Source organism: Procambarus clarkii, chromosome 35 (genome assembly GCF_040958095.1).
Source record: "Procambarus clarkii isolate CNS0578487 chromosome 35, FALCON_Pclarkii_2.0, whole genome shotgun sequence".
Lineage (NCBI taxonomy): Eukaryota > Metazoa > Arthropoda > Malacostraca > Decapoda > Cambaridae > Procambarus > Procambarus clarkii.
Window position 1 is genome coordinate 6,585,690 of NC_091184.1, and position 72,089 is coordinate 6,657,778.

Below are 72,089 nucleotides of genomic sequence, written 5' to 3' on the forward strand. Positions count from 1 at the left end.
CCATGCGGGGAGCCTTCTGACGGACCATTTGAAACTAATTTGAACGATGTAACGACATCACCTTAACATATTAGATATATATAGGGTAGACTCGGTGTCGCTGTCATTTTCCGCACGGGTAACCTGCTGTCTGAGAGAACTATGCGAGGGAGCCTTCTGACGGATATTGGCGTATTGGCATTATTTGTCTCGTTGCGGAAAACTTTGGTGGAAATCTCAATTCAAACATTATCTATATTATACACTATGTTTGCATCCCATCCTCAAAATAAAGAGCTTATCAATTCCATGTCGCAATATATATGTTCTTAACACAATTCACAATGGAGTATGCTTAGACTGAGCTTTCTGACGGACCATTTGAAACTAATTTGAACGATGTAACGACATCACCTTAACGTATTAGATATATATAGGGTAGATTCGGTGTAGCTGTCATTTTCCGAACGGGTAACCTGCTGTCTGAGAGAACCATGCGAGGGAGCCTTCTGACGGACCATTTGAAACTAATTTGAACGATGTAACGACATCACCTTAACGTATTAGATATATATAGGGTAGACTCGGTGTCGCTGTCATTTTCCGCACGGGTAATCTGCTGTTTTAGAGAACCATGCGAGGGAGCCTTCTGACGGACCATTTGAAACTAATTTGAACCATGTAACGACATCACCTTAACATATTAGATATATATAGGGTAGACTCGGTGTCGCTGTCATTTTCCGCACGGGTAATCTGCTGTCTGAGAAAATCATGCCAGGGAGCCTTCTGACGGATATTGGCGTATTGGCAACATTTGTCTCGTTGTGGGAAACTTTGGTCGGAATCTCAATTCAAACATTAACTATATAATACACTATGTTTGCATCCCATCCTGGCCGAACATTTGAAACTCAAATGAACGATGTAATGACATCACCTTAACGTATTCGATACATATAGGGTAGACTTGGTGTTTTTTGCATATTCCTCATGTGTAATCTGCTGTTTTAGAGAACCATGCGAAGGAGCCTACAGACGAGTATTGACGAATTGTCGACATAGTGTCTCGTTGCCAGAGAAAAGGAGCAAATGTTTCCCATTATTTTGTTTTTAGGCTCCAGTCTTTTCCCTCAATGCAAGGTGCTAGTTCTCGTTTCCGGTGCGGTCGCGATCATGTGCTCACCTCACTTAGATGTGCTTATTCTGGAGGAAATCGAGCCGAAAAATTTACCTTTCTCATGAAAATGAATGTAGTACATCACACTTTTTCGTTATATGTTCTGAGCAGGGTGCTTACTGGCCGAACATTTGAAACTCAAATGAACGATTTAATGACATGACCTTAACGTAATCGATACATATAGGGTAGACTTATATAGGTGTTTTTTGCACATTCCTCATGGGTAATCTGCTGTTTTAGAGAACCAAGCGAAGGAGCCTACAGACGAGTATTGACGAATTGTCGACATAGTGTCTCGTTGTTTCGAGAGAAAAGTAGCAAATGTTTCAATTTTCGTTTTTTGGCTCCAGTATTTTCCCTTAATGCAAGGTGTTTGTTCTCCGTTACGGTGCATTCGCGATCATGTGCTCATCTCACTTAGATGTGCATATTCTGGAGAAAATAGAGCCGAAAAATTTACCTTTCTGCAGAAATCTGGTGTGGTACATCAGACTTTTTCTTTATATGTTCAGAGCAGGGTGCTTATTGGGCGACCATTTGAAACTTATTTGAACGATGTAACGACATCACCTTAACGTATTAGATATATATAGGGTAGACTCGGTGTCGCTGTCATTTTCCGAACGGGTAACCTGCTGTCTGAGAGAACCATGCGGGGAGCCTTCTGACGGACCATTTGAAACTAATTTGAACGATGTAACGACATCACCTTAACATATTAGATATATATAGGGTAGACTCGGTGTCGCTGTCATTTTCCGCACGGGTAACCTGCTGTCTGAGAGAACTATGCGAGGGAGCCTTCTGACGGATATTGGCGTATTGGCATTATTTGTCTCGTTGCGGAAAACTTTGGTGGAAATCTCAATTCAAACATTATCTATATTATACACTATGTTTGCATCCCATCCTCAAAATAAAGAGCTTATCAATTCCATGTCGCAATATATATGTTCTTAACACAATTCACAATGGAGTATGCTTAGACTGAGCTTTCTGACGGACCATTTGAAACTAATTTGAACGATGTAACGACATCACCTTAACGTATTAGATATATATAGGGTAGATTCGGTGTAGCTGTCATTTTCCGAACGGGTAACCTGCTGTCTGAGAGAACCATGCGAGGGAGCCTTCTGACGGACCATTTGAAACTAATTTGAACGATGTAACGACATCACCTTAACGTATTAGATATATATAGGGTAGACTCGGTGTCGCTGTCATTTTCCGCACGGGTAATCTGCTGTTTTAGAGAACCATGCGAGGGAGCCTTCTGACGGACCATTTGAAACTAATTTGAACCATGTAACGACATCACCTTAACATATTAGATATATATAGGGTAGACTCGGTGTAGCTGTCATTTTCCGCACGGGTAACCTGCTGTCTGAGAGAACCATGCGAGGGAGCCTGCTGACGGACCATTTGAAACTAATTTGAACGATGTAACGACATCACCTTAACGTATTAGATATATATAGGGTAGACTCGGTGTCGCTGTCATTTTCCGCACGGGTAATCTGCTGTCTGAGAAAATCATGCCAGGGAGCCTTCTGACGGATATTGGCGTATTGGCAACATTTGTCTCGTTGTGGGAAACTTTGGTCGGAATCTCAATTCAAACATTAACTATATAATACACTATGTTTGCATCCCATCCTGGCCGAACATTTGAAACTCAAATGAACGATGTAATGACATCACCTTAACGTATTCGATACATATAGGGTAGACTTGGTGTTTTTTGCATATTCCTCATGTGTAATCTGCTGTTTTAGAGAACCATGCGAAGGAGCCTACAGACGAGTATTGACGAATTGTCGACATAGTGTCTCGTTGTTGCCAGAGAAAAGGAGCAAATGTTTCCCATTATTTTGTTTTTAGGCTCCAGTCTTTTCCCTCAATGCAAGGTGCTAGTTCTCGTTTCCGGTGCGGTCGCGATCATGTGCTCACCTCACTTAGATGTGCTTATTCTGGAGGAAATCGAGCCGAAAAATTTACCTTTCTCCTGAAATTGAATGTAGTACATCACACTTTTTCGTTATATGTTCTGAGCAGGGTGCTTACTGGCCGAACATTTGAAACTCAAATGAACGATTTAATGACATGACCTTAACGTAATCGATACATATAGGGTAGACTTATATAGGTGTTTTTTGCACATTCCTCATGGGTAATCTGCTGTTTTAGAGAACCATGCGAAGGAGCCTACAGACGAGTATTGACGAATTGTCGACATAGTGTCTCGTTGTTTCGAGAGAAAAGTAGCAAATGTTTCAATTTTCGTTTTTTGGCTCCAGTATTTTCCCTTAATGCAAGGTGTTTGTTCTCCGTTACGGTGCATTCGCGATCATGTGCTCATCTCACTTAGATGTGCATATTCTGGAGAAAATAGAGCCGAAAAATTTACCTTTCTGCAGAAATCGGGTGTGGTACATCAGACTTTTTCTTTATATGTTCAGAGCAGGGTGCTTATTGGGCGACCATTTGAAACTTATTTGAACGATGTAACGACATCACCTTAACGTATTAGATATATATAGGGTAGACTCGGTGTCGCTGTCATTTTCCGAACGGGTAACCTGCTGTCTGAGAGAACCATGCGGGGAGCCTTCTGACGGACCATTTGAAACTAATTTGAACGATGTAACGACATCACCTTAACATATTAGATATATATAGGGTAGACTCGGTGTCGCTGTCATTTTCCGCACGGGTAACCTGCTGTCTGAGAGAACTATGCGAGGGAGCCTTCTGACGGATATTGGCGTATTGGCATTATTTGTCTCGTTGCGGAAAACTTTGGTGGAAATCTCAATTCAAACATTATCTATATTATACACTATGTTTGCATCCCATCCTCAAAATAAAGAGCTTATCAATTCCATGTCGCAATATATATGTTCTTAACACAATTCACAATGGAGTATGCTTAGACTGAGCTTTCTGACGGACCATTTGAAACTAATTTGAACGATGTAACGACATCACCTTAACGTATTAGATATATATAGGGTAGACTCGGTGTCGCTGTCATTTTCCGCACGGGTAATCTGCTGTTTTAGAGAACCATGCGAGGGAGCCTTCTGACGGACCATTTGAAACTAATTTGAACCATGTAACGACATCACCTTAACATATTAGATATATATAGGGTAGACTCGGTGTAGCTGTCATTTTCCGCACGGGTAACCTGCTGTCTGAGAGAACCATGCGAGGGAGCCTTCTGACGGACCATTTGAAACTAATTTGAACGATGTAACGACATCACCTTAACGTATTAAATATATATAGGGTAGACTCGGTGTCGCTGTCATTTTCCGCACGGGTAACCTGCTGTCTGAGAGAACCATGCGAGGGAGCCTTCTGACGGATATTGGCGTATTGGCAACATTTGTCTCGTTGTGGGAAACTTTGGTCGGAATCTCAATTCAAACATTAACTATATAATACACTATGTTTGCATCCCATCCTGGCCGAACATTTGAAACTCAAATGAACGATGTAATGACATCACCTTAACGTATTCGATACATATAGGGTAGACTTGGTGTTTTTTGCATATTCCTCATGTGTAATCTGCTGTTTTAGAGAACCATGCGAAGGAGCCTACAGACGAGTATTGACGAATTGTCGACATAGTGTCTCGTTGTTGCCAGAGAAAAGGAGCAAATGTTTCCCATTATTTTGTTTTTAGGCTCCAGTCTTTTCCCTCAATGCAAGGTGCTAGTTCTCGTTTCCGGTGCGGTCGCGATCATGTGCTCACCTCACTTAGATGTGCTTATTCTGGAGGAAATCGAGCCGAAAAATTTACCTTTCTCCTGAAATTGAATGTAGTACATCACACTTTTTCGTTATATGTTCTGAGCAGGGTGCTTACTGGCCGAACATTTGAAACTCAAATGAACGATTTAATGACATGACCTTAACGTAATCGATACATATAGGGTAGACTTATATAGGTGTTTTTTGCACATTCCTCATGGGTAATCTGCTGTTTTAGAGAACCATGCGAAGGAGCCTACAGACGAGTATTGACGAATTGTCGACATAGTGTCTCGTTGTTTCGAGAGAAAAGTAGCAAATGTTTCAATTTTCGTTTTTTGGCTCCAGTATTTTCCCTTAATGCAAGGTGTTTGTTCTCCGTTACGGTGCATTCGCGATCATGTGCTCATCTCACTTAGATGTGCATATTCTGGAGAAAATAGAGCCGAAAAATTTACCTTTCTGCAGAAATCTGGTGTGGTACATCAGACTTTTTCTTTATATGTTCAGAGCAGGGTGCTTATTGGGCGACCATTTGAAACTTATTTGAACGATGTAACGACATCACCTTAACGTATTAGATATATATAGGGTAGACTCGGTGTCGCTGTCATTTTCCGAACGGGTAACCTGCTGTCTGAGAGAACCATGCGGGGAGCCTTCTGACGGACCATTTGAAACTAATTTGAACGATGTAACGACATCACCTTAACATATTAGATATATATAGGGTAGACTCGGTGTCGCTGTCATTTTCCGCACGGGTAACCTGCTGTCTGAGAGAACTATGCGAGGGAGCCTTCTGACGGATATTGGCGTATTGGCATTATTTGTCTCGTTGCGGAAAACTTTGGTGGAAATCTCAATTCAAACATTATCTATATTATACACTATGTTTGCATCCCATCCTCAAAATAAAGAGCTTATCAATTCCATGTCGCAATATATATGTTCTTAACACAATTCACAATGGAGTATGCTTAGACTGAGCTTTCTGACGGACCATTTGAAACTAATTTGAACGATGTAACGACATCACCTTAACGTATTAGATATATATAGGGTAGATTCGGTGTAGCTGTCATTTTCCGAACGGGTGCTGACGGACCATTTGAAACTAATTTGAACGATGTAACGACATCACCTTAACGTATTAGATATATATAGGGTAGACTCGGTGTCGCTGTCATTTTCCGCACGGGTAATCTGCTGTCTGAGAAAATCATGCCAGGGAGCCTTCTGACGGATATTGGCGTATTGGCAACATTTGTCTCGTTGTGGGAAACTTTGGTCGGAATCTCAATTCAAACATTAACTATATAATACACTATGTTTGCATCCCATCCTGGCCGAACATTTGAAACTCAAATGAACGATGTAATGACATCACCTTAACGTATTCGATACATATAGGGTAGACTTGGTGTTTTTTGCATATTCCTCATGTGTAATCTGCTGTTTTAGAGAACCATGTGAAGGAGCCAACAGACGAGTATTGACGAATTGTCGACATAGTGTCTCGTTGTTGCCAGAGAAAAGGAGCAAATGTTTCCCATTATTTTGTTTTTAGGCTCCAGTCTTTTCCCTCAATGCAAGGTGCTAGTTCTCGTTTCCGGTGCGGTCGCGATCATGTGCTCACCTCACTTAGATGTGCTTATTCTGGAGGAAATCGAGCCGAAAAATTTACCTTTCTCCTGAAATTGAATGTAGTACATCACACTTTTTCGTTATATGTTCTGAGCAGGGTGCTTACTGGCCGAACATTTGAAACTCAAATGAACGATTTAATGACATGACCTTAACGTAATCGATACATATAGGGTAGACTTATATAGGTGTTTTTTGCACATTCCTCATGGGTAATCTGCTGTTTTAGAGAACCATGCGAAGGAGCCTACAGACGAGTATTGACGAATTGTCGACATAGTGTCTCGTTGTTTCGAGAGAAAAGTAGCAAATGTTTCAATTTTCGTTTTTTGGCTCCAGTATTTTCCCTTAATGCAAGGTGTTTGTTCTCCGTTACGGTGCATTCGCGATCATGTGCTCATCTCACTTAGATGTGCATATTCTGGAGAAAATAGAGCCGAAAAATTTACCTTTCTGCAGAAATCGGGTGTGGTACATCAGACTTTTTCTTTATATGTTCAGAGCAGGGTGCTTATTGGGCGACCATTTGAAACTTATTTGAACGATGTAACGACATCACCTTAACGTATTAGATATATATAGGGTAGACTCGGTGTCGCTGTCATTTTCCGAACGGGTAACCTGCTGTCTGAGAGAACCATGCGGGGAGCCTTCTGACGGACCATTTGAAACTAATTTGAACGATGTAACGACATCACCTTAACATATTAGATATATATAGGGTAGACTCGGTGTCGCTGTCATTTTCCGCACGGGTAACCTGCTGTCTGAGAGAACTATGCGAGGGAGCCTTCTGACGGATATTGGCGTATTGGCATTATTTGTCTCGTTGCGGAAAACTTTGGTGGAAATCTCAATTCAAACATTATCTATATTATACACTATGTTTGCATCCCATCCTCAAAATAAAGAGCTTATCAATTCCATGTCGCAATATATATGTTCTTAACACAATTCACAATGGAGTATGCTTAGACTGAGCTTTCTGACGGACCATTTGAAACTAATTTGAACGATGTAACGACATCACCTTAACGTATTAGATATATATAGGGTAGATTCGGTGTAGCTGTCATTTTCCGAACGGGTAACCTGCTGTCTGAGAGAACCATGCGAGGGAGCCTTCTGACGGACCATTTGAAACTAATTTGAACGATGTAACGACATCACCTTAACGTATTAGATATATATAGGGTAGACTCGGTGTCGCTGTCATTTTCCGCACGGGTAATCTGCTGTTTTAGAGAACCATGCGAGGGAGCCTTCTGACGGACCATTTGAAACTAATTTGAACCATGTAACGACATCACCTTAACGTATTAAATATATATAGGGTAGACTCGGTGTCGCTGTCATTTTCCGCACGGGTAACCTGCTGTCTGAGAGAACCATGCGAGGGAGCCTGCTGACGGACCATTTGAAACTAATTTGAACGATGTAACGACATCACCTTAACGTATTAGATATATATAGGGTAGACTCGGTGTCGCTGTCATTTTCCGCACGGGTAATCTGCTGTCTGAGAAAATCATGCCAGGGAGCCTTCTGACGGACCATTTGAAACTAATTTGAACGATGTAACGACATCACCTTAACGTATTAGATATATATAGGGTAGACTCGGTGTCGCTGTCATTTTCCGCACGGGTAATCTGCTGTCTGAGAAAATCATGCCAGGGAGCCTTCTGACGGATATTGGCGTATTGGCAACATTTGTCTCGTTGTGGGAAACTTTGGTCGGAATCTCAATTCAAACATTAACTATATAATACACTATGTTTGCATCCCATCCTGGCCGAACATTTGAAACTCAAATGAACGATGTAATGACATCACCTTAACGTATTCGATACATATAGGGTAGACTTGGTGTTTTTTGCATATTCCTCATGTGTAATCTGCTGTTTTAGAGAACCATGCGAAGGAGCCTACAGACGAGTATTGACGAATTGTCGACATAGTGTCTCGTTGTTGCCAGAGAAAAGGAGCAAATGTTTCCCATTATTTTGTTTTTAGGCTCCAGTCTTTTCCCTCAATGCAAGGTGCTAGTTCTCGTTTCCGGTGCGGTCGCGATCATGTGCTCACCTCACTTAGATGTGCTTATTCTGGAGGAAATCGAGCCGAAAAATTTACCTTTCTCCTGAAATTGAATGTAGTACATCACACTTTTTCGTTATATGTTCTGAGCAGGGTGCTTACTGGCCGAACATTTGAAACTCAAATGAACGATTTAATGACATGACCTTAACGTAATCGATACATATAGGGTAGACTTATATAGGTGTTTTTTGCACATTCCTCATGGGTAATCTGCTGTTTTAGAGAACCATGCGAAGGAGCCTACAGACGAGTATTGACGAATTGTCGACATAGTGTCTCGTTGTTTCGAGAGAAAAGTAGCAAATGTTTCAATTTTCGTTTTTTGGCTCCAGTATTTTCCCTTAATGCAAGGTGTTTGTTCTCCGTTACGGTGCATTCGCGATCATGTGCTCATCTCACTTAGATGTGCATATTCTGGAGAAAATAGAGCCGAAAAATTTACCTTTCTGCAGAAATCTGGTGTGGTACATCAGACTTTTTCTTTATATGTTCAGAGCAGGGTGCTTATTGGGCGACCATTTGAAACTTATTTGAACGATGTAACGACATCACCTTAACGTATTAGATATATATAGGGTAGACTCGGTGTCGCTGTCATTTTCCGAACGGGTAACCTGCTGTCTGAGAGAACCATGCGGGGAGCCTTCTGACGGACCATTTGAAACTAATTTGAACGATGTAACGACATCACCTTAACATATTAGATATATATAGGGTAGACTCGGTGTCGCTGTCATTTTCCGCACGGGTAACCTGCTGTCTGAGAGAACTATGCGAGGGAGCCTTCTGACGGATATTGGCGTATTGGCATTATTTGTCTCGTTGCGGAAAACTTTGGTGGAAATCTCAATTCAAACATTATCTATATTATACACTATGTTTGCATCCCATCCTCAAAATAAAGAGCTTATCAATTCCATGTCGCAATATATATGTTCTTAACACAATTCACAATGGAGTATGCTTAGACTGAGCTTTCTGACGGACCATTTGAAACTAATTTGAACGATGTAACGACATCACCTTAACGTATTAGATATATATAGGGTAGATTCGGTGTAGCTGTCATTTTCCGAACGGGTAACCTGCTGTCTGAGAGAACCATGCGAGGGAGCCTTCTGACGGACCATTTGAAACTAATTTGAACGATGTAACGACATCACCTTAACGTATTAGATATATATAGGGTAGACTCGGTGTCGCTGTCATTTTCCGCACGGGTAATCTGCTGTTTTAGAGAACCATGCGAGGGAGCCTTCTGACGGACCATTTGAAACTAATTTGAACCATGTAACGACATCACCTTAACATATTAGATATATATAGGGTAGACTCGGTGTCGCTGTCATTTTCCGCACGGGTAATCTGCTGTCTGAGAAAATCATGCCAGGGAGCCTTCTGACGGATATTGGCGTATTGGCAACATTTGTCTCGTTGTGGGAAACTTTGGTCGGAATCTCAATTCAAACATTAACTATATAATACACTATGTTTGCATCCCATCCTGGCCGAACATTTGAAACTCAAATGAACGATGTAATGACATCACCTTAACGTATTCGATACATATAGGGTAGACTTGGTGTTTTTTGCATATTCCTCATGTGTAATCTGCTGTTTTAGAGAACCATGCGAAGGAGCCTACAGACGAGTATTGACGAATTGTCGACATAGTGTCTCGTTGCCAGAGAAAAGGAGCAAATGTTTCCCATTATTTTGTTTTTAGGCTCCAGTCTTTTCCCTCAATGCAAGGTGCTAGTTCTCGTTTCCGGTGCGGTCGCGATCATGTGCTCACCTCACTTAGATGTGCTTATTCTGGAGGAAATCGAGCCGAAAAATTTACCTTTCTCCTGAAATTGAATGTAGTACATCACACTTTTTCGTTATATGTTCTGAGCAGGGTGCTTACTGGCCGAACATTTGAAACTCAAATGAACGATTTAATGACATGACCTTAACGTAATCGATACATATAGGGTAGACTTATATAGGTGTTTTTTGCACATTCCTCATGGGTAATCTGCTGTTTTAGAGAACCAAGCGAAGGAGCCTACAGACGAGTATTGACGAATTGTCGACATAGTGTCTCGTTGTTTCGAGAGAAAAGTAGCAAATGTTTCAATTTTCGTTTTTTGGCTCCAGTATTTTCCCTTAATGCAAGGTGTTTGTTCTCCGTTACGGTGCATTCGCGATCATGTGCTCATCTCACTTAGATGTGCATATTCTGGAGAAAATAGAGCCGAAAAATTTACCTTTCTGCAGAAATCTGGTGTGGTACATCAGACTTTTTCTTTATATGTTCAGAGCAGGGTGCTTATTGGGCGACCATTTGAAACTTATTTGAACGATGTAACGACATCACCTTAACGTATTAGATATATATAGGGTAGACTCGGTGTCGCTGTCATTTTCCGAACGGGTAACCTGCTGTCTGAGAGAACCATGCGGGGAGCCTTCTGACGGACCATTTGAAACTAATTTGAACGATGTAACGACATCACCTTAACATATTAGATATATATAGGGTAGACTCGGTGTCGCTGTCATTTTCCGCACGGGTAACCTGCTGTCTGAGAGAACTATGCGAGGGAGCCTTCTGACGGATATTGGCGTATTGGCATTATTTGTCTCGTTGCGGAAAACTTTGGTGGAAATCTCAATTCAAACATTATCTATATTATACACTATGTTTGCATCCCATCCTCAAAATAAAGAGCTTATCAATTCCATGTCGCAATATATATGTTCTTAACACAATTCACAATGGAGTATGCTTAGACTGAGCTTTCTGACGGACCATTTGAAACTAATTTGAACGATGTAACGACATCACCTTAACGTATTAGATATATATAGGGTAGATTCGGTGTAGCTGTCATTTTCCGAACGGGTAACCTGCTGTCTGAGAGAACCATGCGAGGGAGCCTTCTGACGGACCATTTGAAACTAATTTGAACGATGTAACGACATCACCTTAACGTATTAGATATATATAGGGTAGACTCGGTGTCGCTGTCATTTTCCGCACGGGTAATCTGCTGTTTTAGAGAACCATGCGAGGGAGCCTTCTGACGGACCATTTGAAACTAATTTGAACCATGTAACGACATCACCTTAACATATTAGATATATATAGGGTAGACTCGGTGTAGCTGTCATTTTCCGCACGGGTAACCTGCTGTCTGAGAGAACCATGCGAGGGAGCCTGCTGACGGACCATTTGAAACTAATTTGAACGATGTAACGACATCACCTTAACGTATTAGATATATATAGGGTAGACTCGGTGTCGCTGTCATTTTCCGCACGGGTAATCTGCTGTCTGAGAAAATCATGCCAGGGAGCCTTCTGACGGATATTGGCGTATTGGCAACATTTGTCTCGTTGTGGGAAACTTTGGTCGGAATCTCAATTCAAACATTAACTATATAATACACTATGTTTGCATCCCATCCTGGCCGAACATTTGAAACTCAAATGAACGATGTAATGACATCACCTTAACGTATTCGATACATATAGGGTAGACTTGGTGTTTTTTGCATATTCCTCATGTGTAATCTGCTGTTTTAGAGAACCATGCGAAGGAGCCTACAGACGAGTATTGACGAATTGTCGACATAGTGTCTCGTTGTTGCCAGAGAAAAGGAGCAAATGTTTCCCATTATTTTGTTTTTAGGCTCCAGTCTTTTCCCTCAATGCAAGGTGCTAGTTCTCGTTTCCGGTGCGGTCGCGATCATGTGCTCACCTCACTTAGATGTGCTTATTCTGGAGGAAATCGAGCCGAAAAATTTACCTTTCTCCTGAAATTGAATGTAGTACATCACACTTTTTCGTTATATGTTCTGAGCAGGGTGCTTACTGGCCGAACATTTGAAACTCAAATGAACGATTTAATGACATGACCTTAACGTAATCGATACATATAGGGTAGACTTATATAGGTGTTTTTTGCACATTCCTCATGGGTAATCTGCTGTTTTAGAGAACCATGCGAAGGAGCCTACAGACGAGTATTGACGAATTGTCGACATAGTGTCTCGTTGTTTCGAGAGAAAAGTAGCAAATGTTTCAATTTTCGTTTTTTGGCTCCAGTATTTTCCCTTAATGCAAGGTGTTTGTTCTCCGTTACGGTGCATTCGCGATCATGTGCTCATCTCACTTAGATGTGCATATTCTGGAGAAAATAGAGCCGAAAAATTTACCTTTCTGCAGAAATCGGGTGTGGTACATCAGACTTTTTCTTTATATGTTCAGAGCAGGGTGCTTATTGGGCGACCATTTGAAACTTATTTGAACGATGTAACGACATCACCTTAACGTATTAGATATATATAGGGTAGACTCGGTGTCGCTGTCATTTTCCGAACGGGTAACCTGCTGTCTGAGAGAACCATGCGGGGAGCCTTCTGACGGACCATTTGAAACTAATTTGAACGATGTAACGACATCACCTTAACATATTAGATATATATAGGGTAGACTCGGTGTCGCTGTCATTTTCCGCACGGGTAACCTGCTGTCTGAGAGAACTATGCGAGGGAGCCTTCTGACGGATATTGGCGTATTGGCATTATTTGTCTCGTTGCGGAAAACTTTGGTGGAAATCTCAATTCAAACATTATCTATATTATACACTATGTTTGCATCCCATCCTCAAAATAAAGAGCTTATCAATTCCATGTCGCAATATATATGTTCTTAACACAATTCACAATGGAGTATGCTTAGACTGAGCTTTCTGACGGACCATTTGAAACTAATTTGAACGATGTAACGACATCACCTTAACGTATTAGATATATATAGAGTAGATTCGGTGTAGCTGTCATTTTCCGAACGGGTAACCTGCTGTCTGAGAGAACCATGCGAGGGAGCCTTCTGACGGACCATTTGAAACTAATTTGAACGATGTAACGACATCACCTTAACGTATTAGATATATATAGGGTAGACTCGGTGTCGCTGTCATTTTCCGCACGGGTAATCTGCTGTTTTAGAGAACCATGCGAGGGAGCCTTCTGACGGACCATTTGAAACTAATTTGAACCATGTAACGACATCACCTTAACATATTAGATATATATAGGGTAGACTCGGTGTAGCTGTCATTTTCCGCACGGGTAACCTGCTGTCTGAGAGAACCATGCGAGGGAGCCTTCTGACGGACCATTTGAAACTAATTTGAACGATGTAACGACATCACCTTAACGTATTAAATATATATAGGGTAGACTCGGTGTCGCTGTCATTTTCCGCACGGGTAACCTGCTGTCTGAGAGAACCATGCGAGGGAGCCTTCTGACGGATATTGGCGTATTGGCAACATTTGTCTCGTTGTGGGAAACTTTGGTCGGAATCTCAATTGAAACATTAACTATATAATACACTATGTTTGCATCCCATCCTGGCCGAACATTTGAAACTCAAATGAACGATGTAATGACATCACCTTAACGTATTCGATACATATAGGGTAGACTTGGTGTTTTTTGCATATTCCTCATGTGTAATCTGCTGTTTTAGAGAACCATGCGAAGGAGCCTACAGACGAGTATTGACGAATTGTCGACATAGTGTCTCGTTGTTGCCAGAGAAAAGGAGCAAATGTTTTCCATTATTTTGTTTTTAGGCTCCAGTCTTTTCCCTCAATGCAAGGTGCTAGTTCTCGTTTCCGGTGCGGTCGCGATCATGTGCTCACCTCACTTAGATGTGCTTATTCTGGAGGAAATCGAGCCGAAAAATTTACCTTTCTCCTGAAATTGAATGTAGTACATCACACTTTTTCGTTATATGTTCTGAGCAGGGTGCTTACTGGCCGAACATTTGAAACTCAAATGAACGATTTAATGACATGACCTTAACGTAATCGATACATATAGGGTAGACTTATATAGGTGTTTTTTGCACATTCCTCATGGGTAATCTGCTGTTTTAGAGAACCATGCGAAGGAGCCTACAGACGAGTATTGACGAATTGTCGACATAGTGTCTCGTTGTTTCGAGAGAAAAGTAGCAAACGTTTCAATTTTCGTTTTTTGGCTCCAGTATTTTCCCTTAATGCAAGGTGTTTGTTCTCCGTTACGGTGCATTCGCGATCATGTGCTCATCTCACTTAGATGTGCATATTCTGGAGAAAATAGAGCCGAAAAATTTACCTTTCTGCAGAAATCGGGTGTGGTACATCAGACTTTTTCTTTATATGTTCAGAGCAGGGTGCTTATTGGGCGACCATTTGAAACTTATTTGAACGATGTAACGACATCACCTTAACGTATTAGATATATATAGGGTAGACTCGGTGTAGCTGTCATTTTCCGAACGGGTAACCTGCTGTCTGAGAGAACCATGCGAGGGAGCCTTCTGACGGACCATTTGAAACTAATTTGAACGATGTAACGACATCACCTTAACGTATTAGATATATATAGGGTAGACTCGGTGTCGCTGTCATTTTCCGCACGGGTAACCTGCTGTCTGAGAGAACTATGCGAGGGAGCCTTCTGACGGATATTGGCGTATTGGCATTATTTGTCTCGTTGCGGAAAACTTTGGTGGGAATCTCAATTCAAACATTATCTATATTATACACTATGTTTGCATCCCATCCTCAAAATAAAGAGCTTATCAATTCCATGTCGCAATATATATGTTCTTAACACAATTCACAATGGAGTATGCTTAGACTGAGCTTTCTGACGGACCATTTGAAACTAATTTGAACGATGTAACGACATCACCTTAACGTATTAGATATATATAGGGTAGATTCGGTGTAGCTGTCATTTTCCGAACGGGTAACCTGCTGTCTGAGAGAACCATGCGAGGGAGCCTTCTGACGGACCATTTGAAACTAATTTGAACGATGTAACGACATCACCTTAACGTATTAGATATATATAGGGTAGACTCGGTGTCGCTGTCATTTTCCGCACGGGTAACCTGCTGTCTGAGAGAACCATGCGAGGGAGCCTTCTGACGGACCATTTGAAACTAATTTGAACCATGTAACGACATCACCTTAACATATTAGATATATATCTGACGGATATTGGCGTATTGGCATTATTTGTCTCGTTGCGGAAAACTTTGGTGGGAATCTCAATTCAAACATTATCTATATTATACACTATGTTTGCATCCCATCCTCAAAATAAAGAGCTTATCAATTCCATGTCGCAATATATATGTTCTTAACACAATTCACAATGGAGTATGCTTAGACTGAGCTTTCTGACGGACCATTTGAAACTAATTTGAACGATGTAACGACATCACCTTAACGTATTAGATATATATAGGGTAGACTCGGTGTAGCTGTCATTTTCCGAACGGGTAACCTGCTGTCTGAGAGAACCATGCGATCATGTAGTACATAGTGTCTCGTTGTTGCCAGAGAAAAGGAGCAAATGTTTCCCATTATTTTGTTTTTAGGCTCCAGTCTTTTCCCTCAATGCAAGGTGCTAGTTCTCGTTTCCGGTGCGGTCGCGATCATGTGCTCACCTCATTTAGATGTGCTTATTCTGGAGGAAATCGAGCCGAAAAATTTACCTTTCTCCTGAAATCGAATGTAGTACATCACACTTTTTCGTTATATGTTCTGAGCAGGGTGCTTACTGGCCGAACATTTGAAACTCAAATGAACGATTTAATGACATGACCTTAACGTAATCGATACATATAGGGTAGACTCATATAGGTGTTTTTTGCACATTCCTCATGGGTAATCTGCTGTTTTAGAGAACCATGCGAAGGAGCCTACAGACGAGTAATGACGAATTGTCGACATAGTGTCTCGTTGTTTCGAGAGAAAAATAGCAAATGTTTCAATTTTCGTTTTTTGGCTCCAGTATTTTCCCTTAATGCAAGGTGTTTGTTCTCCGTTACGGTGCATTCGCGATCATGTGCTCATCTCACTTAGATGTGCATATTCTGGAGAAAATAGAGCCGAAAAATTTACCTTTCTGCAGAAATCGGGTGTGGTACATCAGACTTTTTCTTTATATGTTCAGAGCAGGGTGCTTATTGGGCGACCATTTGAAACTTATTTGAACGATGTAACGACATCACCTTAACGTATTAGATATATATAGGGTAGACTCGGTGTCGCTGTCATTTTCCGAACGGGTAACCTGCTGTCTGAGAGAACCATGCGGGGAGCCTTCTGACGGACCATTTGAAACTAATTTGAACGATGTAACGACATCACCTTAACGTATTAGATATATATAGGGTAGACTCGGTGTCACTGTCATTTTCCGCACGGGTAACCTGCTGTCTGAGAGAACTATGCGAGGGAGCCTTCTGACGGATATTGGCGTATTGGCATTATTTGTCTCGTTGCGGAAAACTTTGGTGGGAATCTCAATTCAAACATTATCTATATTATACACTATGTTTGCATCCCATCCTCAAAATAAAGAGCTTATCAATTCCATGTCGCAATATATATGTTCTTAACACAATTCACAATGGAGTATGCTTAGACTGAGCTTTCTGACGGACCATTTGAAACTAATTTGAACGATGTAACGACATCACCTTAACGTATTAGATATATATAGGGTAGACTCGGTGTAGCTGTCATTTTCCGAACGGGTAACCTGCTGTCTGAGAGAACCATGCGAGGGAGCCTTCTGACGGACCATTTGAAACTAATTTGAACGATGTAACGACATCACCTTAACGTATTAGATATATAGGGTAGACTCGGTGTCGCTGTCATTTTCCGCACGGGTAATCTGCTGTTTTAGAGAACCATGCGAGGGAGCCTTCTGACGGACCATTTGAAACTAATTTGAACGATGTAACGACATCACCTTAACGTATTAGATATATATAGGGTAGACTCGGTGTCGCTGTCATTTTCCGCTCGGGTAACCTGCTGTCTGAGAGATCCATGCGAGGGAGCCTTCTGACGGACCATTTGAAACTAATTTGAACGATGTAACGACATCACCTTAACGTATTAAATATATATAGGGTAGACTCGGTGTCGCTGTCATTTTCCGCACGGGTAACCTGCTGTATGAGAGAACCATGCGAGGGAGCCTTCTGACGGACCATTTGAAACTAATTTGAACGATGTAACGACATCACCTTAACGTATTAGATATATATAGGGTAGACTCGGTGTCGCTGTCATTTTCCGCACGGGTAATCTGCTGTCTGAGAAAATCATGCGAGGGAGCCTTCTGACGGATATTGGCGTATTGGCAACATTTGTCTCGTTGTGGGAAACTTTGGTCGGAATCTCAATTCAAACATTAACTATATAATACACTATGTTTGCATCCCATCCTGGCCGAACATTTGAAACTCAAATGAACGATGTAATGACATCACCTTAACGTATTCGATACATATAGGGTAGACTTGGTGTTTTTTGCATATTCCTCATGTGTAATCTGCTGTTTTAGAGAACCATGCGAAGGAGCCTACAGACGAGTATTGACGAATTGTCGACATAGTGTCTCGTTGTTGCCAGAGAAAAGGAGCAAATGTTTCCCATTATTTTGTTTTTAGGCTCCAGTCTTTTCCCTCAATGCAAGGTGCTAGTTCTCGTTTCCGGTGCGGTCGCGATCATGTGCTCACCTCACTTAGATGTGCTTATTCTGGAGGAAATCGAGCCGAAAAATTTACCTTTCTCCTGAAATTGAATGTAGTACATCACACTTTTTCGTTATATGTTCTGAGCAGGGTGCTTACTGGCCGAACATTTGAAACTCAAATGAACGATTTAATGACATGACCTTAACGTAATCGATACATATAGGGTAGACTTATATAGGTGTTTTTTGCACATTCCTCATGGGTAATCTGCTGTTTTAGAGAACCATGCGAAGGAGCCTACAGACGAGTATTGACGAATTGTCGACATAGTGTCTCGTTGTTTCGAGAGAAAAGTAGCAAATGTTTCAATTTTCGTTTTTTGGCTCCAGTATTTTCCCTTAATGCAAGGTGTTTGTTCTCCGTTACGGTGCATTCGCGATCATGTGCTCATCTCACTTAGATGTGCATATTCTGGAGAAAATAGAGCCGAAAAATTTACCTTTCTGCAGAAATCGGGTGTGGTACATCAGACTTTTTCTTTATATGTTCAGAGCAGGGTGCTTATTGGGCGACCATTTGAAACTTATTTGAACGATGTAACGACATCACCTTAACGTATTAGATATATATAGGGTAGACTCGGTGTCGCTGTCATTTTCCGAACGGGTAACCTGCTGTCTGAGAGAACCATGCGGGGAGCCTTCTGACGGACCATTTGAAACTAATTTGAACGATGTAAGGACATCACCTTAACATATTAGATATATATAGGGTAGACTCGGTGTCGCTGTCATTTTCCGCACGGGTAACCTGCTGTCTGAGAGAACTATGCGAGGGAGCCTTCTGACGGATATTGGCGTATTGGCATTATTTGTCTCGTTGCGGAAAACTTTGGTGGAAATCTCAATTCAAACATTATCTATATTATACACTATGTTTGCATCCCATCCTCAAAATAAAGAGCTTATCAATTCCATGTCGCAATATATATGTTCTTAACACAATTCACAATGGAGTATGCTTAGACTGAGCTTTCTGACGGACCATTTGAAACTAATTTGAACGATGTAACGACATCACCTTAACGTATTAGATATATATAGGGTAGATTCGGTGTAGCTGTCATTTTCCGAACGGGTAACCTGCTGTCTGAGAGAACCATGCGAGGGAGCCTTCTGACGGACCATTTGAAACTAATTTGAACCATGTAACGACATCACCTTAACATATTAGATATATATAGGGTAGACTCGGTGTCGCTGTCATTTTCCGCACGGGTAACCTGCTGTCTGAGAGAACCATGCGAGGGAGCCTTCTGACGGACCATTTGAAACTAATTTGAACAATGTAACATCACCTTAACGTATTAGATATATATAGGGTAGACTCGGTGTAGCTGTCATTTTCCGAACGGGTAACCTGCTGTCTGAGAGAACCATGCGAGGGAGCCTTCTGACGGACCATTTGAAACTAATTTGAACGATGTAACGACATCACCTTAACGTATTAGATATATATAGGGTAGACTCGGTGTCGCTGTCATTTTCCGCACGGGTAACCTGCTGTCTGAGAGAACCATGCGAGGGAGCCTTCTGACGGATATTGGCGTATTGGCATTATTTGTCTCGTTGCGGAAAACTTTGGTGGGAATCTCAATTCAAACATTATCTATATTATACACTATGTTTGCATCCCATCCTCAAAATAAAGAGCTTATCAATTCCATGTCGCAATATATATGTTCTTAACACAATTCACAATGGAGTATGCTTAGACTGAGCTTTCTGACGGACTATTTGAAACTAATTTGAACGATGTAACGACATCACCTTAACGTATTAGATATATATAGGGTAGACTCGGTGTAGCTGTCATTTTCCGAACGGGTAACCTGCTGTCTGAGAGAACCATGCGAGGGAGCCTTCTGACGGACCATTTGAAACTAATTTGAACGATGTAACGACATCACCTTAACGTATTAGATATATAGGGTAGACTCGGTGTCGCTGTCATTTTCCGCACGGGTAATCTGCTGTTTTAGAGAACCATGCGAGGGAGCCTTCTGACGGACCATTTGAAACTAATTTGAACCATGTAACGACATCACCTTAACATATTAGATATATATAGGGTAGACTCGGTGTAGCTGTCATTTTCCGCACGGGTAACCTGCTGTCTGAGAGAACCATGCGAGGGAGCCTTCTGACGGACCATTTGAAACTAATTTGAACGATGTAACGACATCACCTTAACGTATTAAATATATATAGGGTAGACTCGGTGTCGCTGTCATTTTCCGCACGGGTAACCTGCTGTCTGAGAGAACCATGCGAGGGAGCCTGCTGACGGACCATTTGAAACTAATTTGAACGATGTAACGACATCACCTTAACGTATTAGATATATATAGGGTAGACTCGGTGTCGCTGTCATTTTCCGCACGGGTAATCTGCTGTCTGAGAAAATCATGCCAGGGAGCCTTCTGACGGATATTGGCGTATTGGCAACATTTGTCTCGTTGTGGGAAACTTTGGTCGGAATCTCAATTCAAACATTAACTATATAATACACTATGTTTGCATCCCATCCTGGCCGAACATTTGAAACTCAAATGAACGATGTAATGACATCACCTTAACGTATTCGATATATATAGGGTAGACTCGGTGTCGCTGTCATTTTCCGTACGGTAACCTGCGGTCTGAGAGAACCATGCGAGGGAGCCTTCTGACGGATATTGGCGTATTGGCAACATTTGTCTCGTTGTGGGAAACTTTGGTGGGAATCTCAATTCAAACATTAACTATATTATACACTATGTTTGCATCCCATCCTCAAAATAAAGAACTTATCAATTCCATGTGGCAATATAAATGTTCTGAACACAATTCACAATGGAGTATGCTTAGACTGAGCAAAAACTTCCCCAATGTTTAATGGAGTAAAATTTGTTGAATCATTAATGCCTCATTAAATCTTATGCAGCGCAAAGATTTAAAGACTTCAAATACAAAGTTCAAAATACACTGAATAAAACACCATGAAAAGTGGATGCATTGCAATCGGTGAGGTATGCACATGTAAGCTGCAAAGCTACAGTACTGTGCTTTGTTAAAAGAATTTTTTTAGGAGGGATATTTCTTCGCGGGCCCTAAGCCTCTGGTTGGCTTACTAAGTGTTCTTTATATGTTCAGAGCAGGGTGCTTATTGGGCGACCATTTGAAACTCATTTGAACGATGTAACGACATCACCTTAACGTATTAGATATATATAGGGTAGACTCGGTGTCGCTGTCATTTTCCGCACGGGTAATCTGCTGTTTTAGAGAACCATGCGAGGGAGCCTTCTGACGGACCATTTGAAACTAATTTGAACGATGTAACGACATCACCTTAACGTATTAGATATATATTGGGTAGACTCGGTGTCGCTGTCATTTTCCGCACGGGTAACCTGCTGTCCGAGAGAACCATGCGAGGGAGCCTTCTGACGGACCATTTGAAACTAATTTGAACGATGTAACGACATCACCTTAACGTATTAGATATATATTGGGTAGACTCGGTGTCGCTGTCATTTTCCGCACGGGTAATCTGCTGTCTGAGAAAATCATGCCAGGGAGCCTTCTGACGGATATTGGCGTATTGGCAACATTTGTCTCGTTGTGGGAAACTTTGGTGGGAATCTCAATTCAAACATTAACTATATAATACACTATGTTTGCATCCCATCCTGGCCGAACATTTGAAACTCAAGTGAACGATGTAATGACATCACTTTAACGTATTCGATACATATAGGGTAGACTTGGTGATTTTTGCATATTCCTCATGTGTAATCTGCTGTTTTAAAGAACCATGCGAAGGAGCCTACAGACGAGTATTGACGAATTGTCGACATAGTGTCTCGTTGTTTCGAGAGAAAAGTAGCAAATGTTTCAATTTTCGTTTTTTGGCTCCAGTATTTTCCCTTAATGCAAGGTGTTTGTTCTCCGTTACGGTGCATTCGCGATCATGTGCTCATGTCACTTAGATGTGCATATTCTGGAGAAAATCGAGCCGAAAAATTTACCTTTCTGCAGAAATCGGGTGTGGTACATCAGACTTTTTCTTTATATGTTCAGAGCAGGGTGCTTATTGGGCGACCATTTGAAACTAATTTGAACGATGTAACGACATCACCTTAACGTATTAGATATATAAAGGGTAGACTCGGTGTCGCTGTCATTTTTCGCACGGGTAACCTGCTGTCTGAGAGAACCATGCGAGGGAGCCATCTGACGGACCATTTGAAACTAATATGAACGATGTAACGACATCACCTTAACGTATTAGATATATAAAGGGTAGACTCGGTGTCGCTGTCATTTTCCGCACGGGTAACCTGCTGTCTGAGAGAACCATGCGAGGGAGCCTTCTGACGGACCATTTGAAACTAATTTGAACAATGTAACATCACCTTAACGTATTAGATATATATAGGGTAGACTCGGTGTAGCTGTCATTTTCCGGACGGGTAACCTGCTGTCTGAGAGAACCATGCGAGGGAGCCTTCTGACGGACCATTTGAAACTAATTTGAACGATGTAACGACATCACCTTAACGTATTAGATATATATAGGGTAGACTCGGTGTCGCTGTCATTTTCCGCACGGGTAACCTGCTGTCTGAGAGAACCATGCGAGGGAGCCTTCTGACGGATATTGGCGTATTGGCATTATTTGTCTCGTTGCGGAAAACTTTGGTGGGAATCTCAATTCAAACATTATCTATATTATACACTATGTTTGCATCCCATCCTCAAAATAAAGAGCTTATCAATTCCATGTCGCAATATATATGTTCTTAACACAATTCACAATGGAGTATGCTTAGACTGAGCTTTCTGACGGACTATTTGAAACTAATTTGAACGATGTAACGACATCACCTTAACGTATTAGATATATATAGGGTAGACTCGGTGTAGCTGTCATTTTCCGAACGGGTAACCTGCTGTCTGAGAGAACCATGCGAGGGAGCCTTCTGACGGACCATTTGAAACTAATTTGAACGATGTAACGACATCACCTTAACGTATTAGATATATAGGGTAGACTCGGTGTCGCTGTCATTTTCCGCACGGGTAATCTGCTGTTTTAGAGAACCATGCGAGGGAGCCTTCTGACGGACCATTTGAAACTAATTTGAACCATGTAACGACATCACCTTAACATATTAGATATATATAGGGTAGACTCGGTGTAGCTGTCATTTTCCGCACGGGTAACCTGCTGTCTGAGAGAACCATGCGAGGGAGCCTTCTGACGGACCATTTGAAACTAATTTGAACGATGTAACGACATCACCTTAACGTATTAAATATATATAGGGTAGACTCGGTGTCGCTGTCATTTTCCGCACGGGTAACCTGCTGTCTGAGAGAACCATGCGAGGGAGCCTGCTGACGGACCATTTGAAACTAATTTGAACGATGTAACGACATCACCTTAACGTATTAGATATATATAGGGTAGACTCGGTGTCGCTGTCATTTTCCGCACGGGTAATCTGCTGTCTGAGAAAATCATGCCAGGGAGCCTTCTGACGGATATTGGCGTATTGGCAACATTTGTCTCGTTGTGGGAAACTTTGGTCGGAATCTCAATTCAAACATTAACTATATAATACACTATGTTTGCATCCCATCCTGGCCGAACATTTGAAACTCAAATGAACGATGTAATGACATCACCTTAACGTATTCGATATATATAGGGTAGACTCGGTGTCGCTGTCATTTTCCGTACGGTAACCTGCGGTCTGAGAGAACCATGCGAGGGAGCCTTCTGACGGATATTGGCGTATTGGCAACATTTGTCTCGTTGTGGGAAACTTTGGTGGGAATCTCAATTCAAACATTAACTATATTATACACTATGTTTGCATCCCATCCTCAAAATAAAGAACTTATCAATTCCATGTGGCAATATAAATGTTCTGAACACAATTCACAATGGAGTATGCTTAGACTGAGCAAAAACTTCCCCAATGTTTAATGGAGTAAAATTTGTTGAATCATTAATGCCTCATTAAATCTTATGCAGCGCAAAGATTTAAAGACTTCAAATACAAAGTTCAAAATACACTGAATACAACACCATGAAAAGTGGATGCATTGCAATCGGTGAGGTATGCACATGTAAGCTGCAAAGCTACAGTACTGTGCTTTGTTAAAAGAATTTTTTTAGGAGGGATATTTCTTCGCGGGCCCTAAGCCTCTGGTTGGCTTACTAAGTGTTCTTTATATGTTCAGAGCAGGGTGCTTATTGGGCGACCATTTGAAACTCATTTGAACGATGTAACGACATCACCTTAACGTATTAGATATATATAGGGTAGACTCGGTGTCGCTGTCATTTTCCGCACGGGTAATCTGCTGTTTTAGAGAACCATGCGAGGGAGCCTTCTGACGGACCATTTGAAACTAATTTGAACGATGTAACGACATCACCTTAACGTATTAGATATATATTGGGTAGACTCGGTGTCGCTGTCATTTTCCGCACGGGTAACCTGCTGTCCGAGAGAACCATGCGAGGGAGCCTTCTGACGGACCATTTGAAACTAATTTGAACGATGTAACGACATCACCTTAACGTATTAGATATATATTGGGTAGACTCGGTGTCGCTGTCATTTTCCGCACGGGTAATCTGCTGTCAGAGAAAATCATGCCAGGGAGCCTTCTGACGGATATTGGCGTATTGGCAACATTTGTCTCGTTGTGGGAAACTTTGGTGGGAATCTCAATTCAAACATTAACTATATAATACACTATGTTTGCATCCCATCCTGGCCGAACATTTGAAACTCAAGTGAACGATGTAATGACATCACTTTAACGTATTCGATACATATAGGGTAGACTTGGTGATTTTTGCATATTCCTCATGTGTAATCTGCTGTTTTAAAGAACCATGCGAAGGAGCCTACAGACGAGTATTGACGAATTGTCGACATAGTGTCTCGTTGTTTCGAGAGAAAAGTAGCAAATGTTTCAATTTTCGTTTTTTGGCTCCAGTATTTTCCCTTAATGCAAGGTGTTTGTTCTCCGTTACGGTGCATTCGCGATCATGTGCTCATGTCACTTAGATGTGCATATTCTGGAGAAAATCGAGCCGAAAAATTTACCTTTCTGCAGAAATCGGGTGTGGTACATCAGACTTTTTCTTTATATGTTCAGAGCAGGGTGCTTATTGGGCGACCATTTGAAACTAATTTGAACGATGTAACGACATCACCTTAACGTATTAGATATATAAAGGGTAGACTCGGTGTCGCTGTCATTTTTCGCACGGGTAACCTGCTGTCTGAGAGAACCATGCGAGGGAGCCATCTGACGGACCATTTGAAACTAATATGAACGATGTAACGACATCACCTTAACGTATTAGATATATAAAGGGTAGACTCGGTGTCGCTGTCATTTTCCGCACGGGTAACCTGCTGTCTGAGAGAACCATGCGAGGGAGCCTTCTGACGGACCATTTGAAACTAATTTGAACAATGTAACATCACCTTAACGTATTAGATATATATAGGGTAGACTCGGTGTAGCTGTCATTTTCCGAACGGGTAACCTGCTGTCTGAGAGAACCATGCGAGGGAGCCTTCTGACGGACCATTTGAAACTAATTTGAACGATGTAACGACATCACCTTAACGTATTAGATATATATAGGGTAGACTCGGTGTCGCTGTCATTTTCCGCACGGGTAACCTGCTGTCTGAGAGAACCATGCGAGGGAGCCTTCTGACGGATATTGGCGTATTGGCATTATTTGTCTCGTTGCGGAAAACTTTGGTGGGAATCTCAATTCAAACAATATCTATATTATACACTATGTTTGCATCCCATCCTCAAAATAAAGAGCTTATCAATTCCATGTCGCAATATATATGTTCTTAACACAATTCACAATGGAGTATGCTTAGACTGAGCTTTCTGACGGACTATTTGAAACTAATTTGAACGATGTAACGACATCACCTTAACGTATTAGATATATATAGGGTAGACTCGGTGTAGCTGTCATTTTCCGAACGGGTAACCTGCTGTCTGAGAGAACCATGCGAGGGAGCCTTCTGACGGACCATTTGAAACTAATTTGAACGATGTAACGACATCACCTTAACGTATTAGATATATAGGGTAGACTCGGTGTCGCTGTCATTTTCCGCACGGGTAATCTGCTGTTTTAGAGAACCATGCGAGGGAGCCTTCTGACGGACCATTTGAAACTAATTTGAACCATGTAACGACATCACCTTAACATATTAGATATATATAGGGTAGACTCGGTGTAGCTGTCATTTTCCGCACGGGTAACCTGCTGTCTGAGAGAACCATGCGAGGGAGCCTTCTGACGGACCATTTGAAACTAATTTGAACGATGTAACGACATCACCTTAACGTATTAAATATATATAGGGTAGACTCGGTGTCGCTGTCATTTTCCGCACGGGTAACCTGCTGTCTGAGAGAACCATGCGAGGGAGCCTGCTGACGGACCATTTGAAACTAATTTGAACGATGTAACGACATCACCTTAACGTATTAGATATATATAGGGTAGACTCGGTGTCGCTGTCATTTTCCGCACGGGTAATCTGCTGTCTGAGAAAATCATGCCAGGGAGCCTTCTGACGGATATTGGCGTATTGGCAACATTTGTCTCGTTGTGGGAAACTTTGGTCGGAATCTCAATTCAAACATTAACTATATAATACACTATGTTTGCATCCCATCCTGGCCGAACATTTGAAACTCAAATGAACGATGTAATGACATCACCTTAACGTATTCGATATATATAGGGTAGACTCGGTGTCGCTGTCATTTTCCGTACGGTAACCTGCGGTCTGAGAGAACCATGCGAGGGAGCCTTCTGACGGATATTGGCGTATTGGCAACATTTGTCTCGTTGTGGGAAACTTTGGTGGGAATCTCAATTCAAACATTAACTATATTATACACTATGTTTGCATCCCATCCTCAAAATAAAGAACTTATCAATTCCATGTGGCAATATAAATGTTCTGAACACAATTCACAATGGAGTATGCTTAGACTGAGCAAAAACTTCCCCAATGTTTAATGGAGTAAAATTTGTTGAATCATTAATGCCTCATTAAATCTTATGCAGCGCAAAGATTTAAAGACTTCAAATACAAAGTTCAAAATACACTGAATACAACACCATGAAAAGTGGATGCATTGCAATCGGTGAGGTATGCACATGTAAGCTGCAAAGCTACAGTACTGTGCTTTGTTAAAAGAATTTTTTTAGGAGGGATATTTCTTCGCGGGCCCTAAGCCTCTGGTTGGCTTACTAAGTGTTCTTTATATGTTCAGAGCAGGGTGCTTATTGGGCGACCATTTGAAACTCATTTGAACGATGTAACGACATCACCTTAACGTATTAGATATATATAGGGTAGACTCGGTGTCGCTGTCATTTTCCGCACGGGTAACCTGCTGTCTGAGAGAACCATGCGAGGGAGCCTGCTGACGGACCATTTGAAACTAATTTGAACGATGTAACGACATCACCTTAACGTATTAGATATATATAGGGTAGACTCGGTGTCGCTGTCATTTTCCGCACGGGTAACCTGCTGTCTGAGAGAACCATGCGAGGGAGCCTTCTGACGGATATTGGCGTATTGGCATTATTTGTCTCGTTGCGGAAAACTTTGGTGGGAATCTCAATTCAAACAATATCTATATTATACACTATGTTTGCATCCCATCCTCAAAATAAAGAGCTTATCAATTCCATGTCGCAATATATATGTTCTTAACACAATTCACAATGGAGTATGCTTAGACTGAGCTTTCTGACGGACTATTTGAAACTAATTTGAACGATGTAACGACATCACCTTAACGTATTAGATATATATAGGGTAGACTCGGTGTAGCTGTCATTTTCCGAACGGGTAACCTGCTGTCTGAGAGAACCATGCGAGGGAGCCTTCTGACGGACCATTTGAAACTAATTTGAACGATGTAACGACATCACCTTAACGTATTAGATATATAGGGTAGACTCGGTGTCGCTGTCATTTTCCGCACGGGTAATCTGCTGTTTTAGAGAACCATGCGAGGGAGCCTTCTGACGGACCATTTGAAACTAATTTGAACCATGTAACGACATCACCTTAACATATTAGATATATATAGGGTAGACTCGGTGTAGCTGTCATTTTCCGCACGGGTAACCTGCTGTCTGAGAGAACCATGCGAGGGAGCCTTCTGACGGACCATTTGAAACTAATTTGAACGATGTAACGACATCACCTTAACGTATTAAATATATATAGGGTAGACTCGGTGTCGCTGTCATTTTCCGCACGGGTAACCTGCTGTCTGAGAGAACCATGCGAGGGAGCCTGCTGACGGACCATTTGAAACTAATTTGAACGATGTAACGACATCACCTTAACGTATTAGATATATATAGGGTAGACTCGGTGTCGCTGTCATTTTCCGCACGGGTAATCTGCTGTCTGAGAAAATCATGCCAGGGAGCCTTCTGACGGATATTGGCGTATTGGCAACATTTGTCTCGTTGTGGGAAACTTTGGTCGGAATCTCAATTCAAACATTAACTATATAATACACTATGTTTGCATCCCATCCTGGCCGAACATTTGAAACTCAAATGAACGATGTAATGACATCACCTTAACGTATTCGATATATATAGGGTAGACTCGGTGTCGCTGTCATTTTCCGTACGGTAACCTGCGGTCTGAGAGAACCATGCGAGGGAGCCTTCTGACGGATATTGGCGTATTGGCAACATTTGTCTCGTTGTGGGAAACTTTGGTGGGAATCTCAATTCAAACATTAACTATATTATACACTATGTTTGCATCCCATCCTCAAAATAAAGAACTTATCAATTCCATGTGGCAATATAAATGTTCTGAACACAATTCACAATGGAGTATGCTTAGACTGAGCAAAAACTTCCCCAATGTTTAATGGAGTAAAATTTGTTGAATCATTAATGCCTCATTAAATCTTATGCAGCGCAAAGATTTAAAGACTTCAAATACAAAGTTCAAAATACACTGAATACAACACCATGAAAAGTGGATGCATTGCAATCGGTGAGGTATGCACATGTAAGCTGCAAAGCTACAGTACTGTGCTTTGTTAAAAGAATTTTTTTAGGAGGGATATTTCTTCGCGGGCCCTCAGCCTCTGGTTGGCTTACTAAGTGTTCTTTATATGTTCAGAGCAGGGTGCTTATTGGGCGACCATTTGAAACTTATTTGAACGATGTAACGACATCACCTTAACGTATTAGATATATATAGGGTAGACTCGGTGTCGCTGTCATTTTCCGCACGGGTAATCTGCTGTTTTAGAGAACCATGCGAGGGAGCCTTCTGACGGACCATTTGAAACTAATTTGAACCATGTAACGACATCACCTTAACATATTAGATATATATAGGGTAGACTCGGTGTAGCTGTCATTTTCCGCACGGGTAACCTGCTGTCTGAGAGAACCATGCGAGGGAGCCTGCTGACGGACCATTTGAAACTAATTTGAACGATGTAACGACATCACCTTAACGTATTAGATATATATAGGGTAGACTCGGTGTCGCTGTCATTTTCCGCACGGGTAATCTGCTGTCTGAGAAAATCATGCCAGGGAGCCTTCTGACGGATATTGGCGTATTGGCAACATTTGTCTCGTTGTGGGAAACTTTGGTCGGAATCTCAATTCAAACATTAACTATATAATACACTATGTTTGCATCCCATCCTGGCCGAACATTTGAAACTCAAATGAACGATGTAATGACATCACCTTAACGTATTCGATACATATAGGGTAGACTTGGTGTTTTTTGCATATTCCTCATGTGTAATCTGCTGTTTTAGAGAACCATGCGAAGGAGCCTACAGACGAGTATTGACGAATTGTCGACATAGTGTCTCGTTGTTGCCAGAGAAAAGGAGCAAATGTTTCCCATTATTTTGTTTTTAGGCTCCAGTCTTTTCCCTCAATGCAAGGTGCTAGTTCTCGTTTCCGGTGCGGTCGCGATCATGTGCTCACCTCACTTAGATGTGCTTATTCTGGAGGAAATCGAGCCGAAAAATTTACCTTTCTCCTGAAATTGAATGTAGTACATCACACTTTTTCGTTATATGTTCTGAGCAGGGTGCTTACTGGCCGAACATTTGAAACTCAAATGAACGATTTAATGACATGACCTTAACGTAATCGATACATATAGGGTAGACTTATATAGGTGTTTTTTGCACATTCCTCATGGGTAATCTGCTGTTTTAGAGAACCATGCGAAGGAGCCTACAGACGAGTATTGACGAATTGTCGACATAGTGTCTCGTTGTTTCGAGAGAAAAGTAGCAAATGTTTCAATTTTCGTTTTTTGGCTCCAGTATTTTCCCTTAATGCAAGGTGTTTGTTCTCCGTTACGGTGCATTCGCGATCATGTGCTCATCTCACTTAGATGTGCATATTCTGGAGAAAATAGAGCCGAAAAATTTACCTTTCTGCAGAAATCGGGTGTGGTACATCAGACTTTTTCTTTATATGTTCAGAGCAGGGTGCTTATTGGGCGACCATTTGAAACTTATTTGAACGATGTAACGACATCACCTTAACGTATTAGATATATATAGGGTAGACTCGGTGTCGCTGTCATTTTCCGAACGGGTAACCTGCTGTCTGAGAGAACCATGCGGGGAGCCTTCTGACGGACCATTTGAAACTAATTTGAACGATGTAACGACATCACCTTAACATATTAGATATATATAGGGTAGACTCGGTGTCGCTGTCATTTTCCGCACGGGTAACCTGCTGTCTGAGAGAACTATGCGAGGGAGCCTTCTGACGGATATTGGCGTATTGGCATTATTTGTCTCGTTGCGGAAAACTTTGGTGGAAATCTCAATTCAAACATTATCTATATTATACACTATGTTTGCATCCCATCCTCAAAATAAAGAGCTTATCAATTCCATGTCGCAATATATATGTTCTTAACACAATTCACAATGGAGTATGCTTAGACTGAGCTTTCTGACGGACCATTTGAAACTAATTTGAACGATGTAACGACATCACCTTAACGTATTAGATATATATAGGGTAGATTCGGTGTAGCTGTCATTTTCCGAACGGGTAACCTGCTGTCTGAGAGAACCATGCGAGGGAGCCTTCTGACGGACCATTTGAAACTAATTTGAACGATGTAACGACATCACCTTAACGTATTAGATATATATAGGGTAGACTCGGTGTCGCTGTCATTTTCCGAACGGGTAACCTGCTGTCTGAGAGAACCATGCGGGGAGCCTTCTGACGGACCATTTGAAACTAATTTGAACGATGTAACGACATCACCTTAACATATTAGATATATATAGGGTAGACTCGGTGTCGCTGTCATTTTCCGCACGGGTAACCTGCTGTCTGAGAGAACTATGCGAGGGAGCCTTCTGACGGATATTGGCGTATTGGCATTATTTGTCTCGTTGCGGAAAACTTTGGTGGGAATCTCAATTCAAACATTATCTATATTATACACTATGTTTGCATCCCATCCTCAAAATAAAGAGCTTATCAATTCCATGTCGCAATATATATGTTCTTAACACAATTCACAATGGAGTATGCTTAGACTGAGCTTTCTGACGGACCATTTGAAACTAATTTGAACGATGTAACGACATCACCTTAACGTATTAGATATATATAGGGTAGATTCGGTGTAGCTGTCATTTTCCGAACGGGTAACCTGCTGTCTGAGAGAACCATGCGAGGGAGCCTTCTGACGGACCATTTGAAACTAATTTGAACGATGTAACGACATCACCTTAACGTATTAGATATATATAGGGTAGACTCGGTGTCGCTGTCATTTTCCGCACGGGTAACCTGCTGTCTGAGAGAACCATGCGAGGGAGCCTTCTGACGGACCATTTGAAACTAATTTGAACGATGTAACGACATCACCTTAACGTATTAGATATATATAGGGTAGACTCGGTGTCGCTGTCATTTTCCGCTCGGGTAACCTGCTGTCTGAGAGATCCATGCGAGGGAGCCTTCTGACGGACCATTTGAAACTAATTTGAACGATATAACGACATCACCTTAACGTATTAAATATATATAGGGTAGACTCGGTGTCGCTGTCATTTTCCGCACGGGTAACCTGCTGTATGAGAGAACCATGCGAGGGAGCCTTCTGACGGACCATTTGAAACTAATTTGAACGATGTAACGACATCACCTTAACGTATTAGATATATATAGGGTAGACTCGGTGTCGCTGTCATTTTCCGCACGGGTAATCTGCTGTCTGAGAAAATCATGCGAGGGAGCCTTCTGACGGATATTGGCGTATTGGCAACATTTGTCTCGTTGTGGGAAACTTTGGTCGGAATCTCAATTCAAACATTAACTATATAATACACTATGTTTGCATCCCATCCTGGCCGAACATTTGAAACTCAAATGAACGATGTAATGACATCACCTTAACGTATTCGATACATATAGGGTAGACTTGGTGTTTTTTGCATATTCCTCATGTGTAATCTGCTGTTTTAGAGAACCATGCGAAGGAGCCTACAGACGAGTATTGACGAATTGTCGACATAGTGTCTCGTTGTTGCCAGAGAAAAGGAGCAAATGTTTCCCATTATTTTGTTTTTAGGCTCCAGTCTTTTCCCTCAATGCAAGGTGCTAGTTCTCGTTTCCGGTGCGGTCGCGATCATGTGCTCACCTCACTTAGATGTGCTTATTCTGGAGGAAATCGAGCCGAAAAATTTACCTTTCTCCTGAAATTGAATGTAGTACATCACACTTTTTCGTTATATGTTCTGAGCAGGGTGCTTACTGGCCGAACATTTGAAACTCAAATGAACGATTTAATGACATGACCTTAACGTAATCGATACATATAGGGTAGACTTATATAGGTGTTTTTTGCACATTCCTCATGGGTAATCTGCTGTTTTAGAGAACCATGCGAAGGAGCCTACAGACGAGTATTGACGAATTGTCGACATAGTGTCTCGTTGTTTCGAGAGAAAAGTAGCAAATGTTTCAATTTTCGTTTTTTGGCTCTAGTATTTTCCCTTAATGCAAGGTGTTTGTTCTCCGTTACGGTGCATTCGCGATCATGTGCTCATCTCACTTAGATGTGCATATTCTGGAGAAAATAGAGCCGAAAAATTTACCTTTCTGCAGAAATCTGGTGTGGTACATCAGACTTTTTCTTTATATGTTCAGAGCAGGGTGCTTATTGGGCGACCATTTGAAACTTATTTGAACGATGTAACGACATCACCTTAACGTATTAGATATATATAGGGTAGACTCGGTGTCGCTGTCATTTTCCGAACGGGTAACCTGCTGTCTGAGAGAACCATGCGGGGAGCCTTCTGACGGACCATTTGAAACTAATTTGAACGATGTAACGACATCACCTTAACATATTAGATATATATAGGGTAGACTCGGTGTCGCTGTCATTTTCCGCACGGGTAACCTGCTGTCTGAGAGAACTATGCGAGGGAGCCTTCTGACGGATATTGGCGTATTGGCATTATTTGTCTCGTTGCGGAAAACTTTGGTGGAAATCTCAATTCAAACATTATCTATATTATACACTATGTTTGCATCCCATCCTCAAAATAAAGAGCTTATCAATTCCATGTCGCAATATATATGTTCTTAACACAATTCACAATGGAGTATGCTTAGACTGAGCTTTCTGACAGACCATTTGAAACTAATTTGAACGATGTAACGACATCACCTTAACGTATTAGATATATATAGGGTAGACTCGGTGTAGCTGTCATTTTCCGAACGGGTAACCTGCTGTCTGAGAGAACCATGCGAGGGAGCCTTCTGACGGACCATTTGAAACTAATTTGAACGATGTAACGACATCACCTTAACGTATTAGATATATAGGGTAGACTCGGTGTCGCTGTCATTTTCCGCACGGGTAATCTGCTGTTTTAGAGAACCATGCGAGGGAGCCTTCTGACGGACCATTTGAAACTAATTTGAACCATGTAACGACATCACCTTAACATATTAGATATATATAGGGTAGACTCGGTGTAGCTGTCATTTTCCGCACGGGTAACCTGCTGTCTGAGAGAACCATGCGAGGGAGCCTTCTGACGGACCATTTGAAACTAATTTGAACGATGTAACGACATCACCTTAACGTATTAAATATATATAGGGTAGACTCGGTGTCGCTGTCATTTTCCGCACGGGTAACCTGCTGTCTGAGAGAACCATGCGAGGGAGCCTGCTGACGGACCATTTGAAACTAATTTGAACGATGTAACGACATCACCTTAACGTATTAGATATATATAGGGTAGACTCGGTGTCGCTGTCATTTTCCGCACGGGTAATCTGCTGTCTGAGAAAATCATGCCAGGGAGCCTTCTGACGGATATTGGCGTATTGGCAACATTTGTCTCGTTGTGGGAAACTTTGGTCGGAATCTCAATTCAAACATTAACTATATAATACACTATGTTTGCATCCCATCCTGGCCGAACATTTGAAACTCAAATGAACGATGTAATGACATCACCTTAACGTATTCGATACATATAGGGTAGACTTGGTGTTTTTTGCATATTCCTCATGTGTAATCTGCTGTTTTAGAGAACCATGCGAAGGAGCCTACAGACGAGTATTGACGAATTGTCGACATAGTGTCTCGTTGTTGCCAGAGAAAAGGAGCAAATGTTTCCCATTATTTTGTTTTTAGGCTCCAGTCTTTTCCCTCAATGCAAGGTGCTAGTTCTCGTTTCCGGTGCGGTCGCGATCATGTGCTCACCTCACTTAGATGTGCTTATTCTGGAGGAAATCGAGCCGAAAAATTTACCTTTCTCCTGAAATTGAATGTAGTACATCACACTTTTTCGTTATATGTTCTGAGCAGGGTGCTTACTGGCCGAACATTTGAAACTCAAATGAACGATTTAATGACATGACCTTAACGTAATCGATACATATAGGGTAGACTTATATAGGTGTTTTTTGCACATTCCTCATGGGTAATCTGCTGTTTTAGAGAACCATGCGAAGGAGCCTACAGACGAGTATTGACGAATTGTCGACATAGTGTCTCGTTGTTTCGAGAGAAAAGTAGCAAATGTTTCAATTTTCGTTTTTTGGCTCCAGTATTTTCCCTTAATGCAAGGTGTTTGTTCTCCGTTACGGTGCATTCGCGATCATGTGCTCATCTCACTTAGATGTGCATATTCTGGAGAAAATAGAGCCGAAAAATTTACCTTTCTGCAGAAATCGGGTGTGGTACATCAGACTTTTTCTTTATATGTTCAGAGCAGGGTGCTTATTGGGCGACCATTTGAAACTTATTTGAACGATGTAACGACATCACCTTAACGTATTAGATATATATAGGGTAGACTCGGTGTCGCTGTCATTTTCCGAACGGGTAACCTGCTGTCTGAGAGAACCATGCGGGGAGCCTTCTGACGGACCATTTGAAACTAATTTGAACGATGTAAGGACATCACCTTAACATATTAGATATATATAGGGTAGACTCGGTGTCGCTGTCATTTTCCGCACGGGTAACCTGCTGTCTGAGAGAACTATGCGAGGGAGCCTTCTGACGGATATTGGCGTATTGGCATTATTTGTCTCGTTGCGGAAAACTTTGGTGGAAATCTCAATTCAAACATTATCTATATTATACACTATGTTTGCATCCCATCCTCAAAATAAAGAGCTTATCAATTCCATGTCGCAATATATATGTTCTTAACACAATTCACAATGGAGTATGCTTAGACTGAGCTTTCTGACGGACCATTTGAAACTAATTTGAACGATGTAACGACATCACCTTAACGTATTAGATATATATAGGGTAGATTCGGTGTAGCTGTCATTTTCCGAACGGGTAACCTGCTGTCTGAGAGAACCATGCGAGGGAGCCTTCTGACGGACCATTTGAAACTAATTTGAACCATGTAACGACATCACCTTAACATATTAGATATATATAGGGTAGACTCGGTGTAGCTGTCATTTTCCGCACGGGTAACCTGCTGTCTGAGAGAAACATGCGAGGGAGCCTTCTGACGGACCATTTGAAACTAATTTGAACGATGTAACGACATCACCTTAACGTATTAAATATATATAGGGTAGACTCGGTGTCGCTGTCATTTTCCGCACGGGTAACCTGCTGTCTGAGAGAACCATGCGAGGGAGCCTGCTGACGGACCATTTGAAACTAATTTGAACGATGTAACGACATCACCTTAACGTATTAGATATATATAGGGTAGACTCGGTGTCGCTGTCATTTTCCGCACGGGTAATCTGCTGTCTGAGAAAATCATGCCAGGGAGCCTTCTGACGGATATTGGCGTATTGGCAACATTTGTCTCGTTGTGGGAAACTTTGGTCGGAATCTCAATTCAAACATTAACTATATAATACACTATGTTTGCATCCCATCCTGGCCGAACATTTGAAACTCAAATGAACGATGTAATGACATCACCTTAACGTATTCGATACATATAGGGTAGACTTGGTGTTTTTTGCATATTCCTCATGTGTAATCTGCTGTTTTAGAGAACCATGCGAAGGAGCCTACAGACGAGTATTGACGAATTGTCGACATAGTGTCTCGTTGTTGCCAGAGAAAAGGAGCAAATGTTTCCCATTATTTTGTTTTTAGGCTCCAGTCTTTTCCCTCAATGCAAGGTGCTAGTTCTCGTTTCCGGTGCGGTCGCGATCATGTGCTCACCTCACTTAGATGTGCTTATTCTGGAGGAAATCGAGCCGAAAAATTTACCTTTCTCCTGAAATTGAATGTAGTACATCACACTTTTTCGTTATATGTTCTGAGCAGGGTGCTTACTGGCCGAACATTTGAAACTCAAATGAACGATTTAATGACATGACCTTAACGTAATCGATACATATAGGGTAGACTTATATAGGTGTTTTTTGCACATTCCTCATGGGTAATCTGCTGTTTTAGAGAACCATGCGAAGGAGCCTACAGACGAGTATTGACGAATTGTCGACATAGTGTCTCGTTGTTTCGAGAGAAAAGTAGCAAATGTTTCAATTTTCGTTTTTTGGCTCCAGTATTTTCCCTTAATGCAAGGTGTTTGTTCTCCGTTACGGTGCATTCGCGATCATGTGCTCATCTCACTTAGATGTGCATATTCTGGAGAAAATAGAGCCGAAAAATTTACCTTTCTGCAGAAATCGGGTGTGGTACATCAGACTTTTTCTTTATATGTTCAGAGCAGGGTGCTTATTGGGCGACCATTTGAAACTTATTTGAACGATGTAACGACATCACCTTAACGTATTAGATATATATAGGGTAGACTCGGTGTCGCTGTCATTTTCCGAACGGGTAACCTGCTGTCTGAGAGAACCATGCGGGGAGCCTTCTGACGGACCATTTGAAACTAATTTGAACGATGTAACGACATCACCTTAACATATTAGATATATATAGGGTAGACTCGGTGTCGCTGTCATTTTCCGCACGGGTAACCTGCTGTCTGAGAGAACTATGCGAGGGAGCCTTCTGACGGATATTGGCGTATTGGCATTATTTGTCTCGTTGCGGAAAACTTTGGTGGAAATCTCAATTCAAACATTATCTATATTATACACTATGTTTGCATCCCATCCTCAAAATAAAGAGCTTATCAATTCCATGTCGCAATATATATGTTCTTAACACAATTCACAATGGAGTATGCTTAGACTGAGCTTTCTGACGGACCATTTGAAACTAATTTGAACGATGTAACGACATCACCTTAACGTATTAGATATATATAGGGTAGATTCGGTGTAGCTGTCATTTTCCGAACGGGTAACCTGCTGTCTGAGAGAACCATGCGAGGGAGCCTTCTGACGGACCATTTGAAACTAATTTGAACGATGTAACGACATCACCTTAACATATTAGATATATATAGGGTAGACTCGGTGTCGCTGTCATTTTCCGCACGGGTAACCTGCTGTCTGAGAGAACTATGCGAGGGAGCCTTCTGACGGATATTGGCGTATTGGCATTATTTGTCTCGTTGCGGAAAACTTTGGTGGAAATCTCAATTCAAACATTATCTATATTATACACTATGTTTGCATCCCATCCTCAAAATAAAGAGCTTATCAATTCCATGTCGCAATATATATGTTCTTAACACAATTCACAATGGAGTATGCTTAGACTGAGCTTTCTGACGGACCATTTGAAACTAATTTGAACGATGTAACGACATCACCTTAACGTATTAGATATATATAGGGTAGATTCGGTGTAGCTGTCATTTTCCGAACGGGTAACCTGCTGTCTGAGAGAACCATGCGAGGGAGCCTTCTGACGGACCATTTGAAACTAATTTGAACGATGTAACGACATCACCTTAACGTATTAAATATATATAGGGTAGACTCGGTGTCGCTGTCATTTTCCGCACGGGTAACCTGCTGTCTGAGAGAACCATGCGAGGGAGCCTGCTGACGGACCATTTGAAACTAATTTGAACGATGTAACGACATCACCTTAACGTATTAGATATATATAGGGTAGACTCGGTGTCGCTGTCATTTTCCGCACGGGTAATCTGCTGTCTGAGAAAATCATGCCAGGGAGCCTTCTGACGGATATTGGCGTATTGGCAACATTTGTCTCGTTGTGGGAAACTTTGGTCGGAATCTCAATTCAAACATTAACTATATAATACACTATGTTTGCATCCCATCCTGGCCGAACATTTGAAACTCAAATGAACGATGTAATGACATCACCTTAACGTATTCGATACATATAGGGTAGACTTGGTGTTTTTTGCATATTCCTCATGTGTAATCTGCTGTTTTAGAGAACCATGTGAAGGAGCCAACAGACGAGTATTGACGAATTGTCGACATAGTGTCTCGTTGTTGCCAGAGAAAAGGAGCAAATGTTTCCCATTATTTTGTTTTTAGGCTCCAGTCTTTTCCCTCAATGCAAGGTGCTAGTTCTCGTTTCCGGTGCGGTCGCGATCATGTGCTCACCTCACTTAGATGTGCTTATTCTGGAGGAAATCGAGCCGAAAAATTTACCTTTCTCCTGAAATTGAATGTAGTACATCACACTTTTTCGTTATATGTTCTGAGCAGGGTGCTTACTGGCCGAACATTTGAAACTCAAATGAACGATTTAATGACATGACCTTAACGTAATCGATACATATAGGGTAGACTTATATAGGTGTTTTTTGCACATTCCTCATGGGTAATCTGCTGTTTTAGAGAACCATGCGAAGGAGCCTACAGACGAGTATTGACGAATTGTCGACATAGTGTCTCGTTGTTTCGAGAGAAAAGTAGCAAATGTTTCAATTTTCGTTTTTTGGCTCCAGTATTTTCCCTTAATGCAAGGTGTTTGTTCTCCGTTACGGTGCATTCGCGATCATGTGCTCATCTCACTTAGATGTGCATATTCTGGAGAAAATAGAGCCGAAAAATTTACCTTTCTGCAGAAATCGGGTGTGGTACATCAGACTTTTTCTTTATATGTTCAGAGCAGGGTGCTTATTGGGCGACCATTTGAAACTTATTTGAACGATGTAACGACATCACCTTAACGTATTAGATATATATAGGGTAGACTCGGTGTCGCTGTCATTTTCCGAACGGGTAACCTGCTGTCTGAGAGAACCATGCGGGGAGCCTTCTGACGGACCATTTGAAACTAATTTGAACGATGTAACGACATCACCTTAACATATTAGATATATATAGGGTAGACTCGGTGTCGCTGTCATTTTCCGCACGGGTAACCTGCTGTCTGAGAGAACTATGCGAGGGAGCCTTCTGACGGATATTGGCGTATTGGCATTATTTGTCTCGTTGCGGAAAACTTTGGTGGAAATCTCAATTCAAACATTATCTATATTATACACTATGTTTGCATCCCATCCTCAAAATAAAGAGCTTATCAATTCCATGTCGCAATATATATGTTCTTAACACAATTCACAATGGAGTATGCTTAGACTGAGCTTTCTGACGGACCATTTGAAACTAATTTGAACGATGTAACGACATCACCTTAACGTATTAGATATATATAGGGTAGATTCGGTGTAGCTGTCATTTTCCGAACGGGTAACCTGCTGTCTGAGAGAACCATGCGAGGGAGCCTTCTGACGGACCATTTGAAACTAATTTGAACGATGTAACGACATCACCTTAACGTATTAGATATATATAGGGTAGACTCGGTGTCGCTGTCATTTTCCGCACGGGTAATCTGCTGTTTTAGAGAACCATGCGAGGGAGCCTTCTGACGGACCATTTGAAACTAATTTGAACCATGTAACGACATCACCTTAACGTATTAAATATATATAGGGTAGACTCGGTGTCGCTGTCATTTTCCGCACGGGTAACCTGCTGTCTGAGAGAACCATGCGAGGGAGCCTGCTGACGGACCATTTGAAACTAATTTGAACGATGTAACGACATCACCTTAACGTATTAGATATATATAGGGTAGACTCGGTGTCGCTGTCATTTTCCGCACGGGTAATCTGCTGTCTGAGAAAATCATGCCAGGGAGCCTTCTGACGGATATTGGCGTATTGGCAACATTTGTCTCGTTGTGGGAAACTTTGGTCGGAATCTCAATTCAAACATTAACTATATAATACACTATGTTTGCATCCCATCCTGGCCGAACATTTGAAACTCAAATGAACGATGTAATGACATCACCTTAACGTATTCGATACATATAGGGTAGACTTGGTGTTTTTTGCATATTCCTTATGTGTAATCTGCTGTTTTAGAGAACCATGTGAAGGAGCCAACAGACGAGTATTGACGAATTGTCGACATAGTGTCTCGTTGTTGCCAGAGAAAAGGAGCAAATGTTTCCCATTATTTTGTTTTTAGGCTCCAGTCTTTTCCCTCAATGCAAGGTGCTAGTTCTCGTTTCCGGTGCGGTCGCGATCATGTGCTCACCTCACTTAGATGTGCTTATTCTGGAGGAAATCGAGCCGAAAAATTTACCTTTCTCCTGAAATTGAATGTAGTACATCACACTTTTTCGTTATATGTTCTGAGCAGGGTGCTTACTGGCCGAACATTTGAAACTCAAATGAACGATTTAATGACATGACCTTAACGTAATCGATACATATAGGGTAGACTTATATAGGTGTTTTTTGCACATTCCTCATGGGTAATCTGCTGTTTTAGAGAACCATGCGAAGGAGCCTACAGACGAGTATTGACGAATTGTCGACATAGTGTCTCGTTGTTTCGAGAGAAAAGTAGCAAATGTTTCAATTTTCGTTTTTTGGCTCCAGTATTTTCCCTTAATGCAAGGTGTTTGTTCTCCGTTACGGTGCATTCGCGATCATGTGCTCATCTCACTTAGATGTGCATATTCTGGAGAAAATAGAGCCGAAAAATTTACCTTTCTGCAGAAATCGGGTGTGGTACATCAGACTTTTTCTTTATATGTTCAGAGCAGGGTGCTTATTGGGCGACCATTTGAAACTTATTTGAACGATGTAACGACATCACCTTAACGTATTAGATATATATAGGGTAGACTCGGTGTCGCTGTCATTTTCCGAACGGGTAACCTGCTGTCTGAGAGAACCATGCGGGGAGCCTTCTGACGGACCATTTGAAACTAATTTGAACGATGTAACGACATCACCTTAACATATTAGATATATATAGGGTAGACTCGGTGTCGCTGTCATTTTCCGCACGGGTAACCTGCTGTCTGAGAGAACTATGCGAGGGAGCCTTCTGACGGATATTGGCGTATTGGCATTATTTGTCTCGTTGCGGAAAACTTTGGTGGAAATCTCAATTCAAACATTATCTATATTATACACTATGTTTGCATCCCATCCTCAAAATAAAGAGCTTATCAATTCCATGTCGCAATATATATGTTCTTAACACAATTCACAATGGAGTATGCTTAGACTGAGCTTTCTGACGGACCATTTGAAACTAATTTGAACGATGTAACGACATCACCTTAACGTATTAGATATATATAGGGTAGATTCGGTGTAGCTGTCATTTTCCGAACGGGTAACCTGCTGTCTGAGAGAACCATGCGAGGGAGCCTTCTGACGGACCATTTGAAACTAATTTGAACGATGTAACGACATCACCTTAACGTATTAGATATATATAGGGTAGACTCGGTGTCGCTGTCATTTTCCGCACGGGTAATCTGCTGTTTTAGAGAACCATGCGAGGGAGCCTTCTGACGGACCATTTGAAACTAATTTGAACCATGTAACGACATCACCTTAACGTATTAAATATATATAGGGTAGACTCGGTGTCGCTGTCATTTTCCGCACGGGTAACCTGCTGTCTGAGAGAACCATGCGAGGGAGCCTGCTGACGGACCATTTGAAACTAATTTGAACGATGTAACGACATCACCTTAACGTATTAGATATATATAGGGTAGACTCGGTGTCGCTGTCATTTTCCGCACGGGTAATCTGCTGTCTGAGAAAATCATGCCAGGGAGCCTTCTGACGGACCATTTGAAACTAATTTGAACGATGTAACGACATCACCTTAACGTATTAGATATATATAGGGTAGACTCGGTGTCGCTGTCATTTTCCGCACGGGTAATCTGCTGTCTGAGAAAATCATGCCAGGGAGCCTTCTGACGGATATTGGCGTATTGGCAACATTTGTCTCGTTGTGGGAAACTTTGGTCGGAATCTCAATTCAAACATTAACTATATAATACACTATGTTTGCATCCCATCCTGGCCGAACATTTGAAACTCAAATGAACGATGTAATGACATCACCTTAACGTATTCGATACATATAGGGTAGACTTGGTGTTTTTTGCATATTCCTCATGTGTAATCTGCTGTTTTAGAGAACCATGCGAAGGAGCCTACAGACGAGTATTGACGAATTGTCGACATAGTGTCTCGTTGTTGCCAGAGAAAAGGAGCAAATGTTTCCCATTATTTTGTTTTTAGGCTCCAGTCTTTTCCCTCAATGCAAGGTGCTAGTTCTCGTTTCCGGTGCGGTCGCGATCATGTGCTCACCTCACTTAGATGTGCTTATTCTGGAGGAAATCGAGCCGAAAAATTTACCTTTCTCCTGAAATTGAATGTAGTACATCACACTTTTTCGTTATATGTTCTGAGCAGGGTGCTTACTGGCCGAACATTTGAAACTCAAATGAACGATTTAATGACATGACCTTAACGTAATCGATACATATAGGGTAGACTTATATAGGTGTTTTTTGCACATTCCTCATGGGTAATCTGCTGTTTTAGAGAACCATGCGAAGGAGCCTACAGACGAGTATTGACGAATTGTCGACATAGTGTCTCGTTGTTTCGAGAGAAAAGTAGCAAATGTTTCAATTTTCGTTTTTTGGCTCCAGTATTTTCCCTTAATGCAAGGTGTTTGTTCTCCGTTACGGTGCATTCGCGATCATGTGCTCATCTCACTTAGATGTGCATATTCTGGAGAAAATAGAGCCGAAAAATTTACCTTTCTGCAGAAATCTGGTGTGGTACATCAGACTTTTTCTTTATATGTTCAGAGCAGGGTGCTTATTGGGCGACCATTTGAAACTTATTTGAACGATGTAACGACATCACCTTAACGTATTAGATATATATAGGGTAGACTCGGTGTCGCTGTCATTTTCCGAACGGGTAACCTGCTGTCTGAGAGAACCATGCGGGGAGCCTTCTGACGGACCATTTGAAACTAATTTGAACGATGTAACGACATCACCTTAACATATTAGATATATATAGGGTAGACTCGGTGTCGCTGTCATTTTCCGCACGGGTAACCTGCTGTCTGAGAGAACTATGCGAGGGAGCCTTCTGACGGATATTGGCGTATTGGCATTATTTGTCTCGTTGCGGAAAACTTTGGTGGAAATCTCAATTCAAACATTATCTATATTATACACTATGTTTGCATCCCATCCTCAAAATAAAGAGCTTATCAATTCCATGTCGCAATATATATGTTCTTAACACAATTCACAATGGAGTATGCTTAGACTGAGCTTTCTGACGGACCATTTGAAACTAATTTGAACGATGTAACGACATCACCTTAACGTATTAGATATATATAGGGTAGATTCGGTGTAGCTGTCATTTTCCGAACGGGTAACCTGCTGTCTGAGAGAACCATGCGAGGGAGCCTTCTGACGGACCATTTGAAACTAATTTGAACGATGTAACGACATCACCTTAACGTATTAGATATATATAGGGTAGACTCGGTGTCGCTGTCATTTTCCGCACGGGTAATCTGCTGTTTTAGAGAACCATGCGAGGGAGCCTTCTGACGGACCATTTGAAACTAATTTGAACCATGTAACGACATCACCTTAACATATTAGATATATATAGGGTAGACTCGGTGTCGCTGTCATTTTCCGCACGGGTAATCTGCTGTCTGAGAAAATCATGCCAGGGAGCCTTCTGACGGATATTGGCGTATTGGCAACATTTGTCTCGTTGTGGGAAACTTTGGTCGGAATCTCAATTCAAACATTAACTATATAATACACTATGTTTGCATCCCATCCTGGCCGAACATTTGAAACTCAAATGAACGATGTAATGACATCACCTTAACGTATTCGATACATATAGGGTAGACTTGGTGTTTTTTGCATATTCCTCATGTGTAATCTGCTGTTTTAGAGAACCATGCGAAGGAGCCTACAGACGAGTATTGACGAATTGTCGACATAGTGTCTCGTTGTTGCCAGAGAAAAGGAGCAAATGTTTCCCATTATTTTGTTTTTAGGCTCCAGTCTTTTCCCTCAATGCAAGGTGCTAGTTCTCGTTTCCGGTGCGGTCGCGATCATGTGCTCACCTCACTTAGATGTGCTTATTCTGGAGGAAATCGAGCCGAAAAATTTACCTTTCTCCTGAAATTGAATGTAGTACATCACACTTTTTCGTTATATGTTCTGAGCAGGGTGCTTACTGGCCGAACATTTGAAACTCAAATGAACGATTTAATGACATGACCTTAACGTAATCGATACATATAGGGTAGACTTATATAGGTGTTTTTTGCACATTCCTCATGGGTAATCTGCTGTTTTAGAGAACCATGCGAAGGAGCCTACAGACGAGTATTGACGAATTGTCGACATAGTGTCTCGTTGTTTCGAGAGAAAAGTAGCAAATGTTTCAATTTTCGTTTTTTGGCTCCAGTATTTTCCCTTAATGCAAGGTGTTTGTTCTCCGTTACGGTGCATTCGCGATCATGTGCTCATCTCACTTAGATGTGCATATTCTGGAGAAAATAGAGCCGAAAAATTTACCTTTCTGCAGAAATCGGGTGTGGTACATCAGACTTTTTCTTTATATGTTCAGAGCAGGGTGCTTATTGGGCGACCATTTGAAACTTATTTGAACGATGTAACGACATCACCTTAACGTATTAGATATATATAGGGTAGACTCGGTGTCGCTGTCATTTTCCGAACGGGTAACCTGCTGTCTGAGAGAACCATGCGGGGAGCCTTCTGACGGACCATTTGAAACTAATTTGAACGATGTAACGACATCACCTTAACATATTAGATATATATAGGGTAGACTCGGTGTCGCTGTCATTTTCCGCACGGGTAACCTGCTGTCTGAGAGAACTATGCGAGGGAGCCTTCTGACGGATATTGGCGTATTGGCATTATTTGTCTCGTTGCGGAAAACTTTGGTGGAAATCTCAATTCAAACATTATCTATATTATACACTATGTTTGCATCCCATCCTCAAAATAAAGAGCTTATCAATTCCATGTCGCAATATATATGTTCTTAACACAATTCACAATGGAGTATGCTTAGACTGAGCTTTCTGACGGACCATTTGAAACTAATTTGAACGATGTAACGACATCACCTTAACGTATTAGATATATATAGAGTAGATTCGGTGTAGCTGTCATTTTCCGAACGGGTAACCTGCTGTCTGAGAGAACCATGCGAGGGAGCCTTCTGACGGACCATTTGAAACTAATTTGAACGATGTAACGACATCACCTTAACGTATTAGATATATATAGGGTAGACTCGGTGTCGCTGTCATTTTCCGCACGGGTAATCTGCTGTTTTAGAGAACCATGCGAGGGAGCCTTCTGACGGACCATTTGAAACTAATTTGAACCATGTAACGACATCACCTTAACATATTAGATATATATAGGGTAGACTCGGTGTAGCTGTCATTTTCCGCACGGGTAACCTGCTGTCTGAGAGAACCATGCGAGGGAGCCTTCTGACGGACCATTTGAAACTAATTTGAACGATGTAACGACATCACCTTAACGTATTAAATATATATAGGGTAGACTCGGTGTCGCTGTCATTTTCCGCACGGGTAACCTGCTGTCTGAGAGAACCATGCGAGGGAGCCTTCTGACGGATATTGGCGTATTGGCAACATTTGTCTCGTTGTGGGAAACTTTGGTCGGAATCTCAATTGAAACATTAACTATATAATACACTATGTTTGCATCCCATCCTGGCCGAACATTTGAAACTCAAATGAACGATGTAATGACATCACCTTAACGTATTCGATACATATAGGGTAGACTTGGTGTTTTTTGCATATTCCTCATGTGTAATCTGCTGTTTTAGAGAACCATGCGAAGGAGCCTACAGACGAGTATTGACGAATTGTCGACATAGTGTCTCGTTGTTGCCAGAGAAAAGGAGCAAATGTTTTCCATTATTTTGTTTTTAGGCTCCAGTCTTTTCCCTCAATGCAAGGTGCTAGTTCTCGTTTCCGGTGCGGTCGCGATCATGTGCTCACCTCACTTAGATGTGCTTATTCTGGAGGAAATCGAGCCGAAAAATTTACCTTTCTCCTGAAATTGAATGTAGTACATCACACTTTTTCGTTATATGTTCTGAGCAGGGTGCTTACTGGCCGAACATTTGAAACTCAAATGAACGATTTAATGACATGACCTTAACGTAATCGATACATATAGGGTAGACTTATATAGGTGTTTTTTGCACATTCCTCATGGGTAATCTGCTGTTTTAGAGAACCATGCGAAGGAGCCTACAGACGAGTATTGACGAATTGTCGACATAGTGTCTCGTTGTTTCGAGAGAAAAGTAGCAAACGTTTCAATTTTCGTTTTTTGGCTCCAGTATTTTCCCTTAATGCAAGGTGTTTGTTCTCCGTTACGGTGCATTCGCGATCATGTGCTCATCTCACTTAGATGTGCATATTCTGGAGAAAATAGAGCCGAAAAATTTACCTTTCTGCAGAAATCGGGTGTGGTACATCAGACTTTTTCTTTATATGTTCAGAGCAGGGTGCTTATTGGGCGACCATTTGAAACTTATTTGAACGATGTAACGACATCACCTTAACGTATTAGATATATATAGGGTAGACTCGGTGTAGCTGTCATTTTCCGAACGGGTAACCTGCTGTCTGAGAGAACCATGCGAGGGAGCCTTCTGACGGACCATTTGAAACTAATTTGAACGATGTAACGACATCACCTTAACGTATTAGATATATATAGGGTAGACTCGGTGTCGCTGTCATTTTCCGCACGGGTAACCTGCTGTCTGAGAGAACTATGCGAGGGAGCCTTCTGACGGATATTGGCGTATTGGCATTATTTGTCTCGTTGCGGAAAACTTTGGTGGGAATCTCAATTCAAACATTATCTATATTATACACTATGTTTGCATCCCATCCTCAAAATAAAGAGCTTATCAATTCCATGTCGCAATATATATGTTCTTAACACAATTCACAATGGAGTATGCTTAGACTGAGCTTTCTGACGGACAATTTGAAACTAATTTGAACGATGTAACGACATCACCTTAACGTATTAGATATATATAGGGTAGATTCGGTGTAGCTGTCATTTTCCGAACGGGTGCTGACGGACCATTTGAAACTAATTTGAACGATGTAACGACATCACCTTAACGTATTAGATATATATAGGGTAGACTCGGTGTCGCTGTCATTTTCCGCACGGGTAATCTGCTGTCTGAGAAAATCATGCCAGGGAGCCTTCTGACGGATATTGGCGTATTGGCAACATTTGTCTCGTTGTGGGAAACTTTGGTCGGAATCTCAATTCAAACATTAACTATATAATACACTATGTTTGCATCCCATCCTGGCCGAACATTTGAAACTCAAATGAACGATGTAATGACATCACCTTAACGTATTCGATACATATAGGGTAGACTTGGTGTTTTTTGCATATTCCTCATGTGTAATCTGCTGTTTTAGAGAACCATGTGAAGGAGCCAACAGACGAGTATTGACGAATTGTCGACATAGTGTCTCGTTGTTGCCAGAGAAAAGGAGCAAATGTTTCCCATTATTTTGTTTTTAGGCTCCAGTCTTTTCCCTCAATGCAAGGTGCTAGTTCTCGTTTCCGGTGCGGTCGCGATCATGTGCTCACCTCACTTAGATGTGCTTATTCTGGAGGAAATCGAGCCGAAAAATTTACCTTTCTCCTGAAATTGAATGTAGTACATCACACTTTTTCGTTATATGTTCTGAGCAGGGTGCTTACTGGCCGAACATTTGAAACTCAAATGAACGATTTAATGACATGACCTTAACGTAATCGATACATATAGGGTAGACTTATATAGGTGTTTTTTGCACATTCCTCATGGGTAATCTGCTGTTTTAGAGAACCATGCGAAGGAGCCTACAGACGAGTATTGACGAATTGTCGACATAGTGTCTCGTTGTTTCGAGAGAAAAGTAGCAAATGTTTCAATTTTCGTTTTTTGGCTCCAGTATTTTCCCTTAATGCAAGGTGTTTGTTCTCCGTTACGGTGCATTCGCGATCATGTGCTCATCTCACTTAGATGTGCATATTCTGGAGAAAATAGAGCCGAAAAATTTACCTTTCTGCAGAAATCGGGTGTGGTACATCAGACTTTTTCTTTATATGTTCAGAGCAGGGTGCTTATTGGGCGACCATTTGAAACTTATTTGAACGATGTAACGACATCACCTTAACGTATTAGATATATATAGGGTAGACTCGGTGTCGCTGTCATTTTCCGAACGGGTAACCTGCTGTCTGAGAGAACCATGCGGGGAGCCTTCTGACGGACCATTTGAAACTAATTTGAACGATGTAACGACATCACCTTAACATATTAGATATATATAGGGTAGACTCGGTGTCGCTGTCATTTTCCGCACGGGTAACCTGCTGTCTGAGAGAACTATGCGAGGGAGCCTTCTGACGGATATTGGCGTATTGGCATTATTTGTCTCGTTGCGGAAAACTTTGGTGGAAATCTCAATTCAAACATTATCTATATTATACACTATGTTTGCATCCCATCCTCAAAATAAAGAGCTTATCAATTCCATGTCGCAATATATATGTTCTTAACACAATTCACAATGGAGTATGCTTAGACTGAGCTTTCTGACGGACCATTTGAAACTAATTTGAACGATGTAACGACATCACCTTAACGTATTAGATATATATAGGGTAGATTCGGTGTAGCTGTCATTTTCCGAACGGGTAACCTGCTGTCTGAGAGAACCATGCGAGGGAGCCTTCTGACGGACCATTTGAAACTAATTTGAACGATGTAACGACATCACCTTAACGTATTAGATATATATAGGGTAGACTCGGTGTCGCTGTCATTTTCCGCACGGGTAATCTGCTGTTTTAGAGAACCATGCGAGGGAGCCTTCTGACGGACCATTTGAAACTAATTTGAACCATGTAACGACATCACCTTAACGTATTAAATATATATAGGGTAGACTCGGTGTCGCTGTCATTTTCCGCACGGGTAACCTGCTGTCTGAGAGAACCATGCGAGGGAGCCTGCTGACGGACCATTTGAAACTAATTTGAACGATGTAACGACATCACCTTAACGTATTAGATATATATAGGGTAGACTCGGTGTCGCTGTCATTTTCCGCACGGGTAATCTGCTGTCTGAGAAAATCATGCCAGGGAGCCTTCTGACGGACCATTTGAAACTAATTTGAACGATGTAACGACATCACCTTAACGTATTAGATATATATAGGGTAGACTCGGTGTCGCTGTCATTTTCCGCACGGGTAATCTGCTGTCTGAGAAAATCATGCCAGGGAGCCTTCTGACGGATATTGGCGTATTGGCAACATTTGTCTCGTTGTGGGAAACTTTGGTCGGAATCTCAATTCAAACATTAACTATATAATACACTATGTTTGCATCCCATCCTGGCCGAACATTTGAAACTCAAATGAACGATGTAATGACATCACCTTAACGTATTCGATACATATAGGGTAGACTTGGTGTTTTTTGCATATTCCTCATGTGTAATCTGCTGTTTTAGAGAACCATGCGAAGGAGCCTACAGACGAGTATTGACGAATTGTCGACATAGTGTCTCGTTGTTGCCAGAGAAAAGGAGCAAATGTTTCCCATTATTTTGTTTTTAGGCTCCAGTCTTTTCCCTCAATGCAAGGTGCTAGTTCTCGTTTCCGGTGCGGTCGCGATCATGTGCTCACCTCACTTAGATGTGCTTATTCTGGAGGAAATCGAGCCGAAAAATTTACCTTTCTCCTGAAATTGAATGTAGTACATCACACTTTTTCGTTATATGTTCTGAGCAGGGTGCTTACTGGCCGAACATTTGAAACTCAAATGAACGATTTAATGACATGACCTTAACGTAATCGATACATATAGGGTAGACTTATATAGGTGTTTTTTGCACATTCCTCATGGGTAATCTGCTGTTTTAGAGAACCATGCGAAGGAGCCTACAGACGAGTATTGACGAATTGTCGACATAGTGTCTCGTTGTTTCGAGAGAAAAGTAGCAAATGTTTCAATTTTCGTTTTTTGGCTCCAGTATTTTCCCTTAATGCAAGGTGTTTGTTCTCCGTTACGGTGCATTCGCGATCATGTGCTCATCTCACTTAGATGTGCATATTCTGGAGAAAATAGAGCCGAAAAATTTACCTTTCTGCAGAAATCTGGTGTGGTACATCAGACTTTTTCTTTATATGTTCAGAGCAGGGTGCTTATTGGGCGACCATTTGAAACTTATTTGAACGATGTAACGACATCACCTTAACGTATTAGATATATATAGGGTAGACTCGGTGTCGCTGTCATTTTCCGAACGGGTAACCTGCTGTCTGAGAGAACCATGCGGGGAGCCTTCTGACGGACCATTTGAAACTAATTTGAACGATGTAACGACATCACCTTAACATATTAGATATATATAGGGTAGACTCGGTGTCGCTGTCATTTTCCGCACGGGTAACCTGCTGTCTGAGAGAACTATGCGAGGGAGCCTTCTGACGGATATTGGCGTATTGGCATTATTTGTCTCGTTGCGGAAAACTTTGGTGGAAATCTCAATTCAAACATTATCTATATTATACACTATGTTTGCATCCCATCCTCAAAATAAAGAGCTTATCAATTCCATGTCGCAATATATATGTTCTTAACACAATTCACAATGGAGTATGCTTAGACTGAGCTTTCTGACGGACCATTTGAAACTAATTTGAACGATGTAACGACATCACCTTAACGTATTAGATATATATAGGGTAGATTCGGTGTAGCTGTCATTTTCCGAACGGGTAACCTGCTGTCTGAGAGAACCATGCGAGGGAGCCTTCTGACGGACCATTTGAAACTAATTTGAACGATGTAACGACATCACCTTAACGTATTAGATATATATAGGGTAGACTCGGTGTCGCTGTCATTTTCCGCACGGGTAATCTGCTGTTTTAGAGAACCATGCGAGGGAGCCTTCTGACGGACCATTTGAAACTAATTTGAACCATGTAACGACATCACCTTAACATATTAGATATATATAGGGTAGACTCGGTGTAGCTGTCATTTTCCGCACGGGTAACCTGCTGTCTGAGAGAACCATGCGAGGGAGCCTGCTGACGGACCATTTGAAACTAATTTGAACGATGTAACGACATCACCTTAACGTATTAGATATATATAGGGTAGACTCGGTGTCGCTGTCATTTTCCGCACGGGTAATCTGCTGTCTGAGAAAATCATGCCAGGGAGCCTTCTGACGGATATTGGCGTATTGGCAACATTTGTCTCGTTGTGGGAAACTTTGGTCGGAATCTCAATTCAAACATTAACTATATAATACACTATGTTTGCATCCCATCCTGGCCGAACATTTGAAACTCAAATGAACGATGTAATGACATCACCTTAACGTATTCGATACATATAGGGTAGACTTGGTGTTTTTTGCATATTCCTCATGTGTAATCTGCTGTTTTAGAGAACCATGCGAAGGAGCCTACAGACGAGTATTGACGAATTGTCGACATAGTGTCTCGTTGTTGCCAGAGAAAAGGAGCAAATGTTTCCCATTATTTTGTTTTTAGGCTCCAGTCTTTTCCCTCAATGCAAGGTGCTAGTTCTCGTTTCCGGTGCGGTCGCGATCATGTGCTCACCTCACTTAGATGTGCTTATTCTGGAGGAAATCGAGCCGAAAAATTTACCTTTCTCCTGAAATTGAATGTAGTACATCACACTTTTTCGTTATATGTTCTGAGCAGGGTGCTTACTGGCCGAACATTTGAAACTCAAATGAACGATTTAATGACATGACCTTAACGTAATCGATACATATAGGGTAGACTTATATAGGTGTTTTTTGCACATTCCTCATGGGTAATCTGCTGTTTTAGAGAACCATGCGAAGGAGCCTACAGACGAGTATTGACGAATTGTCGACATAGTGTCTCGTTGTTTCGAGAGAAAAGTAGCAAATGTTTCAATTTTCGTTTTTTGGCTCCAGTATTTTCCCTTAATGCAAGGTGTTTGTTCTCCGTTACGGTGCATTCGCGATCATGTGCTCATCTCACTTAGATGTGCATATTCTGGAGAAAATAGAGCCGAAAAATTTACCTTTCTGCAGAAATCGGGTGTGGTACATCAGACTTTTTCTTTATATGTTCAGAGCAGGGTGCTTATTGGGCGACCATTTGAAACTTATTTGAACGATGTAACGACATCACCTTAACGTATTAGATATATATAGGGTAGACTCGGTGTCGCTGTCATTTTCCGAACGGGTAACCTGCTGTCTGAGAGAACCATGCGGGGAGCCTTCTGACGGACCATTTGAAACTAATTTGAACGATGTAACGACATCACCTTAACATATTAGATATATATAGGGTAGACTCGGTGTCGCTGTCATTTTCCGCACGGGTAACCTGCTGTCTGAGAGAACTATGCGAGGGAGCCTTCTGACGGATATTGGCGTATTGGCATTATTTGTCTCGTTGCGGAAAACTTTGGTGGAAATCTCAATTCAAACATTATCTATATTATACACTATGTTTGCATCCCATCCTCAAAATAAAGAGCTTATCAATTCCATGTCGCAATATATATGTTCTTAACACAATTCACAATGGAGTATGCTTAGACTGAGCTTTCTGACGGACCATTTGAAACTAATTTGAACGATGTAACGACATCACCTTAACGTATTAGATATATATAGAGTAGATTCGGTGTAGCTGTCATTTTCCGAACGGGTAACCTGCTGTCTGAGAGAACCATGCGAGGGAGCCTTCTGACGGACCATTTGAAACTAATTTGAACGATGTAACGACATCACCTTAACGTATTAGATATATATAGGGTAGACTCGGTGTCGCTGTCATTTTCCGCACGGGTAATCTGCTGTTTTAGAGAACCATGCGAGGGAGCCTTCTGACGGACCATTTGAAACTAATTTGAACCATGTAACGACATCACCTTAACATATTAGATATATATAGGGTAGACTCGGTGTAGCTGTCATTTTCCGCACGGGTAACCTGCTGTCTGAGAGAACCATGCGAGGGAGCCTTCTGACGGACCATTTGAAACTAATTTGAACGATGTAACGACATCACCTTAACGTATTAAATATATATAGGGTAGACTCGGTGTCGCTGTCATTTTCCGCACGGGTAACCTGCTGTCTGAGAGAACCATGCGAGGGAGCCTTCTGACGGATATTGGCGTATTGGCAACATTTGTCTCGTTGTGGGAAACTTTGGTCGGAATCTCAATTGAAACATTAACTATATAATACACTATGTTTGCATCCCATCCTGGCCGAACATTTGAAACTCAAATGAACGATGTAATGACATCACCTTAACGTATTCGATACATATAGGGTAGACTTGGTGTTTTTTGCATATTCCTCATGTGTAATCTGCTGTTTTAGAGAACCATGCGAAGGAGCCTACAGACGAGTATTGACGAATTGTCGACATAGTGTCTCGTTGTTGCCAGAGAAAAGGAGCAAATGTTTTCCATTATTTTGTTTTTAGGCTCCAGTCTTTTCCCTCAATGCAAGGTGCTAGTTCTCGTTTCCGGTGCGGTCGCGATCATGTGCTCACCTCACTTAGATGTGCTTATTCTGGAGGAAATCGAGCCGAAAAATTTACCTTTCTCCTGAAATTGAATGTAGTACATCACACTTTTTCGTTATATGTTCTGAGCAGGGTGCTTACTGGCCGAACATTTGAAACTCAAATGAACGATTTAATGACATGACCTTAACGTAATCGATACATATAGGGTAGACTTATATAGGTGTTTTTTGCACATTCCTCATGGGTAATCTGCTGTTTTAGAGAACCATGCGAAGGAGCCTACAGACGAGTATTGACGAATTGTCGACATAGTGTCTCGTTGTTTCGAGAGAAAAGTAGCAAACGTTTCAATTTTCGTTTTTTGGCTCCAGTATTTTCCCTTAATGCAAGGTGTTTGTTCTCCGTTACGGTGCATTCGCGATCATGTGCTCATCTCACTTAGATGTGCATATTCTGGAGAAAATAGAGCCGAAAAATTTACCTTTCTGCAGAAATCGGGTGTGGTACATCAGACTTTTTCTTTATATGTTCAGAGCAGGGTGCTTATTGGGCGACCATTTGAAACTTATTTGAACGATGTAACGACATCACCTTAACGTATTAGATATATATAGGGTAGACTCGGTGTAGCTGTCATTTTCCGAACGGGTAACCTGCTGTCTGAGAGAACCATGCGAGGGAGCCTTCTGACGGACCATTTGAAACTAATTTGAACGATGTAACGACATCACCTTAACGTATTAGATATATATAGGGTAGACTCGGTGTCGCTGTCATTTTCCGCACGGGTAACCTGCTGTCTGAGAGAACTATGCGAGGGAGCCTTCTGACGGATATTGGCGTATTGGCATTATTTGTCTCGTTGCGGAAAACTTTGGTGGGAATCTCAATTCAAACATTATCTATATTATACACTATGTTTGCATCCCATCCTCAAAATAAAGAGCTTATCAATTCCATGTCGCAATATATATGTTCTTAACACAATTCACAATGGAGTATGCTTAGACTGAGCTTTCTGACGGACCATTTGAAACTAATTTGAACGATGTAACGACATCACCTTAACGTATTAGATATATATAGGGTAGATTCGGTGTAGCTGTCATTTTCCGAACGGGTAACCTGCTGTCTGAGAGAACCATGCGAGGGAGCCTTCTGACGGACCATTTGAAACTAATTTGAACGATGTAACGACATCACCTTAACGTATTAGATATATATAGGGTAGACTCGGTGTCGCTGTCATTTTCCGCACGGGTAACCTGCTGTCTGAGAGAACCATGCGAGGGAGCCTTCTGACGGACCATTTGAAACTAATTTGAACCATGTAACGACATCACCTTAACATATTAGATATATATAGGGTAGACTCGGTGTAGCTGTCATTTTCCGAACGGGTAACCTGCTGTCTGAGAGAACCATGCAGGGAGCCTTCTGACGGACCATTTGAAACTAATTTGAACGATGTAACGACATCACCTTAACATATTAGATATATATAGGGTAGACTCGGTGTCGCTGTCATTTTCCGCACGGGTAACCTGCTGTCTGAGAGAACTATGCGAGGGAGCCTTCTGACGGAAATTGGCGTATTGGCATTATTTGTCTCGTTGCGGAAAACTTTGGTGGAAATCTCAATTCAAACATTATCTATATTATACACTATGTTTGCATCCCATCCTCAAAATAAAGAGCTTATCAATTCCATGTCGCAATATATATGTTCTTAACACAATTCACAATGGAGTATGCTTAGACTGAGCTTTCTGACGGACCATTTGAAACTAATTTGAACGATGTAACGACATCACCTTAACGTATTAGATATATATAGGGTAGATTCGGTGTAGCTGTCATTTTCCGAACGGGTAACCTGCTGTCTGAGAGAACCATGCGAGGGAGCCTTCTGACGGACCATTTGAAACTAATTTGAACGATGTAACGACATCACCTTAACGTATTAGATATATATAGGGTAGACTCGGTGTCGCTGTCATTTTCCGCACGGGTAATCTGCTGTTTTAGAGAACCATGCGAGGGAGCCTTCTGACGGACCATTTGAAACTAATTTGAACCATGTAACGACATCACCTTAACATATTAGATATATATAGGGTAGACTCGGTGTAGCTGTCATTTTCCGCACGGGTAACCTGCTGTCTGAGAGAACCATGCGAGGGAGCCTGCTGACGGACCATTTGAAACTAATTTGAACGATGTAACGACATCACCTTAACGTATTAGATATATATAGGGTAGACTCGGTGTCGCTGTCATTTTCCGCACGGGTAATCTGCTGTCTGAGAAAATCATGCCAGGGAGCCTTCTGACGGATATTGGCGTATTGGCAACATTTGTCTCGTTGTGGGAAACTTTGGTCGGAATCTCAATTCAAACATTAACTATATAATACACTATGTTTGCATCCCATCCTGGCCGAACATTTGAAACTCAAATGAACGATGTAATGACATCACCTTAACGTATTCGATACATATAGGGTAGACTTGGTGTTTTTTGCATATTCCTCATGTGTAATCTGCTGTTTTAGAGAACCATGCGAAGGAGCCTACAGACGAGTATTGACGAATTGTCGACATAGTGTCTCGTTGTTGCCAGAGAAAAGGAGCAAATGTTTCCCATTATTTTGTTTTTAGGCTCCAGTCTTTTCCCTCAATGCAAGGTGCTAGTTCTCGTTTCCGGTGCGGTCGCGATCATGTGCTCACCTCACTTAGATGTGCTTATTCTGGAGGAAATCGAGCCGAAAAATTTACCTTTCTCCTGAAATTGAATGTAGTACATCACACTTTTTCGTTATATGTTCTGAGCAGGGTGCTTACTGGCCGAACATTTGAAACTCAAATGAACGATTTAATGACATGACCTTAACGTAATCGATACATATAGGGTAGACTTATATAGGTGTTTTTTGCACATTCCTCATGGGTAATCTGCTGTTTTAGAGAACCATGCGAAGGAGCCTACAGACGAGTATTGACGAATTGTCGACATAGTGTCTCGTTGTTTCGAGAGAAAAGTAGCAAATGTTTCAATTTTCGTTTTTTGGCTCCAGTATTTTCCCTTAATGCAAGGTGTTTGTTCTCCGTTACGGTGCATTCGCGATCATGTGCTCATCTCACTTAGATGTGCATATTCTGGAGAAAATAGAGCCGAAAAATTTACCTTTCTGCAGAAATCGGGTGTGGTACATCAGACTTTTTCTTTATATGTTCAGAGCAGGGTGCTTATTGGGCGACCATTTGAAACTTATTTGAACGATGTAACGACATCACCTTAACGTATTAGATATATATAGGGTAGACTCGGTGTCGCTGTCATTTTCCGAACGGGTAACCTGCTGTCTGAGAGAACCATGCGGGGAGCCTTCTGACGGACCATTTGAAACTAATTTGAACGATGTAACGACATCACCTTAACATATTAGATATATATAGGGTAGACTCGGTGTCGCTGTCATTTTCCGCACGGGTAACCTGCTGTCTGAGAGAACTATGCGAGGGAGCCTTCTGACGGATATTGGCGTATTGGCATTATTTGTCTCGTTGCGGAAAACTTTGGTGGAAATCTCAATTCAAACATTATCTATATTATACACTATGTTTGCATCCCATCCTCAAAATAAAGAGCTTATCAATTCCATGTCGCAATATATATGTTCTTAACACAATTCACAATGGAGTATGCTTAGACTGAGCTTTCTGACGGACCATTTGAAACTAATTTGAACGATGTAACGACATCACCTTAACGTATTAGATATATATAGGGTAGATTCGGTGTAGCTGTCATTTTCCGAACGGGTAACCTGCTGTCTGAGAGAACCATGCGAGGGAGCCTTCTGACGGACCATTTGAAACTAATTTGAACGATGTAACGACATCACCTTAACGTATTAGATATATATAGGGTAGACTCGGTGTAGCTGTCATTTTCCGCACGGGTAACCTGCTGTCTGAGAGAACCATGCGAGGGAGCCTTCTGACGGACCATTTGAAACTAATTTGAACGATGTAACGACATCACCTTAACGTATTAAATATATATAGGGTAGACTCGGTGTCGCTGTCATTTTCCGCACGGGTAACCTGCTGTCTGAGAGAACCATGCGAGGGAGCCTTCTGACGGATATTGGCGTATTGGCAACATTTGTCTCGTTGTGGGAAACTTTGGTCGGAATCTCAATTGAAACATTAACTATATAATACACTATGTTTGCATCCCATCCTGGCCGAACATTTGAAACTCAAATGAACGATGTAATGACATCACCTTAACGTATTCGATACATATAGGGTAGACTTGGTGTTTTTTGCATATTCCTCATGTGTAATCTGCTGTTTTAGAGAACCATGCGAAGGAGCCTACAGACGAGTATTGACGAATTGTCGACATAGTGTCTCGTTGTTGCCAGAGAAAAGGAGCAAATGTTTCCCATTATTTTGTTTTTAGGCTCCAGTCTTTTCCCTCAATGCAAGGTGCTAGTTCTCGTTTCCGGTGCGGTCGCGATCATGTGCTCACCTCACTTAGATGTGCTTATTCTGGAGGAAATCGAGCCGAAAAATTTACCTTTCTCCTGAAATTGAATGTAGTACATCACACTTTTTCGTTATATGTTCTGAGCAGGGTGCTTACTGGCCGAACATTTGAAACTCAAATGAACGATTTAATGACATGACCTTAACGTAATCGATACATATAGGGTAGACTTATATAGGTGTTTTTTGCACATTCCTCATGGGTAATCTGCTGTTTTAGAGAACCATGCGAAGGAGCCTACAGACGAGTATTGACGAATTGTCGACATAGTGTCTCGTTGTTTCGAGAGAAAAGTAGCAAATGTTTCAATTTTCGTTTTTTGGCTCCAGTATTTTCCCTTAATGCAAGGTGTTTGTTCTCCGTTACGGTGCATTCGCGATCATGTGCTCATCTCACTTAGATGTGCATATTCTGGAGAAAATAGAGCCGAAAAATTTACCTTTCTGCAGAAATCGGGTGTGGTACATCAGACTTTTTCTTTATATGTTCAGAGCAGGGTGCTTATTGGGCGACCATTTGAAACTTATTTGAACGATGTAACGACATCACCTTAACGTATTAGATATATATAGGGTAGACTCGGTGTCGCTGTCATTTTCCGAACGGGTAACCTGCTGTCTGAGAGAACCATGCGGGGAGCCTTCTGACGGACCATTTGAAACTAATTTGAACGATGTAACGACATCACCTTAACATATTAGATATATATAGGGTAGACTCGGTGTCGCTGTCATTTTCCGCACGGGTAACCTGCTGTCTGAGAGAACTATGCGAGGGAGCCTTCTGACGGATATTGGCGTATTGGCATTATTTGTCTCGTTGCGGAAAACTTTGGTGGAAATCTCAATTCAAACATTATCTATATTATACACTATGTTTGCATCCCATCCTCAAAATAAAGAGCTTATCAATTCCATGTCGCAATATATATGTTCTTAACACAATTCACAATGGAGTATGCTTAGACTGAGCTTTCTGACGGACCATTTGAAACTAATTTGAACGATGTAACGACATCACCTTAACGTATTAGATATATATAGGGTAGATTCGGTGTAGCTGTCATTTTCCGAACGGGTAACCTGCTGTCTGAGAGAACCATGCGAGGGAGCCTTCTGACGGACCATTTGAAACTAATTTGAACGATGTAACGACATCACCTTAACGTATTAGATATATATAGGGTAGACTCGGTGTAGCTGTCATTTTCCGCACGGGTAACCTGCTGTCTGAGAGAACCATGCGAGGGAGCCTTCTGACGGACCATTTGAAACTAATTTGAACGATGTAACGACATCACCTTAACGTATTAAATATATATAGGGTAGACTCGGTGTCGCTGTCATTTTCCGCACGGGTAACCTGCTGTCTGAGAGAACCATGCGAGGGAGCCTTCTGACGGATATTGGCGTATTGGCAACATTTGTCTCGTTGTGGGAAACTTTGGTCGGAATCTCAATTCAAACATTAACTATATAATACACTATGTTTGCATCCCATCCTGGCCGAACATTTGAAACTCAAATGAACGATGTAATGACATCACCTTAACGTATTCGATACATATAGGGTAGACTTGGTGTTTTTTGCATATTCCTCATGTGTAATCTGCTGTTTTAGAGAACCATGCGAAGGAGCCTACAGACGAGTATTGACGAATTGTCGACATAGTGTCTCGTTGTTGCCAGAGAAAAGGAGCAAATGTTTCCCATTATTTTGTTTTTAGGCTCCAGTCTTTTCCCTCAATGCAAGGTGCTAGTTCTCGTTTCCGGTGCGGTCGCGATCATGTGCTCACCTCACTTAGATGTGCTTATTCTGGAGGAAATCGAGCCGAAAAATTTACCTTTCTCCTGAAATTGAATGTAGTACATCACACTTTTTCGTTATATGTTCTGAGCAGGGTGCTTACTGGCCGAACATTTGAAACTCAAATGAACGATTTAATGACATGACCTTAACGTAATCGATACATATAGGGTAGACTTATATAGGTGTTTTTTGCACATTCCTCATGGGTAATCTGCTGTTTTAGAGAACCATGCGAAGGAGCCTACAGACGAGTATTGACGAATTGTCGACATAGTGTCTCGTTGTTTCGAGAGAAAAGTAGCAAATGTTTCAATTTTCGTTTTTTGGCTCCAGTATTTTCCCTTAATGCAAGGTGTTTGTTCTCCGTTACGGTGCATTCGCGATCATGTGCTCATCTCACTTAGATGTGCATATTCTGGAGAAAATAGAGCCGAAAAATTTACCTTTCTGCAGAAATCGGGTGTGGTACATCAGACTTTTTCTTTATATGTTCAGAGCAGGGTGCTTATTGGGCGACCATTTGAAACTTATTTGAACGATGTAACGACATCACCTTAACGTATTAGATATATATAGGGTAGACTCGGTGTCGCTGTCATTTTCCGAACGGGTAACCTGCTGTCTGAGAGAACCATGCGGGGAGCCTTCTGACGGACCATTTGAAACTAATTTGAACGATGTAACGACATCACCTTAACATATTAGATATATATAGGGTAGACTCGGTGTCGCTGTCATTTTCCGCACGGGTAACCTGCTGTCTGAGAGAACTATGCGAGGGAGCCTTCTGACGGATATTGGCGTATTGGCATTATTTGTCTCGTTGCGGAAAACTTTGGTGGAAATCTCAATTCAAACATTATCTATATTATACACTATGTTTGCATCCCATCCTCAAAATAAAGAGCTTATCAATTCCATGTCGCAATATATATGTTCTTAACACAATTCACAATGGAGTATGCTTAGACTGAGCTTTCTGACGGACCATTTGAAACTAATTTGAACGATGTAACGACATCACCTTAACGTATTAGATATATATAGGGTAGATTCGGTGTAGCTGTCATTTTCCGAACGGGTAACCTGCTGTCTGAGAGAACCATGCGAGGGAGCCTTCTGACGGACCATTTGAAACTAATTTGAACGATGTAACGACATCACCTTAACGTATTAGATATATATAGGGTAGACTCGGTGTAGCTGTCATTTTCCGCACGGGTAACCTGCTGTCTGAGAGAACCATGCGAGGGAGCCTTCTGACGGACCATTTGAAACTAATTTGAACGATGTAACGACATCACCTTAACGTATTAAATATATATAGGGTAGACTCGGTGTCGCTGTCATTTTCCGCACGGGTAACCTGCTGTCTGAGAGAACCATGCGAGGGAGCCTTCTGACGGATATTGGCGTATTGGCAACATTTGTCTCGTTGTGGGAAACTTTGGTCGGAATCTCAATTGAAACATTAACTATATAATACACTATGTTTGCATCCCATCCTGGCCGAACATTTGAAACTCAAATGAACGATGTAATGACATCACCTTAACGTATTCGATACATATAGGGTAGACTTGGTGTTTTTTGCATATTCCTCATGTGTAATCTGCTGTTTTAGAGAACCATGCGAAGGAGCCTACAGACGAGTATTGACGAATTGTCGACATAGTGTCTCGTTGTTGCCAGAGAAAAGGAGCAAATGTTTTCCATTATTTTGTTTTTAGGCTCCAGTCTTTTCCCTCAATGCAAGGTGCTAGTTCTCGTTTCCGGTGCGGTCGCGATCATGTGCTCACCTCACTTAGATGTGCTTATTCTGGAGGAAATCGAGCCGAAAAATTTACCTTTCTCCTGAAATTGAATGTAGTACATCACACTTTTTCGTTATATGTTCTGAGCAGGGTGCTTACTGGCCGAACATTTGAAACTCAAATGAACGATTTAATGACATGACCTTAACGTAATCGATACATATAGGGTAGACTTATATAGGTGTTTTTTGCACATTCCTCATGGGTAATCTGCTGTTTTAGAGAACCATGCGAAGGAGCCTACAGACGAGTAATGACGAATTGTCGACATAGTGTCTCGTTGTTTCGAGAGAAAAATAGCAAATGTTTCAATTTTCGTTTTTTGGCTCCAGTATTTTCCCTTAATGCAAGGTGTTTGTTCTCCGTTACGGTGCATTCGCGATCATGTGCTCATCTCACTTAGATGTGCATATTCTGGAGAAAATAGAGCCGAAAAATTTACCTTTCTGCAGAAATCGGGTGTGGTACATCAGACTTTTTCTTTATATGTTCAGAGCAGGGTGCTTATTGGGCGACCATTTGAAACTTATTTGAACGATGTAACGACATCACCTTAACGTATTAGATATATATAGGGTAGACTCGGTGTCGCTGTCATTTTCCGAACGGGTAACCTGCTGTCTGAGAGAACTATGCGAGGGAGCCTTCTGACGGATATTGGCGTATTGGCATTGTTTGTCTCGTTGCGGAAAACTTTGGTGGGAATCTCAATTCAAACATTATCTATATTATACACTATGTTTGCATCCCATCCTCAAAATAAAGAGCTTATCAATTCCATGTCGCAATATATATGTTCTTAACACAATTCACAATGGAGTATGCTTAGACTGAGCTTTCTGACGGACCATTTGAAACTAATTTGAACGATGTAACGACATCACCTTAACGTATTAGATATATATAGGGTAGATTCGGTGTAGCTGTCATTTTCCGAACGGGTAACCTGCTGTCTGAGAGAACCATGCGAGGGAGCCTTCTGACGGACCATTTGAAACTAATTTGAACGATGTAACGACATCACCTTAACGTATTAGATATATATAGGGTAGACTCGGTGTCGCTGTCATTTTCCGCACGGGTAACCTGCTGTCTGAGAGAACCATGCGAGGGAGCCTTCTGACGGACCATTTGAAACTAATTTGAACGATGTAACGACATCACCTTAACGTATTAGATATATATAGGGTAGACTCGGTGTCGCTGTCATTTTCCGCTCGGGTAACCTGCTGTCTGAGAGAACCATGCGAGGGAGCCTTCTGACGGACCATTTGAAACTAATTTGAACGATGTAACGACATCACCTTAACGTATTAAATATATATAGGGTAGACTCGGTGTCGCTGTCATTTTCCGCACGGGTAATCTGCTGTCTGAGAAAATCATGCCAGGGAGCCTTCTGACGGACCATTTGAAACTAATTTGAACGATGTAACGACATCACCTTAACGTATTAGATATATATAGGGTAGACTCGGTGTAGCTGTCATTTTCCGGACGGGTAACCTGCTGTCTGAGAGAACCATGCGAGGGAGCCTTCTGACGGACCATTTGAAACTAATTTGAACGATGTAACGACATCACCTTAACGTATTAGATATATATAGGGTAGACTCGGTGTCGCTGTCATTTTCCGCACGGGTAACCTGCTGTCTGAGAGAACCATGCGAGGGAGCCTTCTGACGGATATTGGCGTATTGGCATTATTTGTCTCGTTGCGGAAAACTTTGGTGGGAATCTCAATTCAAACATTATCTATATTATACACTATGTTTGCATCCCATCCTCAAAATAAAGAGCTTATCAATTCCATGTCGCAATATATATGTTCTTAACACAATTCACAATGGAGTATGCTTAGACTGAGCTTTCTGACGGACTATTTGAAACTAATTTGAACGATGTAACGACATCACCTTAACGTATTAGATATATATAGGGTAGACTCGGTGTAGCTGTCATTTTCCGAACGGGTAACCTGCTGTCTGAGAGAACCATGCGAGGGAGCCTTCTGACGGACCATTTGAAACTAATTTGAACGATGTAACGACATCACCTTAACGTATTAGATATATAGGGTAGACTCGGTGTCGCTGTCATTTTCCGCACGGGTAATCTGCTGTTTTAGAGAACCATGCGAGGGAGCCTTCTGACGGACCATTTGAAACTAATTTGAACCATGTAACGACATCACCTTAACATATTAGATATATATAGGGTAGACTCGGTGTAGCTGTCATTTTCCGCACGGGTAACCTGCTGTCTGAGAGAACCATGCGAGGGAGCCTTCTGACGGACCATTTGAAACTAATTTGAACGATGTAACGACATCACCTTAACGTATTAAATATATATAGGGTAGACTCGGTGTCGCTGTCATTTTCCGCACGGGTAACCTGCTGTCTGAGAGAACCATGCGAGGGAGCCTGCTGACGGACCATTTGAAACTAATTTGAACGATGTAACGACATCACCTTAACGTATTAGATATATATAGGGTAGACTCGGTGTCGCTGTCATTTTCCGTACGGTAACCTGCGGTCTGAGAGAACCATGCGAGGGAGCCTTCTGACGGATATTGGCGTATTGGCAACATTTGTCTCGTTGTGGGAAACTTTGGTGGGAATCTCAATTCAAACATTAACTATATTATACACTATGTTTGCATCCCATCCTCAAAATAAAGAACTTATCAATTCCATGTGGCAATATAAATGTTCTGAACACAATTCACAATGGAGTATGCTTAGACTGAGCAAAAACTTCCCCAATGTTTAATGGAGTAAAATTTGTTGAATCATTAATGCCTCATTAAATCTTATGCAGCGCAAAGATTTAAAGACTTCAAATACAAAGTTCAAAATACACTGAATACAACACCATGAAAAGTGGATGCATTGCAATCGGTGAGGTATGCACATGTAAGCTGCAAAGCTACAGTACTGTGCTTTGTTAAAAGAATTTTTTTAGGAGGGATATTTCTTCGCGGGCCCTAAGCCTCTGGTTGGCTTACTAAGTGTTCTTTATATGTTCAGAGCAGGGTGCTTATTGGGCGACCATTTGAAACTCATTTGAACGATGTAACGACATCACCTTAACGTATTAGATATATATAGGGTAGACTCGGTGTCGCTGTCATTTTCCGCACGGGTAATCTGCTGTTTTAGAGAACCATGCGAGGGAGCCTTCTGACGGACCATTTGAAACTAATTTGAACGATGTAACGACATCACCTTAACGTATTAGATATATATTGGGTAGACTCGGTGTCGCTGTCATTTTCCGCACGGGTAACCTGCTGTCCGAGAGAACCATGCGAGGGAGCCTTCTGACGGACCATTTGAAACTAATTTGAACGATGTAACGACATCACCTTAACGTATTAGATATATATTGGGTAGACTCGGTGTCGCTGTCATTTTCCGCACGGGTAATCTGCTGTCTGAGAAAATCATGCCAGGGAGCCTTCTGACGGATATTGGCGTATTGGCAACATTTGTCTCGTTGTGGGAAACTTTGGTGGGAATCTCAATTCAAACATTAACTATATAATACACTATGTTTGCATCCCATCCTGGCCGAACATTTGAAACTCAAGTGAACGATGTAATGACATCACTTTAACGTATTCGATACATATAGGGTAGACTTGGTGATTTTTGCATATTCCTCATGTGTAATCTGCTGTTTTAAAGAACCATGCGAAGGAGCCTACAGACGAGTATTGACGAATTGTCGACATAGTGTCTCGTTGTTTCGAGAGAAAAGTAGCAAATGTTTCAATTTTCGTTTTTTGGCTCCAGTATTTTCCCTTAATGCAAGGTGTTTGTTCTCCGTTACGGTGCATTCGCGATCATGTGCTCATGTCACTTAGATGTGCATATTCTGGAGAAAATCGAGCCGAAAAATTTACCTTTCTGCAGAAATCGGGTGTGGTACATCAGACTTTTTCTTTATATGTTCAGAGCAGGGTGCTTATTGGGCGACCATTTGAAACTAATTTGAACGATGTAACGACATCACCTTAACGTATTAGATATATAAAGGGTAGACTCGGTGTCGCTGTCATTTTTCGCACGGGTAACCTGCTGTCTGAGAGAACCATGCGAGGGAGCCATCTGACGGACCATTTGAAACTAATATGAACGATGTAACGACATCACCTTAACGTATTAGATATATAAAGGGTAGACTCGGTGTCGCTGTCATTTTCCGCACGGGTAACCTGCTGTCTGAGAGAACCATGCGAGGGAGCCTTCTGACGGACCATTTGAAACTAATTTGAACAATGTAACATCACCTTAACGTATTAGATATATATAGGGTAGACTCGGTGTAGCTGTCATTTTCCGAACGGGTAACCTGCTGTCTGAGAGAACCATGCGAGGGAGCCTTCTGACGGACCATTTGAAACTAATTTGAACGATGTAACGACATCACCTTAACGTATTAGATATATATAGGGTAGACTCGGTGTCGCTGTCATTTTCCGCACGGGTAACCTGCTGTCTGAGAGAACCATGCGAGGGAGCCTTCTGACGGATATTGGCGTATTGGCATTATTTGTCTCGTTGCGGAAAACTTTGGTGGGAATCTCAATTCAAACATTATCTATATTATACACTATGTTTGCATCCCATCCTCAAAATAAAGAGCTTATCAATTCCATGTCGCAATATATATGTTCTTAACACAATTCACAATGGAGTATGCTTAGACTGAGCTTTCTGACGGACTATTTGAAACTAATTTGAACGATGTAACGACATCACCTTAACGTATTAGATATATATAGGGTAGACTCGGTGTAGCTGTCATTTTCCGAACGGGTAACCTGCTGTCTGAGAGAACCATGCGAGGGAGCCTTCTGACGGACCATTTGAAACTAATTTGAACGATGTAACGACATCACCTTAACGTATTAGATATATAGGGTAGACTCGGTGTCGCTGTCATTTTCCGCACGGGTAATCTGCTGTTTTAGAGAACCATGCGAGGGAGCCTTCTGACGGACCATTTGAAACTAATTTGAACCATGTAACGACATCACCTTAACATATTAGATATATATAGGGTAGACTCGGTGTAGCTGTCATTTTCCGCACGGGTAACCTGCTGTCTGAGAGAACCATGCGAGGGAGCCTTCTGACGGACCATTTGAAACTAATTTGAACGATGTAACGACATCACCTTAACGTATTAAATATATATAGGGTAGACTCGGTGTCGCTGTCATTTTCCGCACGGGTAACCTGCTGTCTGAGAGAACCATGCGAGGGAGCCTGCTGACGGACCATTTGAAACTAATTTGAACGATGTAACGACATCACCTTAACGTATTAGATATATATAGGGTAGACTCGGTGTCGCTGTCATTTTCCGCACGGGTAATCTGCTGTCTGAGAAAATCATGCCAGGGAGCCTTCTGACGGATATTGGCGTATTGGCAACATTTGTCTCGTTGTGGGAAACTTTGGTCGGAATCTCAATTCAAACATTAACTATATAATACACTATGTTTGCATCCCATCCTGGCCGAACATTTGAAACTCAAATGAACGATGTAATGACATCACCTTAACGTATTCGATATATATAGGGTAGACTCGGTGTCGCTGTCATTTTCCGTACGGTAACCTGCGGTCTGAGAGAACCATGCGAGGGAGCCTTCTGACGGATATTGGCGTATTGGCAACATTTGTCTCGTTGTGGGAAACTTTGGTGGGAATCTCAATTCAAACATTAACTATATTATACACTATGTTTGCATCCCATCCTCAAAATAAAGAACTTATCAATTGCATGTGGCAATATAAATGTTCTGAACACAATTCACAATGGAGTATGCTTAGACTGAGCAAAAACTTCCCCAATGTTTAATGGAGTAAAATTTGTTGAATCATTAATGCCTCATTAAATCTTATGCAGCGCAAAGATTTAAAGACTTCAAATACAAAGTTCAAAATACACTGAATACAACACCATGAAAAGTGGATGCATTGCAATCGGTGAGGTATGCACATGTAAGCTGCAAAGCTACAGTACTGTGCTTTGTTAAAAGAATTTTTTTAGGAGGGATATTTCTTCGCGGGCCCTAAGCCTCTGGTTGGCTTACTAAGTGTTCTTTATATGTTCAGAGCAGGGTGCTTATTGGGCGACCATTTGAAACTCATTTGAACGATGTAACGACATCACCTTAACGTATTAGATATATATAGGGTAGACTCGGTGTCGCTGTCATTTTCCGCACGGGTAATCTGCTGTTTTAGAGAACCATGCGAGGGAGCCTTCTGACGGACCATTTGAAACTAATTTGAACGATGTAACGACATCACCTTAACGTATTAGATATATATTGGGTAGACTCGGTGTCGCTGTCATTTTCCGCACGGGTAACCTGCTGTCCGAGAGAACCATGCGAGGGAGCCTTCTGACGGACCATTTGAAACTAATTTGAACGATGTAACGACATCACCTTAACGTATTAGATATATATTGGGTAGACTCGGTGTCGCTGTCATTTTCCGCACGGGTAATCTGCTGTCTGAGAAAATCATGCCAGGGAGCCTTCTGACGGATATTGGCGTATTGGCAACATTTGTCTCGTTGTGGGAAACTTTGGTGGGAATCTCAATTCAAACATTAACTATATAATACACTATGTTTGCATCCCATCCTGGCCGAACATTTGAAACTCAAGTGAACGATGTAATGACATCACTTTAACGTATTCGATACATATAGGGTAGACTTGGTGATTTTTGCATATTCCTCATGTGTAATCTGCTGTTTTAAAGAACCATGCGAAGGAGCCTACAGACGAGTATTGACGAATTGTCGACATAGTGTCTCGTTGTTTCGAGAGAAAAGTAGCAAATGTTTCAATTTTCGTTTTTTGGCTCCAGTATTTTCCCTTAATGCAAGGTGTTTGTTCTCCGTTACGGTGCATTCGCGATCATGTGCTCATGTCACTTAGATGTGCATATTCTGGAGAAAATCGAGCCGAAAAATTTACCTTTCTGCAGAAATCGGGTGTGGTACATCAGACTTTTTCTTTATATGTTCAGAGCAGGGTGCTTATTGGGCGACCATTTGAAACTAATTTGAACGATGTAACGACATCACCTTAACGTATTAGATATATATAGGGTAGACTCGGTGTCGCTGTCATTTTCCGCACGGGTAACCTGCTGTCTGAGAGAACCATGCGAGGGAGCCTTCTGACGGATATTGGCGTATTGGCATTATTTGTCTCGTTGCGGAAAACTTTGGTGGGAATCTCAATTCAAACATTATCTATATTATACACTATGTTTGCATCCCATCCTCAAAATAAAGAGCTTATCAATTCCATGTCGCAATATATATGTTCTTAACACAATTCACAATGGAGTATGCTTAGACTGAGCTTTCTGACGGACTATTTGAAACTAATTTGAACGATGTAACGACATCACCTTAACGTATTAGATATATATAGGGTAGACTCGGTGTAGCTGTCATTTTCCGAACGGGTAACCTGCTGTCTGAGAGAACCATGCGAGGGAGCCTTCTGACGGACCATTTGAAACTAATTTGAACGATGTAACGACATCACCTTAACGTATTAGATATATAGGGTAGACTCGGTGTCGCTGTCATTTTCCGCACGGGTAATCTGCTGTTTTAGAGAACCATGCGAGGGAGCCTTCTGACGGACCATTTGAAACTAATTTGAACCATGTAACGACATCACCTTAACGTATTAGATATATATAGGGTAGACTCGGTGTCGCTGTCATTTTCCGCACGGGTAATCTGCTGTCTGAGAAAATCATGCCAGGGAGCCTTCTGACGGATATTGGCGTATTGGCAACATTTGTCTCGTTGTGGGAAACTTTGGTCGGAATCTCAATTCAAACATTAACTATATAATACACTATGTTTGCATCCCATCCTGGCCGAACATTTGAAACTCAAATGAACGATGTAATGACATCACCTTAACGTATTCGATACATATAGGGTAGACTTGGTGTTTTTTGCATATTCCTCATGTGTAATCTGCTGTTTTAGAGAACCATGCGAAGGAGCCTACAGACGAGTATTGACGAATTGTCGACATAGTGTCTCGTTGTTGCCAGAGAAAAGGAGCAAATGTTTCCCATTATTTTGTTTTTAGGCTCCAGTCTTTTCCCTCAATGCAAGGTGCTAGTTCTCGTTTCCGGTGCGGTCGCGATCATGTGCTCACCTCATTTAGATGTGCTTATTCTGGAGGAAATCGAGCCGAAAAATTTACCTTTCTCCTGAAATCGAATGTAGTACATCACACTTTTTCGTTATATGTTCTGAGCAGGGTGCTTACTGGCCGAACATTTGAAACTCAAATGAACGATTTAATGACATGACCTTAACGTAATCGATACATATAGGGTAGACTCATATAGGTGTTTTTTGCACATTCCTCATGGGTAATCTGCTGTTTTAGAGAACCATGCGAAGGAGCCTACAGACGAGTAATGACGAATTGTCGACATAGTGTCTCGTTGTTTCGAGAGAAAAATAGCAAATGTTTCAATTTTCGTTTTTTGGCTCCAGTATTTTCCCTTAATGCAAGGTGTTTGTTCTCCGTTACGGTGCATTCGCGATCATGTGCTCATCTCACTTAGATGTGCATATTCTGGAGAAAATAGAGCCGAAAAATTTACCTTTCTGCAGAAATCGGGTGTGGTACATCAGACTTTTTCTTTATATGTTCAGAGCAGGGTGCTTATTGGGCGACCATTTGAAACTTATTTGAACGATGTAACGACATCACCTTAACGTATTAGATATATATAGGGTAGACTCGGTGTCGCTGTCATTTTCCGAACGGGTAACCTGCTGTCTGAGAGAACCATGCGGGGAGCCTTCTGACGGACCATTTGAAACTAATTTGAACGATGTAACGACATCACCTTAACATATTAGATATATATAGGGTAGACTCGGTGTCACTGTCATTTTCCGCACGGGTAACCTGCTGTCTGAGAGAACTATGCGAGGGAGCCTTCTGACGGATATTGGCGTATTGGCATTATTTGTCTCGTTGCGGAAAACTTTGGTGGGAATCT